The sequence below is a fragment of the Bufo gargarizans genome, chromosome 9 (genome assembly GCF_014858855.1).
Source record: "Bufo gargarizans isolate SCDJY-AF-19 chromosome 9, ASM1485885v1, whole genome shotgun sequence".
Lineage (NCBI taxonomy): Eukaryota > Metazoa > Chordata > Amphibia > Anura > Bufonidae > Bufo > Bufo gargarizans.
The window spans coordinates 25,853,632-25,925,720 of record NC_058088.1 but is presented as its reverse complement, the minus strand read 5'-3'; the positions used below and the strand labels follow the sequence as shown (position 1 = coordinate 25,925,720).

Genomic DNA, 72,089 nt, shown 5'->3' with positions numbered 1-72,089 from the left:
GCTAAAGATTGGATATGGACTGAATAGGGATAGTGTAAGTTTAAACTTTATTGATGTTTGTGTGTGGTGCAAATGCTTGGTGTGAAGTCATGATCTGGACGCTGGTAAACACCTGGGTCGTAGCATCAATAAAAAGACTACTTAGGTGCAGAAGAGTGGTTAAATGAGCAAGTTTATCTTCTCACTATTGTTCTTGAAAAAGAACCCCATATATGATTATCAAAGAACAGGTAAGTTTGCTAATTGATGGGGCGGGGGAGTGATAACATGCACAGAAGTCCATGTTAGGCCTCCCCTGTGGTAATGTACAGCGACACAGGGAGAGGAGGATCTATGTTTCTCCCCCTCTCTCTGAAGCCTGCAAGCACCTCCTCCACTGCCTCCCTCCTCTTCCATGCTGGCTAAGATGATAGCTGAAGGGGAGGCTGTTTCAACTTGCTCTATCTCAGACTGTATAGCAGCCAGGGCTTGTTTTGTTGTCTGAATCTAACCTTTTAAATAAGACCAGGATCTAGCAGCCATATAGCTGGAGATAGGAAGGTCCACTTGTTCCCCATGTGCCTTAGTTAAAGCATGTCATGTTATTGCAATTGATGAGTTAATGAGGGAGAATTACAATTCTTTTTTTATTTATCAGATCATTTTTTTATTTTTAATTAATTATCATGACCATACAGGTTATACATTGGAAGCTTACAATCCAACCAGGATCACAGTTCACATAATAGAATCAAGATAAAGCATTATCTCAATAATATAAATGGTCATTACACACAATCCCACAACAACACCCACCCACCCGACTTGAGAAAAATTTAGTGCAGCATAGATCATTTTCCTAAACGCACTGAGGCAATAACAATCTAAAGGATTCGTAGAAAGCCTAGCAGCTAGAGTAAAAACCGGGCCTTAATACTCCCCAGGAGCTACATCATGGCAGTCGGATTAAACCCTGGTTCAATTATTAAATTATTAAAGTTGGCCAAATTGTATTTTTGAATGGCTGAATTGGAGAGAGGGCTGCGAGAAAAATACCCCCTTATGGCACATGGCAATTTCTCTTGATCTAAAAGGAAAACCACTTATTCATGGCTGCAAATAAGACAGAGAATGGTCCCTGGATCAAAAGCATATAATAAATACTCATAGTCATCCAGTGTAGCGGTCAAAATCTATGAGTTCCAGGGATTGGCTCCAGGTTTGTTTTTTTTTCTGCTATGTGGCTGGGCTCTTTCCAAGCCTGGGTAAAGGGGGCTACTAGTCTTCAATCCTTGCAGGGTTGTACAAGAAAGGGGGACATCTGTGTCCATAGGCCTTGCCTGGTAATACAACAGTTATCTGAATGAGGATGCTGCAATAACAGACACAGTCCATAGATGAGCGTGCCACTGTTTCTGGAAACAAAAATGCTATTTTTTCCCCTTATTTTGTACAAACCCATTATTTAAATGCAGGTCAAAACAAATGTTACCTAAGGGATAACTACTCCATAGAAAAAGAACATTAGAGGCAGGCATCTTCCAAATATTAAAATGTTGAGCGAGAAATGGAAAGGCAGCAATGTTTGCCTTTTTCGTGGAAACGCACACCTTCTGTACATATACTTACAGGCTGGAACAAATTGTTGACATAATATGGGGCCTAATTATCAGAAAGCAAATGAATCTGCTAATGGAGTTAGGATTGGATTTTGTAATTATTCAGCTATTTATCCTGTGCTGTAAATGGTTTTTATGGTTATCAATTATCTTCATTATCATCAAACTAAATCCCCCCTCAAATCGTCCAGATGGTGGGTGAGCATGCTGTCCAGGTCAATTATTATGAAGCAGTTAGGGGTTGCGACGGTTTTAACCAACAATAAAACACCATTCATATCCAAAGGGTTGTGACCTTATCTAGCGTACTGAATGAATTCATACCTTCAGGCATCCCTGGTGGTCTATGGCAGTAAGGAGTTAATTTCTGTATCCCTGATGGTCTGGTAAATAAAGGGGTTAATGTAAGCATTGTGGTCTGGGGCAGTAACAGGTTAAAGGGAATGAGTCATCAGAAAATGGCCTATTGTTCAAATTATGTTTTTAAGTTTAACATATTTTTAAAGAATTTTTGATGATGTTATTTTTAATTTTCCAGGTCAATATCTATATTTAAACAAAAACCATAAACTCCTGCAGTTTTCGCACTGGCCACTAAAGGTCCCTTTATATGGGAGATATTACAGCAATCTGATGATCGCTAGCGGAGGAGACCAGCGCGTTTACATGCACCGATCTCCTCCAGAGTACGAGGAGGAGCGATTGCTAATGCCATCGCTCTACCTCATAAGGACTTGTAGTCTGCCGGCGGCTGATAGTGTTTACACAGCTCGATTTGCTGGGAAACGATCATTTTTATGTGCGCACAAACGATCGGATTACTTGATGGACAAGCGTTTTGCTAGTTTTTTGGGTAATCGGCAGGACATTTACATAGCCCAATAATCTGTGCGATTACTTTACTGCAGTTACCTGCTTATCTGTCATTCTAATCCTGCCTGTAATGATATCACCTCCGTGTATAGATAAGACAGGATCCTCCATTCACAATAGGTGATTGTCGAAGCTAATCTATTGTTTCCTTGCACAATGACCTCTTCACAGGTCACAGGACATGCCTAGGAAACTCTACCATAGAAGTCAATGAGGTCCCCTCCTGACCATTGTGTCTATGGACCATGGGGCTGCCATAAAGCAATTTTTTAAATGCTTATTAAATGCTGTTAAGAACAGCTCAGGTAGGATGGCCGCCCCTACGATCATGTTCAGGAGATAGAATTAAAAAAAATCTGCAATCAGAAAATAAAATCAGATTAGAAAATAAGGATATGTGTTACTATCTGGTTTCTAACTGGCAGATAAAATTTTTGGTAACACATTTTCTTCATTTTAGTATCCTTGGTGGCCTGGGACAATAAAGGGGGCAATGTAAGCATGACTGGTGGTCTAGGACAGTAAAGGGTTAATTTCAGTATCCACGATGGTCTGGGACTATCCAAGAGTAACTTAAGCTTAACTAGTGGTCTAGGACAGTAAACAGTTTGTGTGAGCACCACTGGTGGTCTAGGACAGTCAAAGGAGTTTATGTAAGCCCCACTGGTGGCAGTCTGCTCGTTCTCAGAGGAGTTGCAGAGGAGCTGCAACTAAACAGTGAAGAGAAGGCAGCGCTCATACAAGCAACAGCAAACAGCTGATCAGGTGCTGGGATTCAGCCCCTCACTGATCTGATATTGATGACCTATTCTATGGCTAGGTCATCAATGTAGGAAACTGGCCAACCCCTTTAGGTGTGCAAGTTCATAGGGAAGTCAAAGATCTCAGGTATCGGAGATCTACCAATTATGATAAAGCTAAGAGCCTATTTACACGCTGATCAAAAAGACAGTTGGCAAGACTACTGCGGTGAAGATATCTGGCAGGCTGTTCTGGCAGAGGAACAGCCTGCAAGGATTCACTGTATCTAGCCTAGCCGGATACTGCTGTTCACCGCCAGACCCGATTCACTATACTAGGATCCGGCGGAGATCTGACCTGTTTCCAGTATGAGCGCCGAGTTTTGGTTGGACAAAAACTGGTGCATACATGCGTTCTGGCATGCAACACCAGTATCCGGCACATCAGACTGGTCCTCTGCCGGAACAGTATGCCAGATGGATTTACTGCAGGTGTGAAACTAGCCTAAGATGTATGACCAGCTTCATAGTGACCTTGTGTGAATTTTACCGCTAACTTTATTCCCCAATAAACGTTGCCCAAAAAGTTTAAATAAATGTTGCAGGGTTGTTTTTTAATTGATCAAAAATTTGAGACAGAGTCAAAAAGATATGCCTGTCACATATGTCTTGAAAATACTGACTCAAGTCTGTTAAATAGCTGATACATACATGTGATCTGTCCATAGCGAACCACCACTAGTGTGTTCCCACTTCTTCCCGTCACACTGCAAAATGATTACATTCTGGCTCCCTGCAGCCACCACCAGAGGGAGCTCACTGCATCCAGACTTATACAACGTCCATAGGGAGCTGTATAAATACATATTAAGTGAACACCACCCAAGCAGCCAGAATTTGGTTATTTAGCAATTCAACAGGGGAACAGAATTTTTAGCTCGGTCCCTATATTCACCACCGCTGAATTTCAGATCTAGCTATTAATAGCTGACTTCTATAGTGTGCTCTCCTACCATCCTGATTACCTAAGGAGATTTTCCAACGGTCATTTCTCGTAAGCTGCTGAGTACAATAAAAATACTTTTATATTTTGGAATTTGACATTATATAAGGCAGACCTTGTGTGAACTGCTGTCATCGTGCCGAGCTGCTATTTCTCTGCTTTTCATTTTTTTATGCTTTGTTTCCTAAGCAGGTACACAGGGACATGTTGTGTGATAGTTTTTTATTTATAATTCTCTTGCGTTAACAATAAGTGAAGGGTTACTACTAGCGTGATCTCATGCCACAGCCGAGGAACTGACCATCCATCTCCGGACTCTCTCCCATCGGCAGTTGGAAGGGTTAGGGGAAAGAATGGTCAGGCATGTTGAATTTCACCATGTCCAATCATTTTGTTTTCAAGGGAGAGAAGCTACCCTGGCAGCAATATACTTTACTCGCCCTATGGAGAAGACATGTGTAATGTCCCGGAAAGCCATTACCACTCTTTTTGGCACCTTGCTACCGTCTCCTATGTGCTTCTTTATATTACCTAATGTATCTTATGTCATCTTCTAAGAATGTGCATATTCAGCCCATTGTAACTGTTATGTTCATGCTATTGCGTGGTTTACCAGCAGGTGGCAGCAAATCTGAGCAGAGATAGTTTCTCTAGAGAGAAACCTTCTGGTTCCTTCCAGCCCTCTTTAGAGAGGGAGGAGTTTAGTTAGTGAGTAGGTCAGTCTAACCTACCCCCTCGTGGGGAGAGGTTGTGTGAGGAGTTCGTCTGACTTAACCCCTGCTAGGGGAAGGCAGCAAGCCTGGCCCTGTCTGGATAGGTTCTGTTAGACCTACGCCAGCCTTATCACTGCAGGTTGTGCACAACCAAGCATAAGTGAGCTTGAGGTACTCCAAAGCCAGGACAAGAAGTTCCTAGGATTAAAGTAAGAGACAGACTACAGCTAAACTAAATTCCAGCAGAAGAGGAAGAGTTCCTATTTACTCCAGATAGCATAGCAGAGCTGAGATTGTTGCAGAGAACTAATTGCCTGCCAGATTAAGCCAATACCTGCTGATGACCAAGATATCATTTAGAAACTGTTTGGATTACAGTTTATTACAAGTAAAGCTGTGTCCAACGTTACTACAAGTCTGAACTCCATTTATTCTACTTATTCATCATCCAAGTTCAACTACCCCTTTTTGCACTGCTTCGGACTACATCACATCTGGGATCCATGGATATCCAGGTAGGAACACCGTTACACGTGTATATAACAGCTACAGAGACCATAGGCCATCCCTACACCACTCTGGCAATCCTACCCTGGGTACAAACATTACCATCTAAAAAGGGGACTCCAAGTCCTTGCTGCTTAACGGCAGCTGGCGTCACGATTACTTACTCTATAAGAGGGACATATTTCTTAGAAACCTCCTAAGGGGCAACGGATACCCTAGACACCCCTGATCCGTAGGCCCGTTGCACATGCACATCACACAAGATTATGTTTTGTTCTGAAAACAGCCTGGACAGAGGAGGATCAAGGAGCCGCGTGACCATCAGCTGCTCTGACACTTTGGGGTCAGCCTATTGTCAAGCGATGTAGGGATAATAAAGGCAGGGAGTAAAATATTGATGGCCTATCCTCAGGACAGATCCCCAATATCTGATCGGTGGCGGTAGACTCCCGACACCACTGCCAATCAGCTGTTTGATGAGGCCATGGCTAGGGTTGGGCGAGATTAAAAATATTCAGACAATAACGATATTAAGAAATTTATCGCGATAACAATATATATCGCGATAAATACCCGTTTAAAAGAAAAAACCACAAGGAGACATTATACTTGACCTAGTTGAAGGTCACACCTTTGAAGACAGTCAAGTACGTGTTTTGGATAAGGAGGCCGATTGGTACAAACGAGGTGTGAAGGAGGCCATCTACGTAAAAATGGAGAAGCCAAGCTTGAATAGAGGCGGGGGGGGGTTAGACATCTATTGTCTGCCACATACAATGCTGTCTTGACACCTTTTTCTGGGAGGTCATTATCACCTACTGACTCCAATTAGGATAATGGAATCAACACCTCTGGGTATAATGACCTCTGACCCCATGCTGGGTATAATTACCAGATGTTGATTCAGTTACATATTTATTCCCAGAGAATTCTTGTACAGTCACTCAGAATTGAGAAAGCTCGTTGGAAGAACGAGTGAAACGTTTTCAAGAAATCTACAGTAAGTCCAGTTGCCTTGATTTATTCTTTACAGATATAGTTGAAGCTCAGTCCGATTCAAGTGAATGGGCCTAGACTGCAGTACCAAGTACCGCCACTAAACAATGTACGGCGGTGTGTGCTCGATATGCTGTGAGGGCTGCAGCCTCGTCAAACAGCTAATTGGTGGCAGTGCCATTAGTTGGACCCCCAAAGATCAGATATTGATCACCTATCCTCACATTAGGTCATCAATCTTCTACTCCTGGAATACCTATTCAAATCTAATGTGTATTGACAGCATAAGAAGGGGTTGTTAATTTGGGACAGGTTCTTCATATAGTATTTTAAATACCACACTCCCCCATCCAGCAGGACCATCCAAGGGAAGCATACTGCTTACTTTATCTTACCTGCTCCCCAATACTTGGCTTCAATGTCCATGGGTCCACCACTGTCTTCACTGTCCTTCTGTCCCCACATGTAAACTTCCAGCATGGAGGAGGTCACGTGCACCACTACAACCAATGACCGGCCACAGCAGTGATGTGTCTGCAAGTGGCACGTGACCCATCAGTGATGTGCAAGGACTATCTAATGAATCATTTACTGCCAAACACAAAAATACAACTTAAAAATATTCCTGAAGAAGTTGTAAATGCAAAAGAAGTCTGGGAGGCTTGACAAAGCGCAGGTAAGAGCGAAACGGCTATTGCCTTATTTATCTGTGCGGTGCCCGCACTTTCCTGTTTTTAACCAGAATAAGGCCTCTTTCACACAACCTTTTTTTTTTTTCGTTTATGGGCCGTTTTTTGCATTCCATATACGGAACCATTCATTTCAATGGTTCCACAAAAAAAACGGAATGTACTCTGTATGCATTCCGTTTCCATATTTCCGTTCTTTTGAAAGATAGAACATGCCCTATTATTGCCCGCAAATCACGTTCCGTGGCTCTATTCAAGTCAATGGGTCCGCAAAAAAAAAACTGAACACATACGGAAATGCACCCGTATGTCTTCCGTATCTGTTCCGTTTTTGCGGAACCATCTATTGAAAATGTTATGCCCAGCCCAATTTTTTCTATGTAATTACTGTATACTGTATATGCCATACGGAAAAACGGAACAGAAACGGAAACACAATGGAAACAAAAAAACAGAACAACGGATCTGTAAAAAACAGACCGCAAAACACTTAAAAAAGCCATACGGTCGTGTGAAAGAGGCCCCAAAGCTGCAAACAGAATGACATGGTGAGTGCCGCCATTCATATTTCCTTTAGGCACGGATATTCAGCAGAGCACCGCCGCATATCGCATGATAGTAGTGCAGGTGTGAGAACCGTTGGACACTTACCACACTCAGCAGTGCCGAACCCCTTCTTTTGTATGGACCTATTGCAAAAGAAGTCTCTTCACAGAAAACTAAAAGTATCCTTGAGTGTAATATACATGGAAACTACGCTCACCCCATGTAAACCCCTTCACCAGCATCCCAAAATGAGTGACCCCTTCATCCAGACAAATCTAATAATAATTCCGATATAAGGCGGCAAGATTTGTCTCAGAAACTTCTATGACCAAAAATTCTAATAAATCAACAGAAATTTCTGCAAGAAATCTTCTTTACCCTAAGAAAAACAGACACCTATACAAATGGGCAATACCTACATAAATCGTGGTGAGTATCACAAAATCATGAGAACACCTACAAAACATACCACAAAATAATAAAGATATACAGTCATGTGAAAAAATTAGGACACCCTTTGAAAGCATGTGGTTTTTTGTAACATTTTTAATAAAAGGTTATTTCATCTCCGTTTCAACAATACAGAGAGATTAAAGTAATCCAACTAAACAAAGAAAACTGAAGAAAAGTCTTTTCAAGATCTTCTGTAAATGTCATTCTACAAAAATGCCTATTCTAACTGAGGAAAAAGATAGGACACCCTTGCCCCTAATAGCGAGTGTTACCTCCTTTGGCTGAAATAACTGCAGTGAGACGGTTCTTGTAGCCATCTACCAGTCTTCGACATCGGTCTGAGGAAATTTTACCCCACTCCTCAATGCAGAACTTTTTCAGCTGTGAGATGTTTGAGGGGTTTCTTGCACGTACAGCCCTTTTCAAGTCACCCCACAGCATCTCAATGGGATTCAAATCTGGACTTTGACTTGGCCATTCCAGGACTCTCCATTTCTTCTTTTTCAGCCAATCTTTAGTTGATTTACTAGTATGTTTTGGGTCATTGTCATGTTGCATGGTCCAGTTCCGCTTCAGCTTTAATTTTCTAACTGATGGTCTCACATGTTCTTCAAGCACCTTCTGATACACAGTAGAATTCATCGTGGATTCTATGATGGTGAGCTGACCAGGTCTTGCTGCAGCAAAGCAGCCCCAAACCATGACACTTCCACCTCCATGCTTCACAGTTGGTATGAGGTTCTTTTCTTGGAATGCTGTGTTTGGTTTACGCCAAACATGTCCTCTGCTGTTGTGTCCAAATAATTCAATTTTGGACTCATCTGTCCAAAGAACATTATTCCAGAAGTCCTGGTCTTTGTCAACTTTATCTCTGGCAAATGTCAGTCTGGCCTCGATGTTTCTCTTGGAAAGCAAAGGTTTCCTCCTTGCACACCTCCCATGCAAGTTAAACTTGTACAGTCTCTTTCTGATTGTAGAGGCATGTACTTCTACATCAACAGTAGCCAGAGCCTGCTGTAGTTCTCGAGATGACACTTTAGGGTTTTTGGAGACCTCTTTTAGCATCTTGCGGTCTGCTCTTGGGGTGAACTTGCTGGGGCGACCAGTCCTGGGCATGTTGGCAGTTGTTTTGAAAGCCCTCCACTTGTAGACTATCTTCCGGACAGTGGAATGGCTGATTTCAAAATCTTTTGAGATCTTTTTAAATCCCTTCCCAGACTCATAGGCTGCTACAATCTTTTTTCTGAAGTCCTCTGACAGCTCTTTTGCTCTCACCATGGTGCTCACTCTCACTTCAACAGTCAGGAGCACACCAAACTAAATGTCTGAGGTTTAAATAGGGCAAGCCTCATTCAACATGCAGAGTAACGATCTACTAATTATGTGCACCTGGTGTGATATACCTGTGTGAGATCTGAGCCAATTTAAGAGGGAATACATGTGAGGGTGTCCTATCTTTTTCCTCAGTTAGAATAGGCATTTTTGTAGAATGACATTTACAGAAGATCTTGAAAAGACTTTTCTTCAGTTTTCTTTGTTTAGTTGTATTACTTTAATCTCTCTGTATTGTTGAAACGGAGATGAAATAACCTTTTATTAAAAATGTTACAAAAAACCACATGCTTTCAAAGGGTGTCCTAATTTTTTCACATGACTGTATCATTTTACTGAATATCATTAAATATAAACATACAACAATTCATAAAAAAGTGGCAATCACTTGCAAAAAGGGGAGCAGCATTGGTATACGTACAGTATATAAAATCAATGATGAAGAGGGGCCTTAACCACAAATATATACGGATAAATACATTCCAACAAAGTGCAGAGAAATCTCCACAAATAGCATGAAAAAGGCACCAATAATTAAAAAATGCCGACCACCAAGCTGACTTCCACCCCAATGCACGTTTCGCCTGTGGCTTCTTCTAGGGGGAATTATACTACTGTGTGGAGTCTCCGCTGCGATGGCTCGCAGGTAAACAATGAAGGGAAGGCAGCGCTCATATTATTTCATTTTTATAATTGTCTAGCCAGCAAAGGAGACAATATGGACAATCACAATACATTAGTAACTGCCTTGTATTAAAGGGGTTTTCTGACACATAAATACTGATGACCTATCCCCTGGATAGGTCATCAGTATCTGATCAGTGGGGGTCCGACACAGGGGACCCCCGACAATCAGCTGTTCAAGGAGGCAGCACTCGCTGCGGCCTTCTCGCTGCTTTACCTAAGCCAAGTGACAATACGTTCATCGGTCACATGGCCTAGGCTCAGCTCCATAGAAGTACATGGCCCGGCCGCAGTACTGTGTATGTCCCTGTGCTTGGTGAACACGGAGAAGGCCGCGGTGCTCAAAGGCGTACCAGTGCCTTCTCAAACAGTTGATTGCGGGGGTCTCGGGCGTAGGAGGATAGGTCATCAGTGTTCAAAGTGGGTTATCCAAGACAAACAAATGCTCCCCCATATGCAGGGCCCCTCACACTAAATCTACTTCCCTGGCTCCACACGCTGCTCCTGGTCCCCGCACCGCCGCAGCTGCTTCTCCCTGTGCGCGGATGAAAACATCCGTGTCAGGGGGGAGCAGCCAATAGCAAGCGGTGACAAGCCTCCCCAGTGTTTTCATCGGCACATGGGGAGAAGCAGCTGCGGTGGTGCGGGGACCAGGAGCGGCGCAGTGAGCGGGGAGCCAGGTAAGTAGATTCAGTGTGAGGGGCCCGGCTTATGGGGGAGCAATTGTTAGTCCCGAATAACCCCTTTAAATCTCGGAAAACCCTTTTATCTTTGTCTACATGATAAACGTCATTTGCTGAAGTGAGACAACCCCTTTAAGGTCCCTCTTTATCATTGATTGTATATATGTATACCCGTGCTGTTCTACTTTTGGCAAGTGATTGCCACTTTTTTGTGAATTGTTGTATGTTCATTTTTGCTGATATTCAATTAAATGATATATATATTTTATGATTCTGTGGTGTGGTTTTGGTAGGTGTTCTAAGAAAAACAGGTTTATTTCCCTCTCTCCCAGCAGGAAGTAACAGCATGATCTCAACCACTGACTGAATGATATCCAGCTATTAATATTTTAATAGCTACACATAACACACATGCTGTCTAAAATAAGAAAAAAACATGTACACTTTTTCCTAAAACCAGTGTCTCGCCTGTCCACAGGTTGTGTGCGGTACTGCAGCTCAGCCCTATGCACACCAATGGAACTGAGCTGCAATATCCGACACAGCCTGTGGACCGGCGTGGCGCTGTTTTTTGTTTTGGTGGACGGTCCACTGCATTTTGGTATTTTATGACTTACATTAGGGGGATGTTTATTTTTACTAGAAACACATCAGTCAACAGAGAGCAAGATCCAGTAGTACGCCGAAGGCCATCCCTCAGTTCCAGGGTAGCAATATTACGAGTCATTAATTAATATGGTAGAAAAATAAAAAGCGAAGCTCTCGGGGATACTAGGGGATTATATCAACAGCCGGTGTCAGCATTTTGCAGATCACAGCACAAATAATTTTTCTTGGATGAAACCAGCACAGAAAATGACATAGATGTACCCCAGTGATTTATGTGCGCCCGTGCTAACTGAATATTGCCCGATCTAGGATTTTATTATATTACTGCTATTGTTGCCAGGCGTATATTACCGCAACGGTAGTTATAATGTACTGCAATGTAATATCACAGGGTTAATGACTGCAGCAGTTACTAGACAAACAAACAGCAGAAAGCTTCCATCCCCCCTCGAATCAATCCAAGACCCCCTCGGAGTCGTGGATCATCCGGATTGTTGCAATCAGTATGTATTGACCCGCATGGACTCAAGCAGGGATTTTCTGCCAATATCTTACATTCCAGTCCTGCCATCAAGAGCCTGTCTTTTCTGGTGTCACTCCATCGCCCCCTTGTGGCAGAAGTGTGAAAAGCGTACTGTATGTATTAGGGCAGTGATGGCTAACCTCTTGCACTCCAGCTGTGGTGAAACTACGACTCCCAGCATGCTCTGATCATTTCTATGGAGTTCTGAGAACAGCCAAGCAAGTGTGCATCTTGGGAGTTGTAGTTTTATCACAGCTGGGGTGCCAGAGGTTCGCCATTACAGGAGTAGGGTGTCAAATTGTGACACAGACATGATTATGACAAATAAAAAATAGATTGATTTAGGGACCCGATAAATCCCCTTGTCGAATCATCTGAATATTCCGGGTAAATGCATAATCATAGACAACCAAAGGCTCTAATTTCCTATGAAGGCAAATAGAAATGTCTTCCATCAGATTCATCCAGATCATGGCATGGTCCGTTGTTTAGCAGCCCTCCATGCTATGCCAAGGAGATTTGGCAACTTTTCCAGAGTCCGAGAGGTCTCTCCTTTTTCCGGAAGAGTTGGCAAGTAAATTACGTCCTCTAGTCTCAGGGCTTTACAGCAGAAGATGGTCGCAGCTACCCGACATCTGCAATTTAATGGTTAAGGGTCAGCCGCAGCCATTGCCTCCTTGCCGGAGCTTTTCTTTATGACCAGCGTCCTTTTATCATATTTTCTATATCATAAAATCCGGGCTGATGTTCATTCACATTACTAAAACCTACTTAATTTGCTTTTTGCTGCTCACAGCAGCTTCTTCCCATCAAGGCCATATATATATGATGGAAATAATGGACAATAAAATTAACTAAAAAGAGGAGAGGAAAAAAGGAGGATCATGCAGCTTTAAAAGCACCGGGAGAATAAGGAAAGAGGAAACTAATAAAAACTGCGGCATAGCTTATGTGCTTATGAAAACACACTTAACATTTTACAGTTTTCTTGCAATTATGGCTCATTTTATGCGGAGCAGCTAGGACAGATATATGAGGTCATACTGCCACCTAGTGGTAATGTGAGGTACAGCACTATCATTTGTTGCATCCCATTTAAAATCGACCAGATAGGTGCCAGATTATCAATGGTTATCACACAGTCCTCAATTAGAATACAGAAAAGGGTTCATCTACATTCAATTTGCATTACCGATCCTGCATTAATATATTTCTAGAGGCTGAAATCACCCAGCAATACTTGGCAGAGCTTGGTTTGGCTTGAAAATGTAGTCTGCATACAAGTAGGCTATAGTCTGGCCTCAGAGCTTCTATGAAGAGGTTGTTGGAGAGTCGAAAAAAAAAGGGCTTTTTTTTTTTAACCAGAAACAGTGCCACTTCTGTCTATAGGCTGCACCTGGTATTGCAGCTGAAGTATTGCATCCTGAATACAGCATACAATTAAAAGAGGTGCTATTCCTGTAAAAAAATATTTAGTCTCATACTGTCTAAGTTCTGTAATAAACTTAATGCCCAATTATTAGAATCCGGTGGTAAATCAAAGACACAACTACAAGAAAGATAGACGGACCTTTATTCAGCCTTCATCATCAGCCTGGCATCTTCTTATGTAGAATCATTCCAGTCTCCAAAAAGTCCATTAGAGTAGTCCCTCAGCTGGTAGACCACTCCAGCGTTAAAGGAACGGTTGTTGACACCGCCCCCCGCCTTGCCGGATTTTCTCTACACTTTCAGGGTGCAATGACTTGCAACCACCAAGGATGAAATCTTGTTTCCCCATCCAAGCGGCATGTAAGAGAAGTCGTCTCCGCTCTTGGCATCTAGGGTAGGCACCACCGCAGGACTGGTCAGAGTAAATACTGCTGTGTTCAAACATACGGGCACAGAGCTTCTCCCCTGCATCGTCTACAAGGCTGGCTGGTGAGGGGCACTGAGCCTGAAGTCCCGCAAAGAAGAAAGGCACCAGGAGCACACAGCAGAGCAGCTTCATGGACGGCAGCAAACACGAATCGGATGGCCGGCACCATGTGTACGATGTTTAAATACTTAACTTCTGTTTGAGAAGCTGACCAAGGTGGCGGTGGCTATAGAAGATGCACAGTCTATATGGGAGGAGAGGGATATAGATGCGCTCATTCCCACATTGAAGTTCATCCTACGAGTTCAAATGCTGCCTCTTGTGCTTGAGGATCTCAGTGGGGGTCAAAACCAAGTCCATGTTGCACACATCACAGTGATAGGTCTTGTGTAGAGCGGTCACTGACAAACCCTTGGTTTCTGGGTCTTCTGCCTCTGTTGCACAATAAAAAAAAAAGGATTAAAATATTCACTCCTTAAGGTCAAGTTTATCCGATGGAACGTTTTATTTTTGTAATTCAAATAGGTCCAAAGTTCTGTGCTTATTAGTTTTTTTTTAAATACGTGCTGTAAAGTTAAAGGCTATGGACACCTTTGGGGCCAATTTTTTTTTACTATTGCATTGTACTTATTTTGAGCTAAAAATCATATTTTCAATGGGTCTTTATTAAAAACATGGAATCCTTTTTTGCGTACAGAGCTGAGATGCTCTAGTAGCAGCCTGTGGATTTTCTCTCTTTTTCGTCAGACCAGGAGCTGACGGGCTCCTTATCTCTGCTCTCTGATCTCTTACTGATAAGAATGTGACTCAAATAAGTGTTTATGACCTCTCAGTAGTTTAGAGATAAGGTTTATTAGATAAAAGGTATAAAGTGAACGTAAAGTACCAGTCACACAGCTAGAAAAACAGTTAACCTTTTGTGACAGAATGGCTCAATATTTTTAATAAAAGCCAACTGAAAATATGATTTTAGCAAAAAATGAGTAAAATGCAATCATGAACAAAAATAGCCTCCAAAGGTGTACATAGCCTTTAAAGGGTTTTTCGATACACATATATGTATATGTTTAAAAAAAAAAAACTGGCAGGGAACCCATCAAGTATAAAGTAAATGGTATGCTCACCTTCCTGAACTGCCTCCGTTCCAGCATAATTGCTCCTCTCCTCCCCACCATTGCATCAATGATGGAATGTTTTGTTTCCAGCAATGGTGGGCCGTATACCTCACCATACGTGACTGCTGCAGCCAATCATTGGCCTTAGCAGAATGTGGCACAAGACCACTCAGACAAGTGATTGGCCGCAGCAATGAGGGGCTGTACACCTCATCATACATGACGGCTACAGCCAATCACTGGTCTCAGTAGTATGTAGCATGAGGCCGCTCAGGCCAGTGATTGGCTATAGCGGTCACATGTGATATAAGGGCATGTCACCACTGCAGTCAGAACAAGAAAGGCCAGAGGGGAGGATGGAGTGGGAATAGAGGGATTGGAGTAGGTAAGTTAATTTTTTTTAAATTAATCTGCTGTTAAAAAAAAAATAATAATAAAAAATGTATTTTTTTGGACAACCCCTCTTATTGATACAATTGTGGGCTGTATGCAGGCACCACTAGAGGGGGATTACTGTATACGGTTTACACTTAAATTAGGTTTACCTATCTATTAAAGTAATGGTATATTTTAGGATATGCCATGATTTCATGAATGATGGTGTCAGACCTCTGGGACCACCACCAATCCTAAGACTGAAGGGGATGCAGAGCTGGTGTAGTATTGTGTCGTCTTCTAAATTTTCCCTGCACAGCGGCCTTCCAAGCCACCCGGCTACATAGGAACTAGCCCTGGGGCTGCTGTGCATGGGAAAAACAGTGAAGGGGATGGGGCGATACACCAGCGCTGCACTCCTTTCATTATTCAGATTGTAGGGGGCTTTTAAAGGGTTTGGCCTATCTCAGACATCCATGTCAGACGGGTGCGGGTACCACCTCTGGGTCCCGCTCCTATCTCCAGAACGGGGCAGCATGCTCTTCATTCATTTTGGAAGTCCCATAGTGGTGAATGGAAAGAGCACTAGGCAAACATGGCCACCAATCTATTCCCTAGTTGGGGACTGCCAGAAATAGCTGAGTCGGTAGCTCACTTTGGGAGCCTCATTCTGGAGATAGAAGGGGGTCCTAGAAATTGGACCCTCTCCTATCTGACATTGATGGCATATCCTAGCAATAGCCCTTTAAGTTCTTCCTAGTACTAGGCATAGGCACTGAATCTGTTGAATGTCACAAATAATGACAAATGTTGTAATTATTCCTTGACACTGGTGGCTGTAGCATGGAACATACCCTGCGAAGTTTCCTCTTCTGCGCAGCTGTTCTGGTGAGCCATACGTTCCAGAGGGGTGAATGGCATGTACAGACCACAGCGAGGACAGGTCCAGAAGGTGCGCAGACAGTCACTGTAGAAATCGGTGTCGCTCTGATGACAATAAGAAACATCAAACATATACCATATATATATATAAACATAGCTGGCCATATAGCATTACATAGCTGCCAAACAAACACTCATTTGGCGGACAGCCATACCTCCCGAACTCTCAAACACATGCACACACAGATAAAAAAAAAAATCTAAAAATAGTTGACCCTTGTGGCAAACTTTTTTTAGTTTCTATTTTCACATAACTTTATCCCAATAGAAATACACAAGAACAAAAGTCAACAATTCCCATACATCCAGTACCCATAGTAATAATACAGCAGGTTGCAAGACACAGCAGAAAAAAAAATCAATACAGTTCCCAAGAGAATAAAAACCAGTAACATGAATCCAACTGGAGCGTCATTCACACCAGCTCCGCCAAACAATCAGTCCGATAAAACTGACAGATCCATTTAAAGGGGATATCTGATCCCCAGGGGCATTGCTAGGTTAAAACATTCAGGGGCCTGGGCCCCTGATGTTTTGTCCCAGACCCCGAATGTCCTGCTTGTCAGATAGATCCAACTGCAAGTCCTCAGGAAGGCAATACAATTGAATCTAATGCCCTGCAAGAGATGAAGGACCTGTGATGACATCACAGTCCATGTGATCAGTTCTAAATGCAGTAGCTGAAAAGGACCTGCGATGATGTCACCATCATGTGACCAGTGCAGGAGAGGACGGCTCAGCAGCAAAAAGAAGTCCTGGTAAGAAGCTGTGGTGAGGTCTGTACATGAGGAGAGGTAAGTGAAGGGGTAGATTACTCAGTGTGAGAGGCAGAGCCATGTTAGGAGTTGTAGTTATTTAACTGGGACTATATGTTAGGGCTAAAGGGAGGGAAATTATTTACATGGGACTGAAAGTTAAGGGGGTGATTTTATTTACATGGGTCTGTGTGTTGGAAGCGACTGTGGGAGGGAGTCATATTATTTACATGGGACTGAATGTTGGGGGATAATGCTATTTACATGGGACTGCATGTTGGAGGTGGCTGGGGAGGGGGTGATTTTATTTACACTGAACAAAAATATAAACGCAACACTTTCGGTTTTGCTCCCATTTTGCATGAGCTGAACTCAAAGATCTGAAACATTTTTTACATACACAGAAGACCCATTACTCTCAAATATTGTTCACAAATCTGTCTAAATCTGTGTTAGTGAGCACTTCTCCTTTGCCGAGATAATCCATCCCCCACCTCACAGGTGTGGCATATCAAGGTGCTGATTAGACAGCATGAATATTGCACAGGTGTGCCTTAGGGCTCATGCACACGACAGTATTTTGCGTTCAGTATACTGGACGTTTTTTTAGCTCAGTATACGGAACATATACTGAACCATTCATTTCAATGGTTCAGCAAAAAATACTGAAGTGTCTCCGTCTGCACTCCGTTTCAGTATTTCAGTGCCGTGAAAAGATAGAACATGTCCTATTCTTGTCCGCAAATCACGGTGCTTGGCTCCATTCAAGTCAATGGGTCCGCAAAAAAAACGGAACACATACGGAAATGCATCCATAAGTCTTCCGTATCAGTTCCGTTTTTGCTGAACCATCTATTGAAAATGTTATGCTCAGCCCAATTTTTTCTATGTAATTACTGTATACTGTATATGGCATATGGAAAAACGGAACGGAAAAACGGAAAGGAAACGGAAACACAACGGAAACAAAAAACGGAACAACGGATCCGTAAAAAACGGACCGCAAAACACTGAAAAAGCAATACTGTCGTGTGCATGAGGCCTTAGACTGCCCACAATAAAAGCCCACTCTGAAATGTGCACAGTTTTACCTTACTGGGGGGTATCTGATATGGCCACCATTTGCCTCACGCAGAGCAACACATCTCCGTCGCATAGAGTTGATCAGGTTGCTGATTGTGGCCTGTGGCATGTTGGTCCACTCCTCTTCAATAGCTGTGCGAAGTTGCAGAATATTGGCAGGAACTGGACACGCTGTCGTATACACTGATCCAGAGCATCCCACACATGCTCAATGGGTGACATGTCCGGTCAGTATGCTGGCCATGCAAGAACTGGGATGTTTTCAGCTTCCAGGAATTGTATACAGATCCTTGCAATATGGGGCCGTGCATTATCCTGCTGCAACATGAGGTGATGGTCGTGGATGAATGGCACAACAATGGGCCTCAAGATCTCGTCATGGTATCTCTGTGCATTGAAAATGCCATCAATAAAATGCACCTGTGTTCGTTGTCCATAACATACGCCTGCCCATACCATAACCCCACCGCCACCATGGGCCATTCGATCCACAACGTTGATGTCAGAAAACCGCTCACTCACACGACGCCACACACGCTGTCTGCCATCTGCCCTGAACTGTGAAAACCGGGACTCATCTGTGAACAGAACGCCTCTCCAAAGTGCCAGAAGCTATCGAATGTGAGCATTTGCCCACTCAAGTCGGTTACGATGACGAACTGCAGTCAGGTCCAGACCCCGATGAGGACGACGAGCATGCAGATGAGCTTCCCTGAGATGGTTTCTGACAGTTTGTGCAGAAATTCTTTGGTTATGCAAATCAATTGTTGCTGCAGCTGTCTGGGTGTCTGGTCTCAGAACATGGAGGTGAACATGCTGGATGTGGAGGTCCTGGGCTGGTGTGATTACACGTGGTCTGCGGTTGTGAGGCCGGTTGGATATACTGCCAAATTCTCTGAAACGCCTTTGGAGACGGCTTATGGTAGAGAAATGAACATTCATTGCACGGGCAACAGCTTTGGTAGACATTCCTGCAGTCAGCATGCCAATTGCACGCTCCCTCAAACGTTGCGACATCTGTGGCATTGTGCTGCGTGATCAAACTGCACATTTCAGAGTGGCCTTTTATTGTGGGCAGTCTAAGGCACACCTGTGCAATATTCATGCTGTCTAATCAGCACCTTGATATGCCACACCTGTGAGGTGGGATGGATTATCTCGGCAAAGAAGAAGTGCTCACTAACACAGATTTAGACAGATTTGTGAACAATATTTGAGAGTAATGGGTCTTTTGTGTATGTAGAAAATGCTTCAGATCTTTGAGTTCAGCTCATGCAAAATGGGAACAAAACCGAAAGTGTTGCGTTTATATTTTTGTTCAGTGTACATGGGACTGTATGTTGAAGGTGTCTGGGGGAGGGAGTGATGTTATTTACATGGGACTGTATATTGGAGGGGGCAGGAGAGATGGTGTGATGTTATTTACATGGGTTTGTATTTTGGAGGGGGCTGTAGATAGAGAGGGATGTTATTTACATGGGACTGTATATTGGAGGGGGCTCGAGAGATGGTGTGTTGTTATTTACATGGGACTCTATGGTGGAGGAGGGAAATAATGTTATTTACATGGGACTGTAGAGTGGGGCAGAGGAATTATAATTTCTGAGGACAGTAAACCGAATAATATTGGTCGACTTAGAGAACTGCGCCATATACATTGGGGCTTGGGCCCTGGATCTTTTGAGACCCTAGCAACGCCCCTGCCGACCCCTAAAATGCCCCCCCATATGCCCGGGCTCCTCACACAGAATGTACTCCTGCTCCACTGTGCGGGAGGGGGGTACAGCCAATAGCAGGCAGTGACGGGGACGAGCCTACCTAGTGTCACCTGCGATGCTAGGGAGCCATGCGGGGACCAAAAGCAACGCGTGTGTCGGGGATCCAGGTAAGTACATTGTGTGTGAGGAACCGGGGCATATGGGGGGACATTTCAGGGGTCAGATAACCCCTTTAAGCATTGAGGAAAGGGTCCCAGTTTTTTCATAATGATCATGGGTCTCCCTGGTTCAATACACTAGTCCAGGGATGGCCAACCTGTGACTCTCCAGTTATTCCAAAACTACAACTCCCAGCATGCAAAGACTGCCTACAGCAGGTCATGGTGGGAATTGTAGTTTTACAACGGATGGAAAGCTGCAGGTTGGCCATCCCTGCACTAGTCTGTCCATTGGCAAAGCTGTGTCTATTAGTTGTATCCAAGGGGAGATACAAGTTATTTTGGGGAGGATAAAATATCAGAAATTTTTATATGTTTTTGGATACCTGTGGCCCCTGATGCACAGCGACAGCTTCTGCAAGTTCTACAACCAGTAAGCAGTCTTCATTTTTGTAACCTACACTGGGATGAACACAACACCCCTGTGTCTTCTACTGCCCCTTTATGCCGGACACTTGGCATAACACCCTAAAGTGTTCCTCTAAGTGCCGGACTGCATGTGCGACTTGAATTATACAATGGAGGCGCAGGCTATGAGTGCAGCTGGAAATGCTTCCCCAACTTACCTGCAAACAATTATATGTCAAGAAGCTGGTGACGCTGTATCCTCCTTTTACAGGATCTGGCTCCATTTCCTCGGTGCCGAACAAGCCCTTTATGCTGTGACTGTCGGCAACTGTCTGGGGCCCCACATAAAGGTTCTGGGCTTCTAAAACTGCAAGACGTCTCATACTGTACATTACCTAAAGAGGAATCAGATCAGCTGCAATGGGTCACAGCAAAGTAAAAGGTTCAGACCGCAAGCAAAAGTATAATGCAAGCGGTAAAACAAGCTAAATCCACTCAGCAGTGCTGACATACAGAGGCAGTGCGGCTGAATTTGTAATTTCACTGTGGCAAGGTTTTTCCCACAGTTCAATGGAAAGCTAGCGAATTAAAGGCTATGGACACCTTTGGGGGCAATTTTTTTTATTATTGCATTGCACTTATTTTGAGCTAAAAGTATTTTTTTTAAATTGGTCTTTATTAAAAATATGGAGTCCTTTTTTCTGTACAGATCTGAGATGCTCTAGTAGCAGCCTTTGGATTTTCTGTCTTTTCTATCAGACCAGGAGCTGATGGGCTCCTTGTCTCTGCTCTCTGACCTTATAAACACTCATTATAGCTCAGTCCTTATCTTACTAATAAGAATGTGGCTCAAATAAGTGTTTATGGCCTCTCAGTAGTTTAGAGATAAGGGTTAGTAAAAGTACCAGTCACGCAGCTAGAAAAACAGTTAACAGTTTGTGACAGAACAGCTCAATATTTTTAATAAGGGCTAATTCAAAAAAGTATTTTGATGTAATGTACGCTAAAAAGGAATTTTATTTTAAAGGGGTATTCCAGCTAAAGAAATTTTAGGGCATGTCCATATGCCATAAATGTCTGATAATTAAAGGGGTGTTTTTCGGGCAGATCTATTTGTTGAAAAAAATAAAAATAATGGTCAGAAAGGGTTAAAAAAAAAGCTCCAGTTCCTGTGGATTTCTACTTTCTGTCCTGGCTTGAAACACCGGAAATGCCAGAAAAAAGGCCAATCATTGGCTGATGTGGGTGACAGCTATGGTCATTGAGTGCATGTCTAGCGTGATGAGCCAGGACAGGAATTGGGGAGCAGAGTCAGCGGATCAGTGGCGAGTACAGCTGCTTTATTTTTAACCCTTTCAGGACGTTTTTTTTTTTATGTGCCCGTAAAATTCCATTAAGGGTCTGACAGCTGGAACCTCCGCCGACTGAGAAGGGGTGGGGGGGTTCCAATGTCCCCCATCACTGATGCGGATCAAAGTCAGAGTGTAGAACAGGTGTTATTTGCATGGAACGGGATGGATGATGACCAAGGACCACCATTCTCACAATTATGTCATAAATGTCTGTATCTGCAATTCTCCTCTAAGTCTTTATTGTCTTAAACAGAAAAATACAGCTTGGAAATAGGATAATGTCATAATTTTGGTGTCTGCCGCACCCTAATCCTGCACCAACATCTGGCAGTCCTAAACCCAACCCAAACCGCCCCAAGATGGCTCCAAGACAGGAAACGACAATGAAACAGGAATTTATCAGATCACACCTCACCTCTGAGCGCACAAACTCCACAAGCCGTCGGCCTAAGTCGTCAATATCTCGTCTCCTCCTCCGTCTGTCATCCTCGTCAGGGTCTCGCCTGCTAGACGTGTTCTCCAGTCGGGTGCGCAGTACTTTCTCCCAAGCCATTCGCACACGGACAGCCTCGGAGATGAGATGAAGGGCTCCTTCAGGGTCTTCCACACTCAGCTCTATCCAGCCGTCACACACAATGCGGCAACAGTCAGCATTAGTGTCCAAGGAGCGGGCCAACAGTAGAAGACCCTGGGTCCATGAAAATATTCAAGCACATTACAAAACTTCTCTCAAAGTCTAAACTATCACTGTCTACTTCACCTGTCCTATTTCTTCATACCCCCCCCCTACACATGTGCATGGTCGGTTTGGCATGCATATGTTCTCAGTGAGGAGATAGGAATACGCTGATGACAGACTCCTCGGAGGCCTATCTCCCAAGATAGCAAAGGATTGTGCATGCAGAAATCCAACATGCTCATTCTTTCCTTCCCCCAACATCTATCATCCAAGAGTTGACACAACCCCATACACAAACACAACCCAATATACATAAGATAGTCAGACAGTCCCGATGAACTATATGAGTGCCATTTCTTTTCAGTAGGCTTATAGAGGGATGTCCGGAGTGGCGGACCTTCCTGATATGTGCTAATGATGCATATGGACAGGGGGTGATCTAATAGGACCAGAACTTTAACATGATTGGTAACTAACTGAATACAGACTGTAGGGATGAGGTCAATCTTCTTCAGAAAGAGGCAACTTTGCAAATACAAAGCTCTTGTCGTTTTGTGTCTACAGCTACTTAACACAATAGGCAGCAACACTATAATCCATGCATTCAATGTTTGCACATTGCATTACTGCTATATTAATCATACACATACATGTGAGGTTCTTCTTGGGTTTGATCAAAATGTATGAGCCCATCTGAGTCTGTCTAGTGTAGGGTCCCATCTATGAGAAGCTGCCTCAACGGAGCAAATGGGCTGATAGAATGTTCCCCAAGTACCTCAAGTTCATGTGTATAGCGAATATAGCTGTAATGCAGTTTAGATTCTATATTTTAAAGGTGTTGTGTCACTTCAGCACATGGCATTTATCATGTAGACAAAGTTAGGCACTTTGTAATGTCATGTGAATTCAAAAGATTGGAGAATGAATAACTTTATGCAGGCTAAGTGAATAAATATATTTACTAGTGTGATTAACCCCTTCACGCCCCGCGCCATACATGTACGGCGCTGGACGGGGGTTTAACCTATTACGGATACAGGTACGCCCTGATGTCCTGGTACTTACTGATACCTGTACACCCTGTGTAATTCCGATCACACCCGCCGTGTGGCGGGCGGTGATCAGAACTGGGTGCCTGCTGAAATCAATAAGCAGGCTGTGCCCCCCCCCCCCCCCCGTATCAGCGATCGCTGTGGGGTTTGTGTTTGAGGGAGCCCATCGAGTCCCTGCGCTGCTGTGGTGGGGACTCGATGTCTCAGAAGGCAGCCCGATGCCATGCAGAGGCTGCCCAATGCCTTGCACGGCATCGGGAACTGCCTTCTACGGGAGCCGAGAAGATCCAGCCTCAGGCTGGGTCTCCTAGGCCTGTGTTTCCCAACCAGTGTGCCTCCAGCTGTTGCAAAACTACAACTCCCAGCATGCCTGCACAGCCTTTGGCTGTCCAGGCATGCTGGGAGTTGTAGTTTTGCAACAGCTGGAGGCACACTGGCTGGGAAACACTGTCCTAGGCAACCTGTTTGTGTACTACTCACCATAGTACACAAACAGGCAATGTATTACAATACAAATGTATTGTAATGCATTGCAGAGGGGATCAGACCCCCAAAAGTGAACATCAGAAATAAAGGACAGAAAAAAAAGTTAAAAAAAATATGTTTTTACTAAAACTCACAAAGTAAAAAAACAAAAAAAAAAACGCTCCTTTCCCCTTATTTTAAAATAAAAAAACACAAAAAAAAACACAAATACAAGGTATCGCCGCATCCGTAATGACCGGCTCTATAAATATATCACATGATCCACCCTGTCCGATAAATACCCAAAAAATAAAAACTGTGTAAAAAAAAAAGCCATTTTTGTCACCTTACATCACAAGTGCAACACCAAGTGATCAAAAAATCATACACACCCCAAAATAGTGCCAATTAAACCGTCATCTCATGCCGCAAAAATCATACCCTACCCAAGATAATCGCCTAAAAACTGAAAAAACTATGGCTCTCAGACTACTAAAACATGATACTAAAACATGATTTTTTGTTCCAAAAATGAAATCATTGTGTAAAACTTACATTATTAAATAAAAAGTAGACCTATTCGGTATCACCGCGTCCGTAATAACCTGTTCTATAAACATATCCCATGACCTAACCCCTCAGGTAAATATCCGTAAAAAATACCTTGAGGGGTGTAGTTTGTAAAATGGGGTCATTTTTGGTTGGTTTCTATTATGTAAGCCTCACAAAGTGACTTCAGACCTGAACTGGTCCTGAAAAAGTGGGTTTTAGAAATTTTCTGAAAAATTTCAAGATTTGCTTCTAAACTTCCAAGCCTTGTAACGTCGCCAAAAAATAAAATATCATTCCCAAAATGATCCAAACATGAAGTAGACATATGGGGAATGTAAAATAAAAACTATTTTTGGAGGTATTACTATTAATTATAAAAGTAGAGAAATGCAAATTTGCTAATTTTTCAACATTTTGTTTGTAAATTTGGTATTTTTTTATAAATAAAAAAGATTTTTTTTTTACTCCATTTTACTAGTGTCATGAAGTACAATATGTGACGAAAAAACAATCTCAGAATGGCCTGGATAAGTAAAAGTGTTTTAAAGTTATTCACACATAAAGTGACACTGGTCAGATTTGCAAAAAATGCCCTGGTCCTTAAGGTGAAATATGGCCGCGTCCTAAAGATGGCACCCGATCTTGCCCGCTGCGGGAGCCATAGCCGTGGGTGGCCGCCTGCTTCTTTTAGCAGACACCGGAGGCTCGTGTCTGCAACCGGCAGTAATGCTGATTGCGGACATTAACCCTGGGTTCACACCTGAGCGTTTTACAGCGCGTTCCTACGCGCTGTAAAACGCTCAACAAGGAGAAACCAATGCTTCCCTATGGGAATGGTTCTCACCTGGGCGTTTTACAGCGCGTACGATCGCGCTGTAAAACGCCCGACGCTCAAAAAAGTTCTTGGGCTTCTTTGGGGCGTTTTGTCGCGCGTTCCCGTACATAGACTTTCGGGAACGCGTGACAATGGGCGTTCGCTTGTCTCTGTATGCGCGATTGTAAACGCCGGTACAATCGCGCATACAGAGCGCTCCTTTCGGAACGCTCAGGTGTGAACCCAGCCTTAACCCCTCAATCACCACGGCATCTGAGCGCGCTGAAACAGAAAGTGAGCACTTTTGGTAGTGCTCCGGCTCCCCGTGTGGTGATCGGAGGAGCCGGAGCGTGTATGCAGCAGCCCCTGTCTTTATGAATGACAGGAGGCTGCTGCATAGTATTTCTTATGGAGCCCTTGCCTGTAATAGGGCTCCATAGGAAACTAGTAAAATCATCATAGATTCCAAAGCAAGTGCATTGGAATCTATGATAATAGCAATCAGATAATTGATTGTTATAGTTTCCTGTGGAAACTATAAAAAAAGTGTAAAAAAAAAAATTACTGGTAAATAAAAAAAAAACATAAAAATTCAAATCACCCCCTTTACCAAAATAAAAATAAAGAACTAAAAAAAATTACACATCATGGGTGTCGAGATGTGCGAAAACGCCCATAGTATAAAAATATATTCCCCATACGGCAAACAGCAAAACGGTTGCTTAATTCTCTACAAATTTTTTTATAAAAAGTCACCACAAAGTCATACACCCCCCGGAATGGTATCAATAAGATCAAAAAAAGTTCAGATCGCCCTGCAAAAAATGAGCCCCCATACAGCTCCGTACACATAATTACAAAAAGGTTATAGGGGTCAAAATATGGCGACAAAAAAAATATACTGATATTGTTCTCACTTTTTTTTTTTTAACACTATCAAAACGCAAGAAAAACTATACAAATAGAAGGTATCGCCGGATTCGTACTGACCTGAAGAATAAAAGTAACTGGTCAGTTTTATCGCACATCGAATGTCATAAATAAATAAAAACTGTAAAATTGTGTTGTTGTTTTTTTGCTATTTAAACCCATTTGGGATTTTTTTTCCGCTTCCCACTACATCATATGCAATATTAAGTGGTGGCGTTGGAAAGTGCCACTTGTCCCGCAAACAACAAGCCCTCATATGGCTATGAGAACAGACAAATAATAAAAGTTATAAGGCAGGGAATGCAAAACAAAAACGCAAAAAATATATAAAAACTCCGGGCTTGAAAGGGTTAAAAATACGACAACACAAACAAATCACATACTGTATAATAAAAAATAAATACATCACTAGCCTAAATTGGGTGGAGACGCCGTTGATCATGCTATACCACATGAATGTCTACCACGTAATAACACATAACCGACACCCCAAGGTGTACAAGATGGCGAATCAATACTCACACCCTACTACATATAATAAAATAAAATAAAATAAAATATAACTTGCAGAATGTTCCCAAGTGTATGACAGTACAGGTTTAAAAGTCATAAGATATTCCTAAAAATAAATAATGATATAACAATATAATACTCCTAAAGGTTATTAATATATATTCACATTCATAAAAGTCCCTTTAAGATCTTCCGCACTAGTTTGTGCGATTGATAATATTATATACTGAGTTTTGGCAATGTTCTATCCGCATATGAATCTGTAGGTCTCGCTTCTATGGAAGATTATAGTGGTGGTTATTCAGGGGTTAGTACTATGCAGTATATTAGTTTGATTTAACTCACTGCTTGATGTTCGTTAGTTTCTCTAACTTTCGTGGCGTCCCACTACTGGTTAGGTCACTCACCCCTCTTCTTATAAGCTGTCCATATGATGCGCTTCCATTTAGCGGTAATCTTGAAATGTCCGCGAGGTTTCCTCTTGGTCTCTGTTAAGCGTCCCACGTGTAGATGGTTTGTCACGTGATCGGAGCTTCAGAGCGCTTGTCACGTGATCGGAGTTTCAACACGTCACGTAACCTAGTTCCGATGTAGTTGGCTTGGTTCAAGTTCCGGAGGCGGTACCAACCTCCGTTTACACAGCTTTCTGGCGATAATCTTATTATTTTTCCGCACAGGTTTATTGCTGGTTATAATAATATGAGACGTCTCGTTGCTTTAAGGATCTCATCCACTCCCGCTATACGCGTTTCGAGGTTACGAACCTCTTCCTCAGTAGCTAGTTTGTGAGATCCTTACTTCCTCCTTATAAATCTTTATAAGTCACACCCTTTCTTCTAATTGGAATTCCTCCCAAAATCTGGTCAGGATCACCGATCTATGGGAACTTTTTTGACTATATATTTTCTTTTTTGTTTTGGATGTACCCTTTTTGTGGTTCATCCTATAATCATACATATATCATGTGAAACTATCATCCGCATTATACTCATATAAGTTATATTATAAACAAATGTATGTCATACATATAAAATACATATTATATAAAAAATAAATTATTAAAAGAATATATATATACGTTAGTCTCAAATATTCAGATTATTTCATTAAAAGTCCCTTTCTGTTTTCTGTTTCTCTTTACACTATAATTTCACCAATATATTCGCAATTTTTATTCGAGATTTTTCTTTGTGGTTTTTGGGGGTATGGGGGTATATATATATATATTCTTTTAATCTGAATATTTGAGACTAACGTATATATATATATTCTTTTAATAATTTATTTTTTATATAATATGTATTTTATATGTATGACATACATTTGTTTATAATATAACTTATATGAGTATAATGCGGATGATAGTTTTACATGATATATGTATGATTATAGGATGAACCACAAAAAGGGTACATCCAAAACAAAAAAGAAAATATATAGTCAAAAAAGTTCCCATAGATCGGTGATCCTGACCAGATTTTGGGAGGAATTCCAATTAGAAGAAAGGGTGTGACTTATAAAGATTTATAAGGAGGAAGTAAGGATCTCACAAACTAGCTACTGAGGAAGAGGTTCGTAACCTCGAAACGCGTATAGCGGGAGTGGATGAGATCCTTAAAGCAACGAGACGTCTCATATTATTATAACCAGCAATAAACCTGTGCGGAAAAATAATAAGATTATCGCCAGAAAGCTGTGTAAACGGAGGTTGGTACCGCCTCCGGAACTTGAACCAAGCCAACTACATCGGAACTAGGTTACGTGACGTGTTGAAACTCCGATCACGTGACAAGCGCTCTGAAGCTCCGATCACGTGACAAACCATCTACACGTGGGACGCTTAACAGAGACCAAGAGGAAACCTCGCGGACATTTCAAGATTACCGCTAAATGGAAGCGCATCATATGGACAGCTTATAAGAAGAGGGGTGAGTGACCTAACCAGTAGTGGGACGCCACGAAAGTTAGAGAAACTAACGAACATCAAGCAGTGAGTTAAATCAAACTAATATACTGCATAGTACTAACCCCTGAATAACCACCACTATAATCTTCCATAGAAGCGAGACCTACAGATTCATATGCGGATAGAACATTGCCAAAACTTAATATTATCAATCGCACAAACTAGTGCGGAAGATCTTAAAGGGACTTTTATGAATGTGAATATATATTAATAACCTTTAGGAGTATTATATTGTTATATCATTATTTATTTTTAGGAATATCTTATGACTTTTAAACCTGTACTGTCATACACTTGGGAACATTCTGCAAGTTATATTTTATTTTATTTTATTTTATTTTATTATATGTAGTAGATTGATAATTTGGTCTATCTTAATAAATTTGTTGTACCCACTGCATAGATCCGGATATTTGAGTGCCCACTATACCTCTATTTTTAATTACCTATATTTCATATGTGGTTTGGGTGAACCACAACTTAGTGAGAGCACCAATCTATATTAGCAGGAGGGGTGAGCCACTATATATTTCCAATACTCACACCCTACCTAGGATAAAGTTCTTGGTAGCGTCTCCTTAATATTACACCCCTCAATTGTTTTTTTTGCCACAACCGTTATATAACACAACCCTGTTTATTTGGGGCAACAGGTATATCGCAGCCCTCAATCATTATTTTGTGGAAGAAGGTATATCACACCCCTCAATTAGTTTTTTGGGGGGCAACAGGTATATCACACCCGTTGCAAATAGTTGTTCCAAAAACGCTTGTCCCTCTGTATAGCTGCAGTATCGCAGCAGAACCGCACACAACTGCTATGCAATACAAATGCACTATAATATACTTTCTATGTTAGAAGGTATATTATAAGTATACAGGTCCTTCTAAAAAAATTAGCATATTGTGATAAAGTTCATTATTTTCTGTAATGTACTGATAAACATTAGACTTTCATATATTTTAGATTCATTACACACCAACTGAAGTAGTTCAAGCCTTTTATTGTTTTAATATTGATGATTTTGGCATACAGCTCATAAAAACCCAAAATTCCTATCTCAAAAAATTAGCATATCATGAAAAGGTTCTCTAAACGAGCTATTAACCTAATCATCTGAATCAACTAATTAACTCTAAACACCTGCAAAAGATTCCTGAGGCTTTTAAAAACTCCCAGCCTGGTTCATTACTCAAAACCGCAATCATGGGTAAGACTGCCGACCTGACTGCTGTCCAGAAGGCCATCATTGACACCCTCAAGCAAGAGGGTAAGACACAGAAAGAAATTTCTGAATGAATAGGCTGTTCCCAGAGTGCTGTATCAAGGCACCTCAGTGGGAAGTCTGTGGGAAGGAAAAAGTGTGGCAGAAAACGCTGCACAACGAGAAGAGGTGACCGGACCCTGAGGAAGATTGTGGAGAAGGACCGATTCCAGACCTTGGGGGACCTGCGGAAGCAGTGGACTGAGTCTGGAGTAGAAACATCCAGAGCCACAGTGTACAGGCGTGTGCAGGAAATGGGCTACAGGTGCCGCATTCCCCAGGTCAAGCCACTTTTGAACCAGAAACAGTGGCAGAAGCGCCTGACCTGGGCTACAGAGAAGCAGCACTGGACTGTTGCATGTCATTCGGAAATCAAGGTGCCAGAGTCTGGAGGAAGACTGGGGAGAGGGAAATGCCAAAATGCCTGAAGTCCAGTGTCAAGTACCCACAGTCAGTGATGGTCTGGGGTGCCATGTCAGCTGCTGGTGTTGGTCCACTGTGTTTTATCAAGGGCAGGGTCAATGCAGCTAGCTATCAGGAGATTTTGGAGCACTTTATGCTTCCATCTGCTGAAAACCTTTATGGAGATGAAGATTTCATTTTTCAGCACGACTTGGCACCTGCTCACAGTGCCAAAACCACTGGTAAATGGTTTACTGACCATGGTATTACTGTGCTCAATTGGCCTGCCAACTCTCCTGACCTGAACCCCATAGAGAATCTGTGGGATATTGGGAAGAGAAAGTTGAGAGACGCAAGACCCAACACTCTGGATGAGCTTAAGGCCGCTATCGAAGCATCCTGGGCCTCCATAACACCTCAGCAGTGCCACAGGCTGATTGCCTCCATGCCACGCCGCATTGAAGCCTCCTGGGCCTCCATAACACCTCAGCAGTGCCACAGGCTGATTGCCTCCATGCCACGCCGCATTGAAGCAGTCATTTCTGCAAAAGGATTCCCGACCAAGTATTGAGTGCATAACTGAACATAATTATTTGAAGGTTGACTTTTTTTGTATTAAAAACACTTATTTTATTGGTCGGATGAAATATGCTAATTTTTTGAGATAGGAAATTTGGGTTTTCATGAGCTGTATGCCAAAATCATCAATATTAAAACAATAAAAGGCTTGAACTACTTCAGTTGGTGTGTAATTGTCATGGTCTTACCTTCTTACTGTTCTCCTTCGTTTGACATGTGCTGGCGGCCATCTTGGTTTCTGGGTTTCTTGTAGCCTCCCACCCTGCGGCTTCTCCTTCCCACTGGGAGGAGCTGGATGCCTAGCTCATATATATAGGAGGTCTGTGGCTTCAGTTCCTTGCTTGGTCCTCCTGTGTTCACATGCTTCTAAGACTGCTGCTGCTTCTGGTTCCTGATCCTGGCCTCGTCTGACTACCCCGTTGGTTCCTGATCCTGGCTTCGTCTGACTACCCCGTTGGTTCCTGATCCTGGCTTCGTCTGACTACCCCGCTGGTTCCTGATCCAGGCTTCGTCTGACTACCCTGCTGGTTCCTGATCCAGGCTTCGTCTGACTACCCTGCTGGTTCCTGACCTCTGGCTTCGCAAGACCCTGCTTCGGTTTAGCCATCCGTTTGGACTTTTGCCTTACGGCTTGATTTGCAATAAAGCCTTCTTATTTCCACTCATCTCTAGTTGTACGTCTGGTTCATGGTTCCATGACATTAGGACCAAGCCATGAATTCTGACGGTACAGGGCATCCTCGCTACCTACGCTGGTTGCCAGACTTGATCAGCAGGATCACCTGTTGGGTCGGTTCGCTGTGGCGTTGCAAACCCTGCTTGAACGCACGGCTCATTTCGCTTCCGTTGCCGATGGGTCGGTTGTCGCTCCTGGGCCCGCTCCTACTGCCGCTCCGGTTGTTGCGCCAGAGTCTACCCCGACACCTGTCGCTGCGCCTGCGGTGTCTCGGGGTATGACCGGTTCTGCCCCCCTTCCACAGCGCTTTGGGGGAGAGCCAACTCAGTGCCGAGGTTTCCTTAACCAGGTGGGCATTTATTTCGAGTTGCTGCCACATGCCTTTCCTACTGAGAGATCAAAGGTGGGCTTCTTGATCTCGCTGCTCTCGGACAAGGCCTTGGCCTGGGCCAGCCCTTTATGGGAGAACAACAATCCGGTGGTTGCCGAGTTTTCCGGTTTTGTTGCTTCTCTTCGGAAGGTATTCGATGTGCCGGCTCGTGCTGCCTCTGCTGCGAAGCTCCTTATGTCCATCAGACAGGGTTCACGATCCGTAGCTGAATACGCCATTGAGTTTCGTACCCTGGCAGCAGAGGTGGGCTGGAATAATGAGGCTCTGGTCGCTGCTTTCTCTCATGGTCTCTCGGATGCCTTGAAGGATGAGGTTGCAGCTAAGGACCTACCAGTGGAGCTCGAGTCTCTTATTTCTTTCCTGATTTTGATTGACACCAGACTCAGGGAGAGACCTTCCTTTAAGGAGAGTCTGCGGAGGTCTTCTAACAGATTGGCGCCTACGTTTGCTGTCCCACCCGTGCCTCCCTCTCCTCCCACGCCTCCTGGGGATGACTTGTCTGGGGGTGAACCCATGCAGCTGGGGTTTGCTCGCCTGTCCGAGGGGGAGAGGGTACTCCGGAGACGCGAGGGCCGATGCATGTACTGTGGTCTCGGTGGACATTTTCGGTTGGCATGTCCGAACCGTCCGGGAAACGCTCGCACCTGAGATCCTGTCGGGGGCAGATCTTGGGTGGAGTCTCCTCGTCCCCGGTTTCCCGTGTTGACAAACCACTGATCACTGGTGTCCTCTCCTGGGTCGGGGGCTCGGTGACGACCCAGGCGTTGGTGGACTCTGGTGCTGGTGGTTTGTTCATTGATAGTGTGTTCGCTGCCGCCAATTCCATTCCTCTGCAGCCTCGAGGTTCCCCACTGGCTCTTGAGGCGATAGACGGCAGACCCCTTCTGCCGCCACACGTGACTCATGAGACCCTTCCAGTGGGGATAGCCATTGGTGCCGTTCACAGAGAGTCGGTCTGTCTCCAGGTGATTTCGTCTCCACACTACTCGGTGGTCTTGGGGTACCCCTGGCTCCAGAAGCATAATCCGACTTTCGATTGGAGATCGGCCGAGATCCTCTCGTGGTCACCGCAGTGTGGGGCTAGTTGCATCCATGGGCCTGTCAAGTTGCTGTGTACTTCCTCGGACTCTCTGTTGCCTCCTGAATACGAAGAGTACCGGGATGTATTCGATAAGGTGCGCGCGGTTGCCCTACCTCCGCACCGCCCATACGATTGTGCCATAGAGTTACAATCTGGTGCCGTTCCTCCTCGTGGCAAAGTCTATCCACTGTCGGTAGCGGAGAATGAGGCCATGGAGGAGTACGTGAGGGAGGCGCTTTCACGCGGACACATTCGCAAATCCTCGTCCCCGGCAGGGGCTGGATTTTTCTTTGTGAAAAAGAAGGGCAGTGAGTTGAGGCCTTGCATCGATTACAGGGGTCTCAATCGCATCACGATCAAGAACGCTTACCCGATACCCTTGATTTCCGAGCTGTTCGATCGCCTCAAAGGGGCCACGGTCTTTACCAAACTCGACCTGAGGGCGGCATATAACCTGGTAAGGATCAAGGCGGGCGATGAGTGGAAGACCGCGTTTAACACCAGGACCGGTCATTATGAATCCTTGGTTATGCCCTTTGGGTTGTGCAATGCGCCCGCAGTCTTCCAGGAATTCATCAACGATGTTTTCCGTGACCTGTTGCAGCAGTGTGTGGTGGTCTATTTGGATGACATCTTGGTATATTCTGAATCCATGGAGGCCCACATTATGGATGTCAGACGAGTGTTGCAACGGTTACGAGAGAACAGGCTGTTCGGTAAGCTTGAGAAATGCGAATTTCACCGATCCCAGGTAACCTTCTTAGGTTACATCATTTCCGCTGAGGGGTTCTCCATGGATCCTGAGAAGGTTTCGGCTGTCTTACAGTGGCCCCAGCCCAGTGGTCTCCGTGCCCTGCAGCGCTTTTTGGGCTTCGCCAATTATTATCGGAAGTTCATCAGGGACTTTTCTATGCTAGCCAAGCCTCTCACGGATCTGACCAGGAAGGGCAGTAATTTCCAGGTCTGGCCGCTCGAGGCCATCCGAGCTTTTGAGGCTCTAAAGTCCGCCTTTGTGTCGGCTCAGATTCTGTCGCATCCCAACCCTGGGTTGCCCTTTGTCCTCGAGGTGGACGCGTCTGAGACGGGAGTAGGCGCCCTTCCTTCTCAGCGTAGAACACCAGAGGGTCCTCTGCTTCCTTGTGGGTTTTACTCCCGGAAACTGTCTTCCGCGGAGTGCAACTATCAGATTGGTGACAGGGAGTTATTGGCCATCGTGCAGGCCCTTAAAGAATGGAGGCACTTGCTCGAGGGTTCGGTGGTTCCGGTTCTCATCCTGACGGACCACAAGAATCTGACCTACCTTTCTGAGGCCAAGAGATTGACACCACGTCAGGCCAGATGGGCTCTGTTCTTGTCACGTTTTAATTACGTGGTCTCCTACCTACCCGGTTCCAAGAACATCAGAGCGGATGCCTTATCACGGCAGTACTCCGAGCTGTCCGGGGAGGAGTCGATTCCGACTTCGGTCATACCTCCGAATCAGATCCTGGCCGCCATTCGCACCAGCCTGACCTCTCCCCTGGGTGAGCAGATTTTGGCGGCTCAATCTGGTGCTCCCTCTGGGAGACCCAACGGCAGGTGTTTTGTGCCTGAGGAGTTGCGCACTCGGTTGTTGCGAACCTACCATAACTCCAAGGCCGCGGGGCATCCTGGAAAGAATCAGCTGTCCTGGGCTGTTTCACGTCTGTTCTGGTGGCCTTCTCTACGTTCCGACATCGCCGCATATGTAGCGGCATGCTCCGTTTGTGCCCAGAGTAAGTCCCCTCGGCACCTTCCGTTGGGCCTTTTGCAACCCATAGCCACCGGGGAGCGCCCATGGTCACACCTGGGGATGGATTTCATTGTGGACCTCCCTGCATCCCGAGGCCATACGGTCATTCTCATGATTGTGGATCGGTTTTCCAAAATGTGCCACTGTGTTCCTCTCAAGAAGTTACCCTCTGCACAAGAGTTGGCCACGATTTTCGCCAGGGAGGTCTTCCGGTTGCACGGTTTGCCCAAGGAGATTGTGTCGGATCGGGGGAGTCAGTTTGTGTCCAGGTTCTGGCGCGCCTTTTGCTCCCAGTTGGGGATTAATCTCTCTTTCTCCTCGGCCTACCACCCTCAGTCCAATGGGGCCGCAGAACGATCCAATCAGGCCTTGGAGCAATTCCTTCGTTGCTATGTCTCCGATCACCAAGACAATTGGGTTGACCTCCTGCCTTGGGCTGAGTTTGCCAGGAACACGGCGGTGAACGCTTCCTCTGGGACGTCTCCCTTCATGGCCAATTATGGGTTCCAACCTGCCGTGTTACCGGAGGTATTCTCTCCCCAGGATATTCCGGCTGTGGAGGATCACCTTTCCGTCCTACGTGCTTCTTGGGTACAGATCCAGAGGTCCCTTGAGGTCTCTGCGCAGCGCCAGAGACTCCAGGCTGATCGCAGACGAGCGCCCGCTCCTTCCTACCAGGTCGGAGACAGTGTATGGTTGTCCACCCGCAACCTCAACCTTCGAGTGCCCACTCCCAAGCTGGCGCCTCGCTTTGTTGGTCCCTTCCGAGTGCTTCGCAGGGTAAACCCGGTAGCCTATGCCCTTGCGCTTCCTCCTGGCATGCGGATCTCCAACGTGTTTCATGTCTCCCTGTTGAAGCCATTGGTGTGTAATCGTTTCACTTCCTCGGTTCCTCGGCCCCGTCCGGTCCAAGTGGGCAATCGTGAGGAATATGAGGTGAGCAATATCCTGGACTCACGCCTGGTCCGCGGTCGGTTGCAGTTTTTGGTCCATTGGCGTGGTTATGGTCCAGAGGAGCGTTCCTGGGTTCCCTCCGCAGATGTCCATGCTCCTGCTTTGCTCCGAGCCTTCCACGCACGCTTCCCTCAGAAACCGTTCCTTACTCCGCGGAGGAGGGGCCCTTGAGGGGGAGGTACTGTCATGGTCTTACCTTCTTACTGTTCTCCTTCGTTTGACATGTGCTGGCGGCCATCTTGGTTTCTGGGTTTCTTGTAGCCTCCCACCCTGCGGCTTCTCCTTCCCACTGGGAGGAGCTGGATGCCTAGCTCATATATATAGGAGGTCTGTGGCTTCAGTTCCTTGCTTGGTCCTCCTGTGTTCACATGCTTCTAAGACTGCTGCTGCTTCTGGTTCCTGATCCTGGCCTCGTCTGACTACCCCGTTGGTTCCTGATCCTGGCTTCGTCTGACTACCCCGTTGGTTCCTGATCCTGGCTTCGTCTGACTACCCTGCTGGTTCCTGATCCAGGCTTCGTCTGACTACCCTTCTGGTTCCTGACCTCTGTCTACGCAAGACCCTGCTTCGGTTTAGCCATCCGTTTGGACTTTTGCTTACAGCTTGATTTTCAATAAAGCCTTCTTATTTCCACTTATCTCTTGTTGTACGTCTGGTTCATGGTTCCATGACAGTAATGAATCTAAAATATATGAAAGTCTAATGTTTATCAGTACATTACAGAAAATAATGAACTTTATCACAATATGCTAATTTTTTGAGAATGACCTGTATATCACACCTATGACTTTTGTGGCCCTACTAGCTAGCGTTTGGTTTCCCTAACAGTCTGTCCCTGCTCCACACAGCAACCTCTCCCTACACTGGCAAAAGACTGAATGTAAAATGGCGGCCAGATCGGGTTCTTTGATAGGGTAGGAGGTACGTTCATGTGCTGAAACGTCTCAATTGGCTTTCCTGTACCACCTGATGGATGTGTCATGGGTCAAAGTTCGGCACATTGCAAAAGAATATGGCGCCGGCGGACATCGCTATATGTTCGCATGTTTGACAAATCACGAAAGCACAAAGTTCGGCGCGAAACGACAGCTGGGCGAACCACAAGGCCATCTCTAGTCATCAGTATAGAAATCTTGGAAAACCTTTTTAACTTTGTCTACATGATAAATGCCATTTGCTGAAGTGAGACGACCCCTTTAATGTTTGCAGAGTGCCGTTGCATCTTGTGTTTGCTTTTATATTGCAGGCGCAGCATAAAATACCCCTGCTCATGTATTTAGTAGGAAGTGCTGACTAAGGCCTCCTGCACACGACCGTATGGCTTTTTCAGTGTTTTGCGGTCCGTTTTTCACAGATCCGTTGTTCCGTTTTTTGTTTCCGTTTTTCCGTATGGCATATACAGTATACAGTAATTACATAGATAAAATTGGGCTGGGCATAACATTTTCAATAGATGGTTCTGCAAAAAACGGAACAGAAACGAAAGACATACGGATGCATTTCCGTATGTGTTCCTTTTTTTGCGGACCCATTGACTTGAATGGAACCACGGAACGTGATTTGCGGGCAATAATAGGACATGTTCTATCTTTAAACTGAATGAAAAAACGGAAATACGGAAACGGAATACGGAGTACATTCCGTTTTTTTTGCAGAACCATTGAAATGAATGGTTCCGTATACGGACTGCATACTGAACGCAAAAAACGGCCAGTAAACGGGGGGAAATGTGAATGCAGGAGGCCTAAAGGTGCATTCACATGACCATATTTCCGATCTGCGTCCGATCCGCATTTTTGGTGGATGGCAAGCGGACCGAGTCATTTCTATGTGGCTGCAAAAAATGCGTACAGCACACAGATATCATCCATGTGATGTCCACATCCGTGCAGCTGCTCCACAAATTTACAGGACATGTCCTTATTTTTGTCTCTTTTGCAGAATAGGCATTTTTTTCAAAGGGGCCTGCGAAAGGTGAGGGATGCACACGGACGGCATCTGTACTCCACAAAATGGATACAGTCGTGTGAATGCACCCCAATATTGTTTGTTTTGCATTGCAGAGCTTTGCATTCACCTCCACGGTAACAACCGGCACCTTTGTAGAGTGATATTGCAGTCATGCGCTCTTCTGTCCGTCCTCTACTTCTTGCTGACATACATTTGTAAGGTTAGTAACAAATAAGGGACAGATAGAAGGGAGTACGACAACAGGACCAGACTGCCCAGTGCTTGTTTGTAGTCTGTTACCATGGAAACACAAGGTAAGAGCATTCTGTAATCAGTAGGACTCACCTGCAGAGCTGGTAATCTCACACAGTTCAATAGATAGGGTTTGTTTGTCTCCAGAAGTGAGACAAAACCCACTATTTGGTGCTTTCTGCTGCGTCCCTTCTTCCTGGGCTCTACAGGAAGAAAACAAATACTTAACTCTTATGATACCCCTTAGGTTTTTTCTTTTTTTTTTTTGCGTTTTCATTTTTCTTCCCCTATCTTCCTTAAGCCATAACTTTTTTTTAGATTTGCCTTCACATAGCTGTATGAGGGCTTATTTTTTGTGGACAAGTAGTACTTTCTAATGCCACCATTAATTGTGGAATACAATGTAGTGGGAAGGGGTAAAAAAAAAAAATCATCCAAATGGGATGGATTTGGAAAAAAAATATGCAATTCCTCCAGCGTTTGTCGGGTTTTGTTCCCACGGCATTCCCTTTGTGGCAAAACTGACCTGTGCCCTTTATTTTCTGGGTCAGTAAGATTACAACAATACCACATATGTATAGGTTTTTATGTCTAAATAGTGTAAAAAAAAAAAAATTCAAAAAATTTTACATCACCATATTCTGACCCCCCTAACTTTTTTTTAATCTTATTAGTTATATCTACTGAGCTGTGTGGGGTCTCATTTTTTGTAGTTTTTGTTGATACTATTTTGGAGTGTGTGTGACTTTTTGATCACACTTTATTACATTGAGAGAAAACAGCTCCCCTTCTCCCTGGCTGTGACTCGGTCTGCGGGGAGAAGGAGACGCCTCAGAGAAAAGCTGCCGTCTCCTCCTCCCTGTACCAATGCTACTGAGCAGCATACAGGGCGCCAAAACAGAACGGGGGGCACAGCGGCACAACGGAGCAGAGGATCAGAAAAAAATGAGCAATACCGCATCTAGTAAACATGCCCTACGGTGCAAAGTATTAATATGTCAGAATAGGTGAAAGGTCCTCTTTAACAATTCATACGTTATAACGTTTCTTTGCACCTAGATGTCAAGATGGAGAAGCGCATGCATCTTAGAACACGATAAAACGTCTACCCCAGTCCTTATAAAGGATACCCATTACCCTCCCCCCCCCCCCCCCCCAAATTGGCTACATCGGCATCCTAGATGCATAAAGTTTCTTGATCTACAGGGCTGGACCAGGCCTCAAGAATAATTTCCACTCCTTCAGATAAATGAACAAACCTCTTTATGCCCCAATTTGTACATCATCAATAACATTGATATTGTCACACCATTTTTTTGGTTACAGTCAATACCAATGGGAGAAAGTTAGAATGAGGAGAATTTTTCAACTCAGTTTTTCTTGAGTTGGAGTTGCTGTAATTTGCGCCGAATTTATAAAACATTGCACATTGTTAGATAAATTTGGTGCATCTTTAAACCTCACACTTTTGTCTAGAGATGTTACTCGATTTTTTTATGCCAACTACTGGAGTAAGAGTACTTTCACACTTGCGTTTTTTTTTTCCGGCACTAAGTTCTGTCCTAGGGGCTCAAATCCGGAAAAGAACTGATCAGTTTTATCCTAATGCATTCTGAATGGAGAGCAATCCGTTCAGGATGCATCAGGATGTCTTCAGTTCAGTCTTTTTGACTGATCAGGAAAAAGATTAAGGCCCCTTTCACACGGGCGAGTATTCCGCGCGGGTGCGATGCGTGAGTTGAACACATTGCACCCGCACTGAATCCTGACCCATTCATTTCTATGGGGCTGTGCACACGAGCAGTGATTTTCACGCATCACTTGTGCGTTGCGTGAAAATCGCAGCATGTTCTATATTCAGCGTTTTCCACGCAACGCAGGCCCCATAGAAGTGAATGGGGTTGCGTGAAAATCGCAAGCATCCGCAAGCAAGTGCGGATGCGGTGCGATTTTCACGCACGGTTGCTAGGAGACGATCGGGATGGAGACCCGATCATTATTATTTTCCCTTATAACATGGTTATAAGGGAAAATAATAGCATTCTGAATACAGAATGCATAGTACAATAGCGCTGGAGGGGTTAAAAAAAATATAAAAATAATTAAACTCACCTTAATCCACTTGATTGCGCAGCCGGCATCTCTTATGTCTTCTTTTTTGCTGTGTGCAGGAAAAGGACCTGTGGTGACGTCACTCCGGTCATCACATGGTCCGTCACATCTCGAATGGATTTTCTGCGACTGTTGCGTTGCAGTATGTTGCAATGCAACACCATAGACTGCCATTACAAAAATTGTCGCGCGACATTAGTGCAACAAAATGTTGCGCGACAAATGTCGTTGTCTAGATGTAGCCTTAACCTTAGCATCTCTGGCCAAAAAAAACGGAAGACTTGCCTGAATGATCCGTCATTTTTTTCCAATGTATTAGTGCCGGATCCAGCATTCAAAATACCGGAATGCCGGATCCATCCTGCATGCGCAGACCGAAAAAAAGAAATGCCGGATCTGGCATTTCAATGCATTTTTCAGACTGATCAGGCATTTTTCAGACTGATCAGGATCCTGATCAATCTTACAAATACCTTCAGTTGGCATACATTTTGCCTGCCGGATCACTTTGCCGCAAGTGTGAAAGTACCCAGATTGCGTCTTTTTTTTTATTTTAACAATTTTAAAAAAAATCTGAGCTGATTAATCTGGAGTACGCCTAATTAACATAGCTGGCCACACTCATTTTCCCACCCACTTTTCAAAAGTGCTGAGAGCAGTGTAAAGTCCCAACATTTTGGGACTTTTTTCTGCCAGATTTTTGGCAAAATGGGAATAATAAATTCCTCCGTCTTCCCTCCATGTTAGGACTCATGAGACCGTCACACAACGTTTCACCTATAGAGAAATATTTGAGTTGGGGACATAGTCACAGCACAGCCCTAACCTGGTCATTAGCTCCTCTGTCTCTCTTTCCTACATCCCAATTATCTCGATCTCTGCGCACAAGATGTTTCCTGGTCAGTCCCTCCTTCCATATCTTCTCTTTTGCTCTTTCTGTCAGTGTGACCTACAATATTCTTCGGCTCTCACAGTTACTTGGTGTAGGACATGTATAAAATTGTACAGAATGTGAACAATTACCACTTGGAGCAGCCTCTTCTCTATCGCTCTCTACTTGAAGCAGCTCAGGAGTACTAGAGAAGACGGAGGTTGGGTGTAGGACAATACCCTGCTTAGTCCTTGTGTGAAAAACCTGCAAAAAGTAAAAAGAATAGTAATAATAAGCCGAACGCACATGTCAAAATGACCTTCAAATGACAATCGCTATCGTAGGATTTTAAACTGAACAAACCGTAGTTATGACACCTGTATTTTTAATGACTGTATGTTCTTCAAGGCCCCCTACTGACCCTTAAACTGCACAAAAAGTTTTGCCTGAAGACCAGGAGCACCTTAAAGGGGTTATTTCACCTCAGACATTGGTGGCATATCGCAAGGATCTGCACCGATGTCTAGAACGGTCCCCCCAAAGTGAACAAGAGCGTATTGTACATGGCCTCCCTCCATTCATTTCTACGGGAGCGCTAAGCTCGGCTTTTTCCGGCAGTCCTATAGAAGGGAATGGAGCGGCGGCCGCTCTCCATTCATTCCTATGGGACTTCCGAAAATAGCCGCGCTTGCTCGCCTATTTTCAGACCTCCCACAGAAGTCAACGGTGAGCACGCTGCGCATGTGTGGTGCGCTCTCGTTCACTTTTGGAGCCCCATTCTGGAGATAGATGCAGGTTCCGGAGGTGGGACCCGCACCTATCCGACATTGGTGGCGTTAAAAGCGAGGTGGTCTGCAGTTTTCACCTTGCAAAACTGCTGACAGTGGTAAGCAGGGCCGGAGAGAGCAGAACAAACACATCTTTTGCTGAGTTTTTATTAAAGCTCTCAACAGGTATGTTTTCCTGCCCTCCTAGACCCCCCCCCCCCCCCCTTAACTGGTGCTGTCAGCAGTTTTGCATTGTGAAAACTGCTAACATACTGCCTTTAGCTTTAGTACCCAACACAGCACTGTCTGAGTGCATGTGGCAGTGTGCGGTATTGCAGCTCAGCCCCACTCATGTGAATTGTGCTCAATTATGGCCACGTTATAGATCCCGATACATTGGAATGGAAAAGAGCATTAACGTGTTATGGATTCTTAGGATCTGAAGGAAGAGGACGCAGCACTTAGTGGAGCGGCACAGCATTTTAACTATATTAAACTGAGCTGTATGGCTTTACTGCTGTAGCCTTTTCCCATAAATGGAGCAGAACCAGGGCTGAACTGTAGTGCAAGGGATATCACTATGTCAGTGATCAGTGGATGTACCAGGGCTCAGAAACATTAATGCTCCATCCTAAGAATAGGTCACAGTTATATCTGAAGGTGGTCAGTGAGAAAGCCTGCATGCATAGAGGAGGCGGAGGTGTTACAAAGGTTACCTTCACTTCTAAAAGAACCGACCTGATCAGAATCTTTGCGGCAGCTGTTGAAGTTGTCGGGAAGTGCCAGCTGCGGGTACAGGCCATGGCACACAATAAGTTTCAGCAAGGACAGCTGTTTTGTCGAGAGCTCCTCCCCTGCACCAGACGCTTCTCGTAACTCATTGACATTGTGACGGAGTTTAAACTTAACATCCTGCAAAAACACGGTGTTAATATATTGATGACCCCCCCCCTCAGTGATCTGCAGCCACACAACTCGGGTAAGAGCCTGCAACACGTCTCAGGCTAGTCACGGAATGTAAGGGAGGCACCGATCACACACCTGGATGTCTACGCCGTCCTTCTTGTCTTTATTAGATCTTTGCTCTTCATCGCTGGAAGATCCCACATCTTGGTCATGGAGCCTGAGCACTTTTCGTTTACGTTTTTCCGACCGTTCGTGTTCCCTCTTCAGTTGATGAAGCTCTTTGCGCTCCTTGTGCTGCCGCTGGCGGCTGTAGCGGTCCACCGCTCGGGTCTCTGTCTCATTCAGCATCCCATGGTCCTTCAGCAGACCCTGGAAGGAGGGGTCAACGAAAAAAAAAAAAAGAAAAAACATGGTCAATTAATTAAAGGGGGATTTAAATATTGATAGCCTATCCTCAGGATATAATGTATAATCCTCAATATAAGATTGGTGGTGATCCAACTCCTGGCACCCCTGTTAATCAGCTGTAAGAAAAGGCTGTGGGGCTGCGTGAGCACTTAGGTCTTTTCCTAATCTAAGGCGTCACATTGACGTCACTCCCATTCAGGTGAATCAGGCTGAGCTACGATACCAAGCACGGCCGCTATTGAATGTATGGGGCTGTGCTTGGTAAGAAGGCTGCAATGCTCACCGGGGCTCAGGTGAGTGCAGCAGCTTCCAGCTGATCAGCGGGGGTGCCAGGAGTTGGACCCCCACCAATCTCAAATTGATTACCTAACCTGAGAATAGGCCGTCAATATGAGAACCCCTTAAAGGTTTTATGAAGGGACGCTGGTGGAGGGGGACACGGTTGAGATCTCCAGGTAATCTAAAGGGAAGCAATAGGGATCAGACAAACCAAAAACAACAATCTAAGCAACATATATTGCAAAGTCCACTGCAATGAACGTAGGCCTGGCAAAAGTAAGAACATGAAATATGGCCGTCAGGAAAATAAGTGCATTTGGCCCTTCTGCAATGCAATGGGAAAACACAGCCCTATCACTGATAACGTACTGGAAAGGAGGGGTGTATATACCACAGCGACAGATCGTGGGACGCTATCGGGCCCTTGGGGAGAAACAGGGGTCAAACAGAAGGGTAAAGCCTCATTCACACGTCCATGTCAGTGCTCAAATCCGTGAGCAGGTGGTCAGTGAAGCTGTCCGTGAAGGATCCGTGTTGGTTCCGTTTGTCTTTTTTTTTATGTCAGTGTTGCATCCGTGTTTCACTGAACAGCTGAAAAATAATTTTCAAAGCATCTCTTCCTAATGATGTATGAAACACAGTTGCAACACGGATCGCAGCCGTGGTTTTCACGGATCCATACACTATAATGGACGTGATGGATCCGTGAAGACGGACAAAATAGAGCGTGCATCTGTGCTAAAAACACGGACCGTGCTAAAACACTGATGTCCGAATACACACATTAAAATGAATGGGGACGTGTGCTGTCCGTGGAGAACAAGTACCGCACATGTCCCTGAAACACTGACGTGTGAATGAGGCTTAAGCGATTGACTCATGGGTATAAAAAGGGTGTGGAGGGGGAAATGAAAACAGATAAGTAATCAGGATCCACAGACCAGGAAGCTGTCGAGATCCCTCGTTCCCCTCACGCCCCTGTAATGAGATCCTGCTAGAACTCACTTTGAATTGCCGCCGAAGATTTGCCATCTCATATAGTCTTTGTTCTTCCAGTCCTCGTCGACGACACCATTTCCTGGAGTTACTGGAGCGACTTGATTTTATCTGAAATCGCAATATGGGAGGGAATTCATAAAACTGTTACTTTTAAAGAATGGAACCAAAACTGTACGCAGAGTGACAATTACTGTATACGTGTGACACGATGGGGATTTAAAGGGGTTGTGTCACTTCAGCAAGTGGCATTTATTATGTAGAGAAAGTTGACACAAGGCTCTAACTAATGTATTGTGATTGTCCATATTGCTTCCTTTGCTGGCTGAATTCATTTTTCAATCGCATTATACACTACTTGTTTCCATGGTTACGACGACCCTGCAATCCATCAGCGGTGGTCGTGCTTGCACACTATAGAAAAAAAAGTGCCGGCCTCTCTGGTGGCCAGGACCGTGGGAGCGCACAAAGGTGCTTTTTTCTATAGTGTGCTAGCACGGCCACTGCTGATGGATTGCAGAACCATCCAAACAAGCTGTGTATAATGTCATAGAAAAATGAATCCGGTCAGCAAAGGAGGCAATATGGACAATCACAATACATTAGTAAGTGCCTTGTATTAACTATCCTTACATGATAAATGCCATTTGCTGAAGAGAGACAACCCCTTTAAGCATTTCTTATGATAAGTAGGGGATGTCTCACCAATTCTTGACTGAAAGCATACTGGGAGCATACTGGGAGCACAATATTTGCCTACACTGCATCAAAGGGAAAGATGACAAAGAGAAAGACATGTGATTTTGTCTGCAGTGCTCAATATCTTCACATATCTGCCTGATCTTTATAGTGGGTAAAGCCTCCATTGACAGTAGTAACCAAGAGAATGCGTTCATTGCGCGGGTTTTTCTCAAACAGATGATAAAATCTGAATGACAAATATTTGGCGAAATACAAATCCGATTTTGCTTGTCTGGTCACAGCCTGACTGCAGGCGATAAGCACGCTTACGTGTAAGGCTACTTTCACACTCTCGTTTGGTGCGGATCCGTCATGGATCTGCACAGACGGTTCCGTTAAGATAATACAACCGTCTGCATCCGTTCAGAACGGATCCTTTTGTATTATCTTTAACATAGCCAAGACGGATCCGTCTTGAACACCATTGAAAGTCAATGGAGGACGGATCCGTTTTCTATTGCGCCAGATTGTGTTTGGCTCAGTTTCGTCAGCGTTTTGGTATCGGCCTCCAGAGCAGAATGGAGACTGATCGGAGGCAAACTGAGGCATTCTGAGCGGATCCTTTTCCATTCAGAATGCATTGGGGCAAAACTGATCGGTTTTGGACCGCTTGTGAGAGCCCTGAACGGATCTCACAAACGGAAAGCCAAAACGCCAGTGTGAAAGTAGCCTAATCTGCGGACATGTTTTTACACTGCAAAAAACAGAACTACCAGTACCAGCACATTTTCTGAATATATCCCAATTGAGATTCAGAATCACTGATGGGGTCTCCCCCCAAAGGAGGGGAGGAGATGGGGAACGTGCATTAAAGAGATTGGAGCTAAAATGGATTTTTGAACTTGAAACATTAGAACCAAAAGGTCTGAATAGAGAGTACAAAATGGGGTCACTATTGAACCATTCTGGGCCGAGAACCACTTCTTCACTGTATAAATACTACTATATTGTTACGGTTTTATTACGTTTGATACCCAGCCTGTTGGTTGTGATTTTCTGATAAGTTTTTCTCTCTCTTTTTTAGGTAACACTTTGGGTGCAACCTGTGGACATAACTGGGAATCGCTTCACCAAGGGACTATAGAGTCTACCAAGTAAGATGGGAGGCCCCAAAGATGGGCGGTATTATTTACTGTTGTCTTATAGGGGTACACCGTCATAGGTAACTTATTAGACACTTTTCCACTGGTTTAGCTTGATGTGCGTGGTTAGTTCTGAAACCGCTCTTTAAAGGGCTATTCTGGTTGGACTGTCTTGAGGAGGGGCGGTCAGTCCATTGATTTATCACCTGATCCTGGATTTCAGTCCAGTAGGAACGTTCAAGATATGGTGTTTCCCCACGGGAGTGGGATGACGTTTCCACTGAATGAGTGGGCGTACACCTAATTAGTGTTCTCCTCATAAACTGAGGGTCACGCCCTCCTTTTTTGGGTGTGCACATAGATTGTCTGAATTAGGGTCCATTCACACATCCGTGTGTGTTTTGCGGATCCACGTATCCGCAAAACACGGACACCGGCAATGTGCATTCTGCATTTTGCGGACCGCACATCGCCGGCACTAATAGAATATGCCTATTCTTGTCCGCAATTGCGGACAAGAATAGGGCATGTTCTATTTTGTTCGGGAACGGAAATGCGGATCCGGAAGTGCGGGTCCGCATTTCCGGATCCCATAGAAACTAATGGGTCCGCAATTCCGTTCCGCAAAATGCGGAACAGAATTGCGGACGTGTGAATGGACCCTTAGACACCTGGGGACATTTCTCTGAGATATGCCCCCATCTCAGTCATGTGTGAACGCTGCCTATAGATCTGGGTCTCAGCAGCAAATTGTCTTTATACTATGAGTTTGATCCCCTTCAATCTAAAATGGATCCTAATTACTGTATTGTACAATATCCTGAATGGTGTCCTCCTTCTGATAATGGTTAATCCTATCTATCCGTCTTGGAGGGTTTACTGCAGCGTTATATATTGTTATATCTGCCCCACTATGTGGGAGAATTCAGCGCTGATGGTACATGTGCACTAGCGCTTCTTTGATATCACACTCGGGAGACAAGAAGGGCTGAGTAAACTGTTGCGCAGGCACAGAGACGCGCCGGACACGCTGAGTCCAATACATGTGCACTCTGTTCTATTGAGTGCACTGTCTGCCATTTAGTGAAGCGATTGCTTGAGAGGATATGTCCACAGGAGCGTCATGTCTGTAAGCTTATATGATGTACATTTATATTTATGTCCAGAGGAGCATCATATAAGTTTAGATTATGTATATTCAATTACCACTGATGAATTGGGATATGGAATCACACTGAGGGTTAATATCATGTGCACTGTGTATCACCTGATGTATAGGTTGAAGGGTAATGATTGATCATGGATTTGCATAGTGATCATGTGACCGATTAGCAAAATGACATTGTGGCCATTGATCATGTGGTCACATTGATCATGTGACCATTTGTATGGTGATCATGTGACCAGTTTGCATAGTGGTCATGTGGCCGATTTGCATAATGACCATGTGACCATTGGTCATGTGATCACATGGAGCATGTGACCATTTGCATGGTGATCGTGTGGTAAATTTGCATAATGTTCATGTGACCATTTAGGATGGTATATGTATTCGTGTATAACACATTTGTTTGCTTGAGAAAGACCGAGAGGTCGAAACGTCGCAATTTTTGGTGAATAAACCAGCATGAATTGAAGACCGGCGAGTGCTGCAGTTTTATTTTTGATTTATTCTGGATGTTTCTGAAGGGAGAATGCGGTTATCTCATTCAATCTTTCGATACCATTTCCTAGTTTCCAGCGCTCCTCTGGGTTATCAGAATACACAATCAGCTGTAACTTCTAACAGTCAGTCTAAGGGCCTCGAACGTGTGAAGCGCGTGCCCGTGCTGTGGACTGCAAATTGCACGGGCGCCGTCCGGGTCTGTCTGGGCTCTAGTAACCATCTAATGCTCTGGAGTGATGACAGAGGACCTGTCCGCTATCCTGACATGTCTGTTTTAGTAATTACTTGCATTTCCTATGAAATAACAATTCTGCAGCATAAATATGTCATTTCTCTGCTATTCCTCCTACATACAGTTGCAAGAAAAAGTATGTGAACCCTTTGGAATGATTTGGATTTCTGCACAAATTGGTCATAAATTGTGATTTGATCTTTATCCAAGTCACAACAATAGAAAAATCCCGCCGGGCCGCGGTTGCGCAGAAGTGTGAAGATTTTCTCCCGGCCGGGCAATGTCCTGAACGCGCACGCCGCTCATGCGCCATGATGACTTCTTCCTGGCCAGTATAGTACAGAGCTGCGCACGCCGACTCTGTACTATACAGGCAAGGAATAAATCACCATGGAGCATGCGTGGCGGCGTGCGCGTTCAGGACATTGCCCGGCCAGGAGAAAATCTTCCGTTTTCTGCGCAAGCGCGGCCCGGCCGGGAGAAGAATTCAGGAAGTGAACGTTGCGCTCAACAAGGGTAAGTATAAAAAGTTAAAAGGGGAATACCCCTTTAAGGCCATCTGTCCACCAGCTGAAGCTCAACAGAAGATGGGTGTTGCAACAGGACAACGACCCAAAGCATAGAAGTAAATCAACAACAGAATGGCTTAAACAGAAGAAAATACGCCTTCTGGAGTGGCCCAGTCAGAGTCCTGACCTCAACCCGATTGAGATGCTGTGGCATGACCTCAAGAAAGCGATTCACACCGGACATCCCAAGAATATTGCGGAACTGAAACCTTTCTGTAAAGAGGAATGGTCAAGAATTACTCCTGACCGTTGTGCACGTCTGATCTCCAACTACAGGAAACGTTTGGTTGAAGTTATTGCTGCCAAAGGAGGTTCAACCAGTTATTAAATCCAAGGGTTCACATACTTTTTCCACCTGCACTGTGAATGTTTACATGGTGTGTTCAATAAAAACATGGTAAGGGCTCTTTCACACCTGCGTTATGGTCTTCCGGCATAGAGTTCCGTCGTCGGGGCTCTATGCTGGAAGAATCCTGATCAGGATTATCCTAATGCATTCTGAATGGAGTGAAATCCGTTCAGGATGCATCAGGATGTCTTCAGTTCCGGAATGGAACGTTTTTTGGCCGGAGAAAATACCGCAGCATGCTGCGCTTTTTGCTCTGGCCAAAAAAACTGAAGACTTGCCGCAAGGCCGGATCCGGAATGAATGCCCATTGAAAGGCATTGATCCGGATCCGGCCTTAAGCTAAACGTCGTTTCGGCGCATTGCCGGATACGACGTTTAGCTTTTTTAGAGTGGTTACCATGGCTGCCGGGACGCTAAAGTCCTGGCAGCCATGGTAAAGTGTAGCGGGGAGCGGGAGAGCAGCATACTTACCGTCCATGAGGCTCCCGGGGCGCTCCAGAGTGACGTCAGGCCGCCCCAGGCGCATGGATGACGTGATCGCATGGACACGTGACCGCATGCGCATGGGGCGCTCTGACGTCACTCTGGAGCGCCCCGGGAGCCGCACGGATGGTAAGTATACTGCTCCCCCTGCTCCCCTCTACTACTATGGCAAACAGGACTTTAATAGCGTCCTGGGTGCCATAGTAACACTGAAAGCATTTTGAAGACGGATCCTTCTTCAAATGCTTTCAGTACACTTGCGTTTTTCCGGATCCGGCGTGTAATTCCGGCAAGTGGAGTTACACGCCGGATCCGGACAACGCAAGTGTGAAAGAGGCCTTACATTTAATTCTTTGTGTGTTATCAGTTTAAGCAGACTGTGTCTATTGTTGTGACTTAGATGAAGATCAGATCACATTTTATGACCAATTTGTGCAGAAATCCATATCATTCCAAAGGGTTCACATACTTTTTCTTGCAACTGTATGTATCAATAAATTGACAACTGGGTGCTAGCAGTGGGGGGATGTGGGGCGTTCTTACACAGTCTGAAAGTAACAGCGTTGATTGGTCAGTGCCAGAATCCTCCAAGAGAGCAGAATTATCAAGATTGTTATCCTGCGGCTGAGAACTATAAATCGGTGGATAGATGGAATATACTGGCTCTGGTTTGGCCAGGAGAGAAAGACCAAATCAGGTTGGTGGGAATTTGAATTGTCCAGCCTGCAGATTTTAAGAATGAGGTATGGGCGGACTTCTTGGGTTAGGAGTAGGATCCGGTGTTAGTGGAGTTGGTGTGTTTGGATTGATGTATGGACAATCAACAGAGGTGAATACAAATGTGGATGGTTTTTGATTGACGGATGGTTTATGGTGTGGTGGCCATTTTTTGATGCCCATTGGTTTTGTCACGTGGTGGATTATGGGTTTGGAGTCTGTTGGTGTTGTAATAAGTATTTTTATGAAAGGTTTTTTGGAGATAGTGGTATTATGGTATGGTTTGGAAGACATATGTGGTACCTGTGGTTTGTGTGTATGATAGGGGTAGGCGTACCCAGAACAAGTGCGTGAGTGGTTGGATTGGGGGATGACCGGATTTATATCGTTTGAAGTTCACCCTTTGGGGCCGTTATTGGGATTTTATTGATCTTTGGGTCTATTTTGCCAGAATTGAATGCTGTTTGTGCAAAAGTCGAGCCTATCTCTATTGACTTTAGTGGATTTGGTTTCCACTGTATCTTTTTCATCTTGGAGTATTCTACTGGTGATTAGACGGTCGTATTTAATGAAATCGTTGTGTGTTATGTATTGTGATAGTGTGATGATCTGTTGGTCTATTTAGTTTACATTTAATACATAGTCTATCCAACATGCCGCGGGCACAGGATAACATATATTCATCCTATTCCTTGGTGAATGCAATATCATTCTTAAAGGGAACCTGTCATCGGGATTTTGGGTATAGAGCTGAGGACATGGGTTGCTAGATGGCCGCTAGCACATCCGCAATACCCAGTCCCCATAGCTCTGTGTGCTTTTATTGTGTAAAAAAACGATTTGATACATATGCAAATTAACCTGAGATGAGTCCTGTCCCTGACTCATCTCACATACAGGACTCATCTCAGGTTAATTTGCATATGGATCAAATTGGTCTTTTTACACACACCAGGCGGCTACCTGGTTGTCTTTGCACACTTTTTCCAAGTTTTACAGAGTGCACACCTTTTGCGTTTTCTGACACGTCTCTGTGAGTTTTGCAGATGGCGGGAGGGTTGCTTGTTATGCCCACCCTTGGGGACTGCTCTGTAACGTCCCATGGTCAAAGCCTGTGTGCCCCAATGGACCGGATGAGAAAACTAGATTTTTGTACTTACCGTAAAATCTGTTTCTTTTCCGTTTATTGGGGGACACAGCTCCCAACCGTTCTCTTGTTTACGGGCCTTTTCTGGCCTGTGTGGTTCTGGGTTTGTACATAGTGTGGTTTTTTGTCTTGCTTCTCCTACTGCTTTTGCACTAACTGATTTAGCTTAGTCGCTGTAGGAAGGGTATAGCTGAAGAGGGAGGAGCTTACACTTTGTCCTTAGTGTCCGCCTCCTAGCGGCAACAGCTATACCCATGGTCAATGCCTGTGTCCCCCAATGAATGGAAGAGAAACAGATTTTACAGTAAGTACAAAAATCTAGTTTTTTGCATTGCAGCTTATCAAGACCCATAACTTTTTTATTTTTCTTTCTATGAAGTTGTGTGAGGGCTTGATTTTTGCAGGACAACTTGTATTTTTCATTGTTATCATTTTGGAGTAAATGGCTCTTTTTGATCGCTTGTTATTAAAGTTTTTCAGGTGGCAACTAAGAATAAATTAGCAATTTATGGCATCAACTCCACTCGCCGTGTTTGGAGGAAGAAGAAGAAGTAGAACCCCAAGAACACAGTCCAAACCATGATGCATGGGGGTGGAAACATCATACTTTGGAGGTGATTTTATGCAAAGGGCACCGGACGACTGCACCATATTGAAGGGAGGATGGATGGGGCCATGTATCACGAGATTTTGGCCAACAACCTCCTTCCCTCAGTAAGAGCATTGAAGATGGGTCGTGGCTGGGTCTTTTAGCATGACAATGCCCTGAAACACACAGTCAGGATAACCAAGGAGTGGCTCCGTAAGAAGCATTTTAAGGTCCTGGAGTGGTCTAGCCAGTCTCCAGACCTGAACCCAATCGAAAATCTTTGGAGGGAGCTGAAACCCAATGTAGCCCAGCGACAGCCCCGAAACCTGACAGATCTAGAGGAGATCTGTGTGGAGGAGTGGGCCAAAATCCCTGCTGCAGTGTGTGCAAACCTGGTCAAGAACTACAGGAAACGTCTGACCTCTGTAATTGCAAACAAAGGCTTCTGTACCAAATATTAAGTTCTGTTTTTCTATTATTCATGCAATAAAATGGAAATTAATTATAAAAAAATCATACAATGTGATTTTTCTGGATTTTTTTTTAGATTCTGTCTCTCACAGTTCAAGTGTTACTACGATAAAAATGACAGACCTCTCTATTCTTCGTAGGTGTGAAAACTTTTAGAATGCAAGGACTCATTTGCCACAAGAAATAAGATCTGCTATCCGCCCTCTCACCTGTATCCACTCGTTGAAAACATTCAGCAACGTGAAGGGGTCTCCGTGGTCGCTCTCTAAAGGTTTCCTGGCGGTGGAACACTCCGGGTTGTTAGTCGCACTCCGGACAAAGGGAGACTGTACACTAAGGGCCGCAGCAACAGTCAAGATGGGCTCAACCAGGCTGAATAATGAACCTAGTATAAGCATCTTTCCTACAAGGGAACACAAAAGTGTGATGAAAAAGTCCAGAATACATCAAGATCATAGCAATATAGCAAGCTAAACACCCTTAAAGGGGGTTTCCAGTTTCTAATATTAATGAGCTATCCTCAGGTCGACGTGGGTCAGACTCACGGCACCCCTGACCATTAACTTGAAGAAACTGCAGCACGCCTGTGAGCACCACGTTCTTCTCACCGGTTACCTGCTCTCCATCGACATTTCAGTAGTGAGCAGGTTCAGTTACAGCTCATCTGTCCCATTCACTTGAATAAGAAGGAGCAGTTGTAGTTACTCTCTGTCCTATTCAAGTGCATTGGACGGCTGAGATGTAATTGCACCACCGCTCGTTGCTGCGATTTCGACGGCGAGCAGGTAAACAATGAAGAGAGGGCAGGGCTCATAGGAGCGCTGCGTTCTCTTCAAACAGATGATCGGCAGAAACCAGACAACCCCTTTAATGAAAACTGAGTCTGGTCTTTAGCCAGAAACAGGACCACCCTTGCTCATGGGCTGTGTCGGGTATTGCTGCTACCTCCCATTCATCACAGTCCATAGACGAGAGTGGTGCTGTTCCAGGAGGAAACTGCAGACCTTTGTTTTCTAACCGTACACAACCCGCCTTGACTGTAGCCTTACCAATCACAACATCCACTGGTAGCTGTGCCAGCAGATTCCCAATGGGTGTGAGCTCTTCACTGCCACCTAAAGCACCTTGGTCACGCAAGTAGAAAATGGCCGTCTCAATACTTGACATAGGAGGCTGCTCAATGAAAGGAAAGCTGCGTGGATCACCCAGTCCCATGCTCTTCATCTGACGGTAACATGAATAACCTGTTTAGTCCCATATATCAAATTATAACTGGACACATATTATCTGCAGTAACAATATTCGTACTTGCAGGACTAATGCATCCAAGGCGACGCGCTGAATTTCCGGCACAGGGTACGGCGCAAAAGCATCATAATCGGACTCTGCGTAGAGGCGATAACATACGCCTGGTCCCGTTCTACCAGCTCGACCTTTCCTCTGCTCGGAGCTTGCACGGCTGATCCAAAACTCCTGCAGTCGCTGCATTTTTGCTTTGGGGTCAAAACTCATCTCTTTGACTTTCCCTGGAGTGATAAGACAGAACAGTTTTTGGGGTGGTGGGGATGGTATCGCCCTGCAAAACTAAGCAGCTAAGGAAAAGTAGAAGAGAAGCTACAGGTGGCAACGGCCATTCTTCACAACGGTAATGCCTCCATACATGTTAGACCAGGGATGCTCAACCTGCAGCCCTCCCGCTGTTGCAAAACTACAACTCCCAGCATGCCCAGGCAGCCTACAGTAGGGCATACTGGGAGTTGTAGTCGCAGGTTTGGCATCCCTTTATTAGACTATTGCCAATGCCAAATGCCAAACTCTCCGACAATCTAACATTTCTGGCAGCGCCCAACAACATCTGTCCAGCGAGAGACGGATCGAGCACACGGAATTTAAATGCCTCATCCTTTTGGGAGATAAGTCGCCACCAGAGATGTCTGGCAGAGGCTTTCTCCTCGCTGAAAACACATACACACTTTGGCGAGTCGAGCATATATGTGTATGGGGGATTCAGGAGAGAAAGCTGTCAGTTGAACAGGGGTGCGGGCGACAGCTATTAGTTCTTTAAAGGGGTTGCCTCATTTCAGCAAGTGGCTTTCATCATGTAGACAAAGTGAATCCAAGGCGCTTACTAATGTATTGTGATTGTCCATATTGCCTCCTTTGCTGGCTTGATTCATTTTTCCCATCACATTATACACTGCTCATATCCAGGGGTTACGACCACCCTGCAATCCAGCAGTGGTGGTCATGCTTGCACACTATAGGAAAAAGTGCCGGCCTCTCTGCTGGCCAGGACTGTGGGAGCGCACACAGTTACACATGCAAAGAAGCTAATGCAATGGGAAAATGAATCAAGCCAGAAAAGGAGGCAATATGGACAATCACAATACATTAGTAAGTGCCTTGTATTAACTCTGTCTACATGATAAATGCCATTTGCTGCAATGAGACAACCTCTTAACCTCCTAAGGCCTCATGCACACGACCGTATGAATTTTGCGGTCTGCAAAAAATGGATCCGCAAATAATACGGATGACATCCGTGTGCATTCCGTATTTTGTGGAATGGAACAGCTGGCCCCTAATAGAACAGTCCTATCCTTGTCCGTAATGCGGACAATAATAGGACATACGGAAACGGAATGCACACGGAGTACCTTCCGTTTTTATTACGGACCCATTGAAATAAATGTTTCCGTATACGGTCCACAAAAAAACCGGAACGGACACGGAATAAAAATACGTTTGTGTGCATGAGGCCTAACAGTCACGTTAAAATTGGAAAAACCCTCCCAAAAATTTCACTTTTTTATTGTGTGTCTGCAGTAAATCTTGTTCATGTACAACTCAGGGGACACTATTGCATTTTTAACCCCTTAGTGACATAATTAAGTTTAGCCATAAGGACCAATAATATTTCCCCCATTTGTGCTCTAGCAGTCATAACTTTTTAATTTTTTTCTTCTAATTTTTATTTTCTTATTTTGCGGGATTAGTTGTAGTTTTTTTAGGAAGCATTTTGGGTTATATACAGTGTAGTAAATCTTATTTTATTTTTAGGGGGAAAGATAATTTTTACATTATTTTGTGTAATTTAATTATGGCGTTCACTGGGTGGTAAAAATGACACAATTCTATTATGTGGGTCACTACAATGATAATAATGTCACATTTCTATATATTTTTAAAAAAAAATCCTTTCCTCTTGCAGGCTGTCAGCTCTGCAACTGCTCCCCCCCCCCCCCCCCCCCCCTCCTCCAGACTGACAGGGATGGGGGCAATTGCTTTAGCTGCTCATATCTCTGGTTTGGTACTGGCTTTCCAAGATTTCAAACAATACCAGAATGACAGCAATATCTTCAGTACATGGGAAGATATCACTGTTAGAAATTAGGATGCAGTGAATGTAAAAGCAGGTTTTACCCACGATTATTCCCAACTCGATATCTAACAGTGATATCTCCTGTTTATCTTGGACAAATGCTGCCATTTTGTATGAAAGCCTGGAATGCCAGCTATCAAACAAGTCCCATGCTTCTAGCTGCTACCATTCAGCATATCAGCAGCTAAAGCAGCTTTCCCCCCCGAGGGCTCGGGCAGAACAGTTACATGGTTATAGTGCACCCTTTGTGTGAAAACAGTAAGTTGCAAAAAAAAAGTGGAATGCGGATTCTGGAGCAAACCCCTTACCTGAGTCAAGTACAAATCTCACTCCATCAATAGTCACAGAGGTTTCAGCAATGTTGGTAGAGATTATACATTTTCGGACTCCAGGTGGAGACAAGTCAAATACCTGAGTTATGAATATTTAAAAAAGAGGACAAGTTTACATCATAAATAGGTAAAAATGCTGTACTACAGTGAGATGTCCAGTGAAGCCTGACCCTAGTGCATCTGGTGTCACATAAATGACAACACTCTAATGAATACTACAACCAAGAGGACCATCAAAGCGGATCTGTCATCAGACTATGGTGTCCTGTGTAGAGTACCATACTATGGGGACGGGTCCGCTTTCCTACTTGCCAAAACAGCACAAATATTGTGTTGTTTGACTAATAGGAGCGATTATGCAATCTATCTGAGTTTGGTGCATTCATGTGGGAAGCACTCCCCTGCCTCCTAACAGTGATTGATGGCTGCTTGCTGTAGATCTGCAGGGAGAGGCGGATAGCGTGCTCCTCATGCATACACCAAACTCGCATAAAATATGTGTCGTGTATATTTCCCGATTGTTCCTATTAGTCAAAGCAAACAGAATTTTTTATGCCATTTTGGCTATTAGGATAAAGGACCTGTCCCCGCACTATAGTAACCTGTCTCAGACAACGGTTGGCTGAGCAGGCAGTCCAAGCCGCTTCCTCTGTGTCGAGCTGGACAACAGCATGGACCTGAGCAACACCAGAGGCAGAGGATCGTGAATGATGATTGTTTTTTTTGTTTTGTTTTTTAACCCATTCTACCACTTTTAAAAAATACCTAATTTTTCGCTTTATAAGACAAACACAGATCAGATCAGACAACCGTATCAGACCAAAAATAACTAGATGAACTTACCTCCAATGCTCCAGGCGGCGCCGCTACTCTGCACATCCAGCCACTCTCCCTGCACTGACCGCTCCCTGTTCTTCTCAGCAACTTCAGACCTCATAACAGACCCCTATATCCGACCTCAAGATCACACCCCCATATCAGACCTCCGATCAGACCAAAAATACCAAAATGACCTTCCTCCAATGATCTAGGCGGCGCCACCACTCTGCACATCCAGGCACTCTTCCTGCACTCAGCGCTCCCTGTTCTTCTCCGGCCCGCAATGCCCTGTGACCTGACGTTGCACAGTGTCAGGTTATACTGCGCGCACTACATCTTGACACTGCAAACAGTCAGGACAGTGCAGCTCGGGCCCGAAGAAGAACAAGGAGAGGTGAGTAGAGCCAGCGCAAGCACTCTCACTGCACCCCACACCTCCTGCAACTAGTGTATGCTTCCATAATGGAATCGTTCACTGGTATTCGCTTGATAAGACGCACTGCCATTTTCCCCTCACTTTTGGGGGGGGGGGGGTGTCTTATAAAGAGAGTAGATATATTACCTTTGAAACCCCCTTTAATTGCACAATCTCTAGAAAGGTAGCTCATGATTATGAAGAATAATACATCTCAAAAATACCTTATCTTGTTCTGCAATGGACAGTGTACTGTGTAATGGAAGTACAATCCAGCGCTGAGTATGGGTGGCGTAGACTTGTACAGCTTCCTGCACGCTGCTGATTTCAGTCACTCCACTGAGAAAAATCAGCAAATCCCCCCGCTCATCTACTGGATACTTATGATCAATGGCTTGCAGGACACGGAGGTAAGGTCTGGGGTCCAGCTTCTCCGACTTTGAAGCTGCCTCTTCCTGGGGGATTGGTTGGTAGATCACCTAGAACATGAAATCAGTAAAACCAATGGCATTGTCTGGGATTTAGAAAAGCATATTTGTTTAACTCTATTACCTGTATTGGATAAAGTCTCCCCGGGACTTGGAGGACTGGAGCCTGGTCAAAGTATCCAGAGAAGAGCTTGATGTTGATGGTGGCTGACATGAGAATGACCTTCAGATTTTTCCGCAGAGCAAGCAGTTGACGTAAAACTCCCAACAGGAAGTCGCTGTGAAGATGTCTTTCATGAACTTCATCTACTATGAGAACCTGGTACTGAGGTACCTCATGGTCTCTCTGAATCTGACGAAGCAACAGACCTTCTGTCAGAAACACAATTTTTGTGGCTGGTGAACGGCTGCTCTCGAAGCGGATCTGGAACCCAACCTAATGGAAGATACAAAGGTAAAAGTCAAAATGTTGTCATAAAAATGCTCTGCTATTGGTTTCTCCATCGGCAAACCACCTCTTACCTTTGATCCATATTGGTTGAGGCTCTCAAACCCAACTCTCTTTGCTAATGAAATACAAGCAATTCTACGGGGCTGGGTACAAGCTATATGCCCAAAGCCTGCTGCCAGCAGGTACTGAGGAACCTGAGTAGACTTTCCACACCCAGTGTCTCCTGCAACAACCACAACTTGATGATCTCTAACCATCTTAACAATTTTTTCTCTGTACTGGAAGATGGGCAAGCTTGACCTCTCCTTCCGTAGTTTGGCCAACTTTCCAAAGCTCTGCCTCTGGCTGAAGTCCAGATAGTGAAGAACAGCTTTCTTAAATTCATTTAGCTTATCCTTAGGCATCCCACTAGATCTACGCCTCTTGTCGTGATGTCCATGCAGAATTTTTTCAACGTCTCTGCCCAGAACAATGGACTGATTGATCCGATATCTTGGATCATATTCTTTGGGAAGGTCTATAAGCTCATGTCTTTGTCCCTCCCGATGGCTCCTCTCACTTGTTTTGCGGTTTGGTTTTTGAATACTTTGAAATCTTTGGAAACGTTCAAAAAATGCCCAAAATTCTTTGCTTTCTTCTGAATTGGCTTTTATGTAACCCTGAGGATCGAAGAACAGATCTTCTAGATGTGCGCGGGTATGGGGGCTATTCCAGTCCCAATGGTCACTCTTTTGGTCTCTCTCCATGTCACCAACTCAGGTCATCCAGGCTATGAAGAAATATCTTTGACTATGCCTTAAAATATACAAACAAAAGCAATTCTCAGTCGTTTAATAGGAAATATACTGCACATAAGAGACATTAAAGGGGTGTCTGAGATTTTTATATTGATGGCCTATTTTCAGGATAGGTCAACAATATGAGATGAGTAGGGGTCTGACTCCTGGCATCCCCACCGATTAGCTTTTTGAGGAAGCCATGGCACTAACTGGGGCTCTGGTGACCACCACAGCCTTCTCGCAATTTAGCAAGAACAGCGCCATCCATTGGATAGCGGCTGCGCATGGTACTGCAGTCAGCCCCATTAATTTTAACTGAGCTGAGCTGCACCTAGGCCGCATGACGGATGAAAGTGACATGGCCTAGGAGGAGGCCTAAGCACTCACGGAAGGAGCTGGGAGTTGGACCCCCGCCTATCTCATGACCTATCCTGGGGATAGCCCATGAATATGAACATCCTGGAGAACCCCCTTTAAACTTTTATATATACAGACCTGGCACAGTTCTATTGCCTACTTACATTAAAGAGTTTCTGTCACCAGAATTAACCCTCTTAAACTGTCAGCAGCATCCAACTCTGCTATTTTTATGTTTATTGATGCCCCCCTTACGATACAATTCTTACTTTTGTAAAATGCTAATTAACCTCTAAACACGTTGCTCCTGCTCCTGGGCTGTATGTAATTATATATGTACTGGCACTGGCCTAGTATAAGTTATACATCTTCTTGTATTTAGTTATATGGAGTATGCTGGTATAACCTGGGAATATCTGTATATTATTATATATGTACAGCTGGTATAAGTTATACTGTACATATATCATTATATAGAGGAGATGCCCATTGTTATACCAGCATACTCCATATAACTAAATACAAGAAGATGTATAACTTATACTAGGAGATACCCAGGTTATACCAGAATGCTCCATATCACTATGTACAAGAAGATGTATAATTTATACCAACTGTGTGTGTATATATATATATATATATACACACATACACACACACACAGATATACCAGCATACTCCATATAACTAAATACAAGAAGATGTATAACTTATACTAGGAGATGCCCAGGTTATACCAGCATAGTCCATATAATTATATATGTACAGCTTATATAAGTTATACATCTTCTTGTACATAGTGATATGGAGCATGCTGGTATAACCTGGGCATCTCCTAGTATAAGTTATACATCTTCTTGTATTTAGTTATATGGAGTATGCTGGTATAACCTGGGAATATCTGCATATTATTATATATGTACAGCTGGTATAAGTTATACTGTACATATATAATTATATAGAGGAGATGCCCATTGTTATACCAGCATGCTCCATATCACTATGTACAAGAAGATGTATAATTTATACCAGCTGTATATATATACATACCCAGGTTATACCAGCATACTCCATATAACTAAATACAAGAAGATGTATAACTTATACTAGGAGATGCCCAGGTTATACCAGCATGGTCCATATAATTATATATGTACAGCGTTAGTTATACATCTTCTGGTGATATGGACCGTACTGGCATAACCTGGGCATCTCCTGTATATAATTATATATGGATAACTGGTATAGGTTATACATCTGTCCCCGGTACGATGTCCTCCTTTTCGGGGTGTGATGTCCTCCTTTTCGGGGCTCTGCAAGTGTCCACCCTACATCATACTGTGCAGGGGGCACTAAGCTGGCATCACTAGGGGCACCAGAGACCCTAAGGGGACATCTTTACTGTGTGGGGCGCACTAAGAAGGCACTAAAGGTGCATCACTACAGTGAAGGGGTGCTCCTTACTGTGAGAAGGGCACTAAGGCAGTGTCATTGCGGTCTGGGGGGACATCACTATTGTGAGAGGACACCCTTAACACGTGGGTAGACACTAAGGGGACATCATCACTTTGTGGGGACACTATTACCGGGCACACCATTAAAGTTTATGGGGCACTATTGCTGTATGGGGGTTCAAAGGGGATCGGGTGGTGTTACTGATGTAGTTCACTCTATGCATGGCACCAGCAGGACACTAAGGGGTTAATTAGCTACCTGCTACACTGCATGTGATATTGTCACTTGAGTTGTAACCTACACAGACTTGTGCAAATGACATGTGAATGGATCTAATCTCCTAGATTATTATCTCCACACGGCACGACCTCTCACCCTGAGGGGCACACACTAATGCCATCCGCATGCATCCCACTATTTACCTGTGCAATTGCAATCCTGCAGCATCTTGCATACTTCCGGGATTGCGTTCCAATCCACCCTTCCAAAGCGAGGCTTGGTTGAAGACGTCACTGCCTGATTCTTCTGGCGGGAGTTTCACAATCACAGTCCGACCAGAAACAGTCATACGAGTTCCAGTTCCGGTTTCTTCCAGTCTGGTGCAAAAGCTACAGAAGAAGGTTTACGACCGTATATGGGTTTCTGAACGTTTGTCACTTGCAGTAATCCAAGTTCCCGTATATTACATGTATGTCACAATGGCTGGTCAACCTGGAAGAGCTTCTGGAGGTTCTGTATGTTATCATATGAACCATTAAAATAGTAGTTTACCAAATGCCCTCTTTTTTTTGTTGTGCATATTGCACAAAAATTATTATTGTCTATATTCTTCAGTTACAATAATATAACGGGTACTTCACCATGCATATATTCACTTTTAGTGCCAACCAGAGATGCCCTCGTAAGTGCCCCACTACAAAATCCACCATAAGTACCAGCCAGAGATGCCCTCATACAGGCCTGGACTGTATTTTCTGTAGGTCCTGTATCGTGCAGTCGTGGGGGTCCTGTATCCTGCAGTCGTGGGGGTCCTGTATCGTGCAGTCGTGGGGGTCCTGCACTTGCATTCTGAGGATCTTGCACTGTGTACAATCAACTTCACCGCAGTACAATTCACATCACAAAAGCATGACTATCCAGCTGACGCATTTCAGAACATGTCCTGTTCATAACTCACAACCTGATAGTATGAACCTGGGAAGAGGTATGTGCTGAACCTAGACATATCCCCGTTTTCACCCAGGCAGCCCCCCTGTTATGAGCATCGGAGTATTTCATGCTACGATGCTCTCTTTTGCCCTGAGCTGAATTGCGCAGGACAAAGACTTTTTCTGGAGATCCGGTGACGTACCGGGCTCTCCATGGGGAAAGATAGGCGGAGGCTTCCGCCCAGCAGTGAGTCCGGTGACGTCACCAGCACTAATGGGCAGGCTTTTTAGCGCTGCCCTAGCCTGTAAACCGTTTTTTTACAGTCACTGATAGCTGGGAGGTGTTATCGGTGATTTCTGTGTAAGTGTATACAGAGATAGCTGTCAGTCACCGATAGTTGTATATGGGGGAGGTGTTGTCAGTGATAGCATTCCCTGTGTAAGTGTGTATACAGAGATAGCTGTGAGTCTGATAGTTGTATATGGGGGAGGTATTATCAGTGGTAGCATTCCCTGTGTAAGTGTGTATAGGGAGATAGCTGTCAGTCTGATAGTTGTACATGGGGGAGGTGTTATCAGTGGTAGCATTCTCTGTGTAAGTGTGTATACAGAGATAGCTGTCAGTCACTGATAGTTGTACATGGGGGAGGTGTTATCAGTGATAGCATTCCCTGTGTAAGTGTGTATACAGAGATAGCTGTGAGTCTGATAGTTGTATATGGGGGAGGTATTATCAGTGGTAGCATTCCCTGTGTAAGTGTGTATAGGGAGATAGCTGTCAGTCTGATAGTTGTACATGGGGGAGGTGTTATCAGTGGTAGCATTCTCTGTGTAAGTGTGTATACAGAGATAGCTGTCAGTCACTGATAGTTGTACACAGGGAGGTGTTATCAGTGATAGCATTCCCTGTGTAAGTGTGTATACAGAGATAGCTGTCAGTCACTGATAGCTGTACAAGGGGGAGGTGTTATTAGTGATTGATAACATTCTCTCTGTAAGTGTGTATACAGTGATAGTTGTGTCACTGATAGTTGTATGGGGATGGTCTTAAGTTCAGAAGGAGCAGAGATATAAATGTGTAAATTTTACTGAATCTTTTCCCACCAAACTATATATCAATCTGCTCAGCTTCTCCTGCTCTATAACATGCTGCCTGCCAATTGCATTACATTTTGTGGTGACAGGTTCTTTTTAATGCTAGCAGCCACAGATCCCCCATAACAGTGTACCAGCTACAAAAAACTTCCACAGGTATCAGCCAGAGAAGCCTCCCCAAATACCTCGCTTACCTCTTGTGTTGGCTGGGACAATGCATCTGAAGATAGATTTCCAGTCAATCACTGGACCATTGTCTGATTGTCTAACCATTTTTTTCTGCTTTTATCATGCTTTTTTAATGATGTTTGTTTGATTTTATATAATAAAACTTTATATTTGAGTATATACTGATTTTGGGCATCATTATTTGTTACTTTGGGGACAAAAAAAACCTGGACTGGAGTTTCTGTTTCCGTGGTCCTCTTTAAACCCTATACTTCTAGATACAATGTGGAACTGAATTGAATTCTACTGTCTACGGGGGCACCGAATGGAGGAACTCTCTTCTGCTTCTTCTTCATGCAGGAAAATGTTTCCAAGAGCAAAACATTCCTCTGTAGTAATCAGTCAGGAGATAATCAATGAGTAGAGGTCGGCTGCTGTTATCTTATCTGTAGACGCCGTCAAAATTGTATTTTTTAAACTGTACTCTACAGTAGGATTAGGTCATGCATCACTTAAAGTAAAACGTGTCACCAAAAAATGTTATCTGCCGGTTAAAACAAGATTATTCTATTTGCTGAACATTCTTAACAGCATTTACGGTACAAAGCATTAAGAAAATTGCTGGCGACCAGTATACAATATAGAGACCATGTTTATTATGTAGCCAGTATTTTAATGGAAACTACTCTGAGCTCCTACCCAGAGCATAAAGCCTGCATAGGGTATCCCAGAAGAAAACAACAACATGGAACCAGTTCCCTGTATACAAGGACTCTATAGACAAGGGGCATATTCCGCATGATGAAAGTCTATTACTTATTCTCCGATGGGACCAAATCCTGCTGCACTGTTCTCTCTACAATATCTACCACTCACACGGTTTTTAGTTCTACCTTAGCCTGTCTCCCTCAGTAATGTACAGATCTTCCCTCATCCCCTTAGTGACCAGCCTGTTTTTGGCCTTTCTGACCAAGCGTTTTTCTTGGTCAGAAAGGCCAAGTCTCTGGAGCAACTACAGCGCCACTCTGGAGCAAGGGGAGAAGACAGTAAATACACTCTGGCCAACAAGCAGGGCTAAGAAATAACCACAAATGACACTGCAAACACTGAATGACAACAAAGATGGCACTAGTCATAGATTATATGCATGGTAAAGATAAAGCCATATAGTCAGTGCTATAGTAATATCAGGATATTGCTCAAACAGTGGAATAAATTATACCGTTAACGTGTTCTTTTTAATGTAGTCAAGGGGACTATATATGTGCACTTACATAGTGATTGGAGGGTGTTCAGGGCAAATGAACCCCCCCCCCCCCCTCCTCCCCCTGTGCCACAAGTTATAAACCTGCCTCAATGTCACTACCTAGAGCCAGCGAGATACTGTATGGTTACTGGTTACCAAGGCATGAAGTTACGCCATCCTGGAGGACCAGGTAAGGTCAGCTTGATACAGTTTACACAGCTGCCTCCTGTCCACGCGGGCCCAGAGAGGCAGAGGGTTGGAGACACTCGCTCACAACCCTAACGAGCAGGGAGAGCCTTTTCACTGCCCCAGTGAAACAGCGCGTTCTCACCCCGGGCATACTGTCACCAGTTTCTTGTTTGTTATAAGCCCGGTCCGCTAATGGGATTATATAGGGTAAGAAACCAACCCACAGTAGCGTATACCGTATTTTTCGCCCTATAAGACGCACCTCCCCCCCCCCCCCCAAAAAAAAGTGGGGGGAAAATAGAATTTTGAAAATGAATTTTGGTTAATTTTCAATGCTGCGCGGCGGGTGTATTAGCTAAGAGGGAGGAGGGGCTGGGGGCCGGCATCTGCTTTTATAATGACAGCGGGCCCGTGCAGTGACTGTATTCTACTACACGGGCCCCGCGCACTGCATATAATTGTATCTGTTATTGTAGGCATTGTTAATGTATACAAATTCTGGGTAATCAGCGCCTGTATTACGGTACTTACAAGCGCTCGGTAGCAGAGAGAAGGCAGGCCGGGAGGACGGGCGCTGGCAGCGTGAGTCACTACGTCGTCACAAGCCTGCGCCGCCCACTTTATGAATAAAGCAGGTGGCGTGGGCGCATGACGTAGTGACTCACGCTGCCAGCGCCCGTCCTCCCGGCCTGTCCAAAAAATAGATCACATTCTAAGGCCTCATGCACACGACCGGGTTTTTTTGCGGTCCGCAAAAACGGGTCCCGTAGTTCCGTGATCCGTGTCCGTTTTTTCTTCCGTGGGTCTTCCTTGATTTTTGGAGGATCCACGGACATGAAGGAAAGTAAAAAAAAAAATATCATTTTGGTGTCTGCCTGGCCGTGAGGACCCAAACGGATCCGTTTGACGTTGGCACAACATTGAGCGCCCGGCTGGTCACAGACATCGAAGGTAAGTATAATGCTTCTAAAAATTGCTAAGTAACCATGGCAACCAGGACGGCAGTAGCATCCTGGTTGCCATGGTTTCCGATCGGAGCCCCAGCGATTAAACTGGGACTCCGATCGGAACTCTCCGCTGCCACCAATGATGGGGGAAGGTGATTTTAACTAGGGGGGGAGAGGTGAGGCCGCACTGGCCACCAATGATGGGGGAACGTGATTTTAATAAGGGGGGGAGGTGAGGCCGCACTGGCCACCAATGATGGGGGAAGGTGATTTTAACTGGGGTGGGGGAGAGGGGGGCCACACTGGCCACCAAAACTTTTTTTTTTAAATACCCCATATTTTTCCCCTGGGTCTTATGGGGCGAATACTAATGAAGCAGGTATAGAATAATGCTTCTAAAAATTGCTAAGTAACCATGGCACCCAGGACTGCAGTAGCGTCCTGGTTGCCATGGTTTCCGATCGGAGCCCCAGCGATTAAACTGGGACTCCGATCGGAACTCTCCGCTGCCACCAATGATGGGGGGAGGTGAGGCCGCACTGGCCACCAATGATGGGGGAACGTGATTTTAATTAGGGGGGAGGTGAGGCCGCACTGGCCACTAATGATGGGGGAAGGAGATTTTAACTGGGGTGGGGGGGCCACACTGGCCACCAATGAATGTAATACAGGGGAGGGAGGGAGGGTCTGCCCCCTCCTGCCTGGCAGCACCTGATCTCTTACAGGGGGCTATCATACGCACAATTAACCCCTCAAGTGCGGCACCTGAGGGGTTAATTGTGCAGATCACAGCCCCCTGTAAGAGATCGGGTGCTGCCAGGCAGGAGGGGGCAGTCATGTACACAGTTCATAGTATATTCTAACTTGAAGCTCAGAAAAAGCTTTTATGCAGACGGATCTGCGATCCGTCTGTGTGAAAGTAGCCTACGATCACGGACGCGGATGCCAATCTTGTGTGCATCCGTGTTTTTTCACGGACCCATTGACTTGAATGGGTCCGTGAACCATTGTCCGTCAAAAAAATAGGACAGGTCCTATTTTTTTTGACGGACAGGAAACACGGATCACGACCGCTGATGAACAACGGTGCATTTTCCGAGTTTTCAACGGACCCATTGAAAGTCAATGGGTCTGCAGAAAATCACGGAAAACTGAACAACGGCCACGGATGCACATAACGGTCGTGTGCATGAGGCCTTACTGCCATTCTCAGTGAACACAATGTTCCAGGGATTATTGTTGATGTATATGATAAAATCCTTAAGCGTTGTCTCTGTACCACGCCAAATGCAAATACTGTCGTCGATATACCTCTTCCATAACTGCAGGCAGCCTTCTCCACTATCTACACGCAACAAGGAGTCAATAGACATTGGGGAGGGGGAGACCCTATAAAACAAATAAATAAAAGAGAAGCAGAGTGGACATATGAGATGGGCACACTCCTACCACATGGCCTTAATATTGAATGGGACATTAAGGCACCCTGTATGTCATAATGTGCAAGCTGCGTAGGTTATGCAAACATTTAAATATTGTCCATGCGAATAGTATGTTAATATTGTATTGGAAATGTATCTTGGTTTTATGAGTGTTATTAGATGTGTCATTTTACATAAGTGATGATTTTAAAGTGTTTTTATTTATGTTACCTTCCCTCCAGACATAACGGAAGTTGGGTGTTGTTCCAGAGCAATCACGGGAGGATACATAACACCCGGTCTGTGGGAGTTCATTCCCTCAGCCCCTGATGAAGCCTAAGGCGAAACCCGGGTCGGGCGCGTTTTTTATGAATATGCTTTTTACTGCGTGAATTTTGTAAGTACAATAAAATTGTAAACTTACTTTACCACTTGGGTATTGCGCGATGTGCTTCTTTTCTTTGTGAAGGTACTGGTGTCATATATTGAAAGTTTCGGTTGGTGGCAAGACGCTGCAGGAGAGGTCCATAGGATTGGACTGTGAACAGCTACCTGCTGGATCAAGTGTCGAGTCTGCACGGTGTCTTAACTGCTGGAATTAGCGCGGTCCCTAAAATTGCTTGTGGATTTTACATGGCATGATGTGACCTCCCTTCAGAGAAAGAGACGCCCGCTTGCTGGCACAAGCCTTTTAACCTGTAGCCGGCCCCTCCCCTCCTGGCCTCTGGGACGGGTCCACTCCCCCTCTTCTGGGCTGCCAGCACAGGAGCCACAAAACCGATTAGGGCTCTCGGCTCCAGACCAGAATGTCGCAGGGAGGTGGTTCTGGGACCAATGGATCTGCCTTGGTTCCGGCTACCAGTAGAGTCCAAGCATGGTACCATTATGTGGTTTCTGTGGGGAGATATGTGTATCTCTCCTCCCGGGCATCCCACCGCCCAACTATTTATTCACCCAATGAACAGAAACGTTTAATTTCCGCTATACAACAATATTCAATGTATCCATTTTGTAGGTTTTAAGTAGTTTTGTAGTATTTTATCATTTTTGTCCTATCCTTAGGATAGGTTATCAATATCTGATCAGTGAGGGTCTGATTCCTGGCAGCTCCGTAGATCAGCTTAACACTCATATTTTATGTCAGTTTATGACATACATGCTAAGCCTATAAAGAGGGCTCCATTGAGTGTCCTTTTGGCTTCCATCTGGCTGGTATACTGCAAATGCAGAGACCCAGAAGAGGGAAGCGGAGGGTGGTAGGCGTTGTAGTGGCTATGATGTTGGTGGCTGTACTTACAGTCAGGGCCGGTGCAGAGACGGGGGGGATGAAACTTTTTTTTTTTTAAATACCCCATATTTTTCCCCTGGGTCTTATGGGGTGAATACTAATGAATCGCTTCCATTTTTGAAGCGCTTCATTAGTACCGGAGGACCGGGAAGCGGTGAAGGATCTGTACTCAACACTTCCTGGTCCTCCGCTCGGCTGTCTGCTGTAAAGGGCTGCGCACCATGTGACCTCCGACAGCCGAGAACCAGGAAGAAGAGAGAGAGCGCTGGTGGTGAGGAGCTGCGGCGTCCAGCAGCAGGAGAGGCAAGTTATTTTATTTGTGCTGATGGCTGACATGGGGGGCATGATGGCTGACATGGGGGGCATGATGGCTGACATGGGGGGCATGATGGCTGACATGGGGGGGCATGATGGCTGACATGGGGGGGCATGATGGCTGACATGGGGGGGCATGATGGCTGACATGGGGGCATGATGGCTGACATGGGGGGCATGATGGCTGACATGGGGGGCATGATGGCTGATATGGGGGGCATGATGGCTGACATGGGGGGCATGATGGCTGACATGGGGGCATGATGGCTGACATGGGGGGCATGATGGCTGACATGAGGGGGCATGATGGCTGACATGGGGGGCATGATGGCTGACATGGGGGGGCATGATGGCTGACATGGGGGCATGATGGCTGACATGGGGGGCATGATGGCTGACATGGGGGGCATGATGGCTGACATGGGGGGCATGATGGCTGACATGGGGGGCATGATGGCTGACATGGGGGGCATGATGGCTGACATGGGGGCATGATGGCTGACATGGGGGCATGATGGCTGACATGGGGGGCTTAAGGTTGGCATGGGGGCATGATGGCTGACATGGGGGCATGATGGCTGACATGGAGGACTTATCTGAGGCATTGGGGGTATGATCTGAGGTCTGATTAACATTGGGGGTCTGATTGCTGGTCTGACCTGAGGTGCAATGGAAAATATTTTTTTCTTATTATCCTCCTCTAAATCCTAGGTGCGTCTTATGGGCCGGTGCGTCTTAGTGGGCAAAAAATACGGTCCTCAAACCAGCGATTGAAGCAGATAGAAGATACCAGGACCACACAGAGGAGAAGCCAGCTGCTGCAGATGGGACCAGGGCCAGGTGAGCTGTGAGTAGTAGCTTTGCTTGTGTTGGCAAAAATCCTTGCACCGGCCCTGCTTACAGTTTGCAGTGGCAGTCTCCACCCTGGCACTTTCTGAGGCCATGCAGTGATAGGACTGTGTATCCTGTAGTTCTCCAGACTAAAAAAAAATACCTAGTAGCCATTGGCCCCTGAACTGAAAAATCTAGGAGCCAAATAAAATTTGTAGTCGCCAAATCGAAACCGAATCAGATCGGCGTAGGGTTGTTTTGATACCAAAATTTTTATTTGCTTTCAACACCATAAAAAAGTATTGCGATACTCAATACCACGCGAAAAAAATAAAAAACACCAAAAAAAGCTGCGTGCATTCCGCCATTTTATGAAATGTTCGGCCCATAATAGAACAGTCCTATCCAATTTTTGGGGTGACAAGGTGACAAAAAAATTGCGAATCGCATGGTTTTTATTTATTTACAGGGAGTGCAGAATTATTAGGCAAGTTGTATTTTTGAGGATTAATTTTATTATTGAACAACCATGTTCTCAATGAACCCAAAAAACTCATTTATATCAAAGCTGAATATTTTTGGAAGTAGTTTTTAGTTTGTTTTTAGTTTTAGCTATTTTAGGGGGATATCTGTGTGTGCAGGTGACTATTACTGTGCATAATTATTAGGCAACTTAACAAAAAACTAATATATACCCATTTCAATTATTTATTTTTACCAGTGAAACCAATATAACATCTCAACATTCACAAATATACATTTCTGACATTCAAAAACAAAACAAAAACAAATCAGTGACCAATATAGCCACCTTTCTTTGCAAGGACACTCAAAAGCCTGCCATCCATGGATTCTGTCAGTGTTTTAATCTGTTCACCATCAACATTGCGTGCAGCAGCAACCACAGCCTCCCAGACACTGTTCAGAGAGGTGTACTGTTTTCCCTCCTTGTAAATCTCACATTTGATGATGGACCACAGGTTCTCAATGGGGTTCAGATCAGGTGAACAAGGAGGCCATGTCATTAGATTTTCTTCTTTTATACCCTTTCTTGCCAGCCACGCTGTGGAGTACTTGGACGCGTGTGATGGAGCATTGTGCTGCATGAAAATCATGTTTTTCTTGAAGGATGCAGACTTCTTCCTGTACCACTGCTTGAAGAAGGTGTCTTCCAGAAACTGGCAGTAGGACTGGGAGTTGAGCTTGACTCCATCCTCAACCCGAAAACGCCCCACAAGCTCATCTTTGATGATACCAGCCCAAACCAGTACTCCACCTCCACCTTGCTGGCGTCTGAGTCGGACTGGAGCTCTCTGCCCTTTACCAATCCAGCCACGGGCCCATCCATCTGGCCCATCAAGACTCACTCTCATTTCATCAGTCCAAAAAACCTTAGAAAAATCAGTCTTGAGATATTTCTTGGCCCAGTCTTGACGTTTCAGCTTGTGTGTCTTGTTCAGTGGTGGTCGTCTTTCAGCCTTTCTTACCTTGGCCATGTCTCTGAGTATTGCACACCTTGTGCTTTTGGGCACTCCAGTGATGTTGCAGCTCTGAAATATGGCCAAACTGGTGGCAAGTGGCATCTTGGCAGCTGCACGCTTGACTTTTCTCAGTTCATGGGCAGTTATTTTGCGCCTTGGTTTTTCCACACGCTTCTTGCGACCCTGTTGACTATTTTGAATAAGACGCTTGATTGTTCGATGATCACGCTTCAGAAGCTTTGCAATTTTAAGAGTGCTGCATCCCTCTGCAAGATATCTCACTATTTTTGACTTTTCTGAGCCTGTCAAGTCCTTCTTTTGACCCATTTTGCCAAAGGAAAGGAAGTTGCCTAATAATTATGCACACCTGATATAGGGTGTTGATGTCATTAGACCACACCCCTTCTCATTATAGAGATGCACATCACCTAATATGCTTAATTGGTAGTAGGCTTTCGAGCCTATACAGCTTGGAGTAAGACAACATGCATAAAGAGGATGATGTGGCCAAAATACTCATTTGCCTAATAATTCTGCACTCCCTGTATTTCTGTTACGGCGCTCACCGCATAGGAGATATTTTTTATTAATTTAATGTAATATGTTTATTTATTCATTGTTTATATATTTTATATGTAAAATTGCGAAAGGGGGGATTTAAACTTAATATTTTAGTGTGTGTGTTTTTTTTTATTTTTATTTTTATTTTTTACTTACTATTAGCCCCCTTAGGGGCCTGAACCCTTGTCCTGTTCACCCTAATAGAGCTCTATCAGGGTGAATAGGACTTCACACTCTCCCTGCTGCCCTGTACACACAGCAGAAGGGAGCTGACTATGGCAGCCAGGTATTCAGGAGCGTCATGGCTGCCATGGTATCTGATCGGAGCCCCAGGATTACACTGCTGGGGCTCCGATCGGAACTGCCACTGAACCACCGATGACTTTAATACTGGGGTGTTGGGGGGGGCACTGCGCCACCAATGTTTATTATACTGCGCCACCAATGAAGATAACTGAACTGTTAATACAAATAGTGATGAGCGGCAGGGGCAATATTCGAATTCGCAATATTTCGCGAATATTTTGGCGAATTACGCCATATATTTGAGAATTGGCGAATTCATGATCTCCAGGCATTGTTTTCTTGATT

At 44.6% G+C, this 72,089-nt stretch overlaps 1 protein-coding gene across 1 annotated transcript; it reads right to left on the bottom strand.

The window, feature by feature from the left end:
- Positions 1-13,506: 13,506 nt before the first annotated feature.
- Positions 13,507-61,285, bottom strand: DHX34 (DExH-box helicase 34). Its single transcript, XM_044306015.1, has 17 exons — positions 61,231-61,285; positions 58,289-59,012; positions 57,891-58,202; positions 57,563-57,817; positions 56,081-56,183; positions 53,699-53,916; positions 53,440-53,614; positions 52,600-52,793; positions 44,354-44,455; positions 42,797-43,030; positions 42,494-42,667; positions 41,141-41,252; positions 38,099-38,208; positions 22,129-22,401; positions 20,580-20,756; positions 16,152-16,284; positions 13,507-14,241 (listed from the first exon to the last, which is right to left on the bottom strand). The coding sequence occupies exons 2-17, from the start codon at positions 58,961-58,963 to the stop codon at positions 14,105-14,107; spliced, it is 3,384 nt and encodes a 1,127-aa protein (XP_044161950.1). The 5' UTR covers positions 58,964-59,012; positions 61,231-61,285; the 3' UTR covers positions 13,507-14,104.
- Positions 61,286-72,089: the final 10,804 nt, after the last annotated feature.

Coding starts and splice junctions, on each gene's coding strand:
- DHX34 (XM_044306015.1), bottom strand. CDS start 58,963: ATGGAGAGAGACCAAAAGAGTGACCATTGGGACTGGAATAGCCCCCAT. Junction 58,203..58,288: donor TCAACCAATATGGATCAAAG/GTAAGAGGTGGT, acceptor ATCTTCCATTAG/GTTGGGTTCCAGATCCGCTT. Junction 57,818..57,890: donor GGAGACTTTATCCAATACAG/GTAATAGAGTTA, acceptor TTCATGTTCTAG/GTGATCTACCAACCAATCCC.